General features: G+C 41.7%; 1 long non-coding RNA gene across 1 annotated transcript; it reads right to left on the minus strand.

Annotated features, from left to right (window-relative positions):
- Nucleotides 1-25699: 25699 nt before the first annotated feature.
- Nucleotides 25700-40594, minus strand: LOC140521555 (uncharacterized). Its single transcript, XR_011972971.1, has 3 exons — nt 40408-40594; nt 34107-34274; nt 25700-25950 (listed from the first exon to the last, which is right to left on the minus strand). It is a non-coding gene; the product is annotated as an uncharacterized lncRNA (long non-coding RNA).
- Nucleotides 40595-54641: the final 14047 nt, after the last annotated feature.

A 54641-nucleotide genomic window follows, 5' to 3' on the forward strand; every position in this document is an offset into this window, starting at 1 on the left:
TTTAACCCTGAGAGGTTGCCAGCAAGCCTGCATGGAGGTAAAGCATGGATGCATAGCCTGAGAACTGCAAATGGATTACTAGAATGATGGTGAATGTAACGAGGGGCTCAAACCCATCTGCATAAGACTCTCCTCCTTGGTGGAGGAGTACCTGGCCTCTGGAAACACAGTATGGGAGGTTCTATTCCAAGTGGGAAGGGAGAGGGGTCAGTATGTGGCAACAGGTTAAGCAGGAAAGATACCCAAGGTGGATGGCTTTAGGGATAGAGAGAAAGGACAGGAGTCTGGGAAGTTTCCTGGGAAAGTGGCAGTCGGGCCATCCTGGACCAAGCCTCCAACTCTGACTAGCTGGGCGGCCACAAGCAAGTCACTTAATCCTCTATGAAGCTATTTCCTCATAGGTAATATCTAAATTATGCTTATTGCACGAATTTCCCTCCCCTAACTGTTAGGAGAAAAGTATTTTGGAAACATCTGCATCCTCTAGAAGAGTACATGGGTCCTGTGGCTGTGGCTACAGGCATGGGAATGACTGATAAAGAAATTTGGTCAAGCGAGAAACAGCAACAAGCCCTATGTCCAAGAAGAGGGGATTTCCTGTTTGTGGGTCTACAGCAGCCTGGAACTATTAGCAGCTCCTATGAGTTGATAGATCTAGCCTGGGTCACAAACCCACGATTCTCTTCTGCCTCAGATTCCGAGGAAACAGGCTAGGTCCTCAGAGGTCAGGATCTGGCTTGATCCTCAGTGCCTACCCTGCACCACCCCACAAGCTAAGAATAGGAGAACCCAGGGACTAATTCTTTGTGTCACCTTGAACAAATGTCTTTGTCCTCATGGAGTAATTCAAATATAGGGAAAGGATTTTGAGGGTCATTTAATCTGACACCTAGGTGAAGTAGTAATCTGATCCCAAAGCAGTAGTGACTTAGTTTATACGTAAATGCCTTTTAACATGCTGTTTTTCATAGTGCCCCAGCCCTTAGCACACAGCCTGGTTCATGCTTAATACATGTTTATTGACCGACTAAGGATAGAAAATTCACTACCTCCATAGGAAGCCTCAGTTTCAATCTCTAAAGTGGCAGTGGCAGGATACCCATCTACTATCCCTCGCTCTCAACACAAACACATATATAGTACATATACACACATACATGCATGTGTATATGTACACATACATGTGTGTGATAGATAAAGTTGTAGATATATTTATCAGTTTTGTGGCAGCAAAGAATGGAAACAAAGTGGGTGCCATTGATTGGCGAATGGTTGAACACACTGTGGCATAAAAATGTGACGGAATGCTATTGGACTAAGAGAAGGTACAAATATGAATAATTCAAGAAAAATTGAGGTTTCTCTGAACTAAAATGATACAAAGTGGAGTGAACAGAGCCAAAAGAGTGATTACATAATGACCATAGTCACATAAAGTAAAACCAGATTGACAAACATCAGAATTTTAATCAATGCGGTAACCTACCATGATCCCATTGAACCACAGGGAAGCCCGCCACCCTCTTCTTGAATCTCCAGCCCCAACTAAAATATCACCTTGTACAAAAAAGCCTTTTCTGATCCCCTTTAACGCTGGTGACTTCCCTCTGAGATTATTCTTAATTTATCCATCTATAGCTTGTTTGGACGTAGTCATTTGCATTCTGTCTCCCCCATTAGACTGGGAGCTCCTAGATGACAGCGCCTGTGTTTTGCATTTCTTTGCATCCCCAGTAGTTGGTACAGTGCCTGACATACAGTAGGAACTTAATAAATGCTTTTTGATTTGACACAGAGGTGGTTGACTATAGATACAGAATGGTGCGTACTTAGATTCCTTTTACTTATCTGTGCTTCCTTGTTGTGAGGGAAGGTTCTATCTGGGGTGGAAGTTTAGAATCAATGGCCAATCAATCAATCAATAACCATGTTAAGCATTTCTTATGTGCCAGGCACTATGCTCAGTTCTGGAAATACAAAAAGAGGCAAAAAACTGTCCAGGTCCTCTAAGAGACCACATGCAAAAAATATATACAAGGCAAGCTTTATACAGGATAAACTGAAAATAATTAAAAGTGATATATAGAGTGGAATGGGGAGGAGGAAGGGAAGAGGAGGATTATGCCTCCCACTAGTTGGGGAAAGTACATTTGCATATTTCTGGCTATATCTTTTGAAGTAAATAGTTCTTTGTAAAAACTAATCTGACTGTTGGTGATTAAATGGAACTGAGGAACAAGGAACCACAACCCTTCACTTGAAGGGAATACCATCAGTGGTGTTTTTAGAGAGCCTTGATGTCCCCAAATCCCCCAAATGATACCAAAGAATACTGGAGGTGGCTGAAGTGTCTAGTACTTGACCTTAAAGCAAAAGGGGCCAAGATAGCTAGTGTTACATTTAATATGGATATATATGTATGTGTGTGTGTATATATGTATATATGTGTATATATATATATACATGTATGTGTGTATGTGTCTGTAACCTCAGGCTTTACTGCCAGGTAAGTTAGATTTCACTCCGCCCCAGGATTCTGCAGTACCCTTAAAAAGACAGAGGGGTTGGTATATGAATGTAATGGAATATATTGTGTTCTCTGTGTTCTATAAGAAATGATGAGAAGATGGATTTCAGAAAAACCTGGAAAGACTTCCATGAACTGATGCTGAATGAAGTGAGCAGAACCAGGAGAACACTGTGCCCAGTAACAGCAACACTGTCAACGACCAACTCTGACAGACTTAGCTCTTCTCAGCAGTACAATGATCTAAGACAATTCCAAAAGACTCAAGATGGAATATGCGATTCACCTCCAAGAACCATGGAATCTGAATACAGATTGAAGCAAACGATTTTCGCTTTTTTTCTTATGGTTTTTCCCTTTTGTTCTGATTCTTCTTTTACAACATGACTAATGTAGAAATACACTTAATATGATGGTACATGTATAGTTTAAAAACATAAATAAAATTTTTAAAAATTTTTAAATGATAGAGGGGTGTCACAGCTTTCTGCAAATGACTTAAGCCCTGATCAAAGGTATTTCTCCTATTGGAGGGAATGGTCCTCTGCACCCTTGTTTCATTAGCCACTAACAGTTAGATTTGCTTTTACTAAAAAAGAAAAAAAAGTTTCAAAAGATAAAAAACACAAATATACAAATTTATTTCCCCAACATGTGGGAGGCATAAACCTCCGATACATCTAAACCACCTCAGTTTCTGGGAAAGGGAAGGAGACTGGGTTTATAGTTTATCTCGATGCCAATGGAGCACAGTCCTAGTTCCAAAACCAAAACTAATGCTTGGGCACTAGCACATCCCCTAGCTTCTTAGGGCTTCTATGCCAAGCTGACTGGTTGTACCATGCTGCCTGCAATCCTGGCTCCAAGATCAGCATGACTCAAATTCCTGGGTCCTATGAAGACCATCTCCAGTACCTGAAATTGAGGATAGACAACATAGAACAGAAATAAACATCTCTAGGTCTGTTTCTTGAAGCTGAAAAATGGAGGGAGGGAAAGGGGAGTCACTACAAGTGGGACAAATCCTAGAGCTTGCTTTGTGAGATTCTACTTACTGAATAGTTTCATTAAGTCCTAGGGCCATTTAAGAGAGAATTGCAAACTTGTGGTAGGAAAGACTGAAGGAATAGGGTAGGGGAGTTATTTAGAATGACTGAATAAATCATGATTTTTTAGTTTAATGGAGTATTAGTGCACCAAAAAAAAAAAACCCCACAAATATTAAGAATTCTAAGAAACTGAATGCAGAGGGAGGAAAGAAGAATCCAATCTGGGGATGGCTTAAAGAGCAGACATAAGAAGGGTTTCTTGTTTTTAAATTAAAGGGAATAGGATATATTCCAAATCATATCTCTAGACTACTTGTTGCTGTTGTATCTGTCTTTCATTCTCAAAGAGGACCATGACATCAAGATGAAGACATGACTTGCAATTGGCTTTGATATGAGTGAGGGAGGGCTGTGCAAGGTCACTAGCCTCACCTTCTCTCCTGAGCCATCTGGGTCCAGTGGCCAGGTATTCATCAGGATGACTGGAGATGGCCCAGGATGCAATGGGAGACCCTGATCCCTTCAGGCTAAAGTCTTATAGCATTCTCAGTTTGAGTGAGATACACCCATTCGATGAACAGACTTCTTTAAGTTACTCAGGGGATGGCCCCTTTAATAAAAAAAAAAATCAAACTGGAAGGGGAAGACCCTCAGGGTTCTACACAACCTGGGGCTCAGGAAAGCAGCTTAGCCATTTCGTGAGGACTAAGCTATTCATAGGGAGTTTCAGCACCATCTGGTGGACAGATCATACACTACATCCTTCAAGCTGGTTAATTAACTGATTGATCCTGTTTCCTCATAACTATGGGAAAGGAGGGGAATAAACAAAATGTGCATGCAATGCTATTACAGACAACACATTACATCTGTGTATTTTTTAAAATATAGCTGAGCACCCTTCAATGATCTTTTGTGTAACTGATCTGGACATTTACCTGTCCACCCTTGGATGTAGGGATTTATTATTCTTCCTTGTCTTTCTTCCTTTTTTCTTCTTTCCTTTTTCTTTCTCCTTCCTTCTTTCTTTCCTTTCTTTCTTTCCTCCTTTCTGGCTTTCTTTCTAGTGAGTGGGAAGAGGTAGGAAGGAAAATAAATGCTTGATAATTGAAAAATATTTAATGAGAAAGGAAAGGGTTTGCTTTATTCTTTGGTATTTGTATCTCCAGCTCCTGACACTAAATAAATACTTGTTGATTGACTGACTGATTGACTGACTAGAAATAGTTTTCAGTTAGAGCTAGTTGTCATTTTAATGAGCAATGATGTGCCTGCTCACTCATGAGCTAGTGTCCTCTCTTCCAAGAGATGAGGAGAAGAGTTCCTCCTTGCCTGCTCCCTGCTACCTCAACAACTATCCTTTCAGAGTCACCTGGGACATGCCCAATCACTGTTTGTCCAATGACGTTGTTCCCTTCAGGCTCAAGGGACTTATTTGAACCTCGTTAAAGGATCCCCTGAAGTGGCTGAGTTTTTGCAGTCAGTCGAACATCTTATTCAATCCTTTTCTGCAATTTGGTCTTGGTGGCAAAGGTGAGGGATGACAGGGCCAGGCACTGTGCTAAGTGCTTTTATGAAGACAATTTCATTGTATCCTCACAACAACCCTGGGAGGTAGGTAGTATTATTATTCCAATTTTACAGTTAAGGAAACTGAGGCAAACAAAGGCTACAAAGAAAAACGTGACAGTTTCTGTTCTCAAGGTTATAGTCTAAAGGAAAAGATTCAGTTCCATATTCTAAGTGTGTTCCACATAGTTTGAGCTCAGAGAGCAAAACTGGGACAATTCTGAGACAGAGTTTAACTCAAAATAAGGAAAAGCTTCCTCACAATTAGCACTCCCCCAGAGTAAAATGGGTTTCCTGGACAGCAAGCGAGTTCCTCATTACTGCATGAAGGTTTTCTACCAGGCTTTACATGATGACAGTCAGGGCTGTTGTGGATGGAGGTCAAAGTTTGGCTTCTGAGATATGGAAGATCTCTCTGATTTTCCAGCCCCTGGCCCCCTATCTTAACCTTGGTCAGAAGGGCTGTCTCCCACGGTGTCTGTAGCAGAGGCCCCAGTGGGGACCTCAGGATCCTGGCTGTTATTCCAGCTCTGGTTTCTGGCTCATCTTCAACTTCTTTCACCCACTCTCCAGGCAAAGAACACCCAGCCCACGACACCACCAGGTGGGCGAGCACTGGGCACCAGCTGGGCAGATCAGCCATAGTCATTCCAGAAGGTCAAGAGATTTAGGAGGTCTGCCTGGTCTCTCCCTCGGCCTTTCCTGCCACACTGCCTGGCTGCCTGACTGGCTACATAAGAAGTTCCTCCAGCCAGGGACTACGCACTGCTGAGTGGTCATGGCTCCTGGGGGGCTTGTTGCCCTCTTCCTCCTCCCTCTCATTCTCCCTTACTTGGACGTGCTATGTGTATTGGCAAAGGCAAAAAAAAAAAGTAGGTGCCAGGAGGACACCTCCTAGGGAGAGGAGAGGAGGGAGGTGGGGGGGAAGGGACAGGAGACTATGGGGACAGTACGGAGCGGGTAGGGGCAGATATCAAATTACATTTTAATGTTTCAGTTTGATTCCTAGTATCTAACAGATAGAGAGCTAATCTTAGAGTCAGAAGGACTTGAGTTCAAATCTACCCTCAGATTCTGGGCAAGTCACTCAACCTTAGGAACTCTAAAATCCCTAGCTCTTTAGTGGTGATCCTAGATCTGGAAAAGACCTCAGAGGTCATGAACACCAACCCCTCTATTTTATAGATAAGGAAACAAAGGCCAAAGAAGGGTTAATGACTTGCCCAGGATCACAGCAAGAGAGACAGAGATGGAGAAAGATAGAGGGAGACAGATGGAGAGGAGAGGAGAGGAGAGTTCAAATTGTATCTTGTTATAGTCTCTCTGACCATCCCACCTCCCTCCTAATCAGTTTAGTTCCTGAGCTGCATCTTAAAGGAAGAAAGAAATTCTACAAGATGGAGGTAAGGAGGGAGTATGCTCCAGACATGGAGAACATGTAAAGGCAGCCAAGGAGATAGGAGATAAAATATCATTTGTGAGAAATGTAGAAAAGGCCAATTTGTTTGGATCAAAGGTTATGGGGAATGAAGGCCAAAGAGGTTGGACTTAGGTTCTGTAGGGCTCCAAAACTAAACAGTTTCTATTTTATCCTAGAGGTAATATAAGCAATCACTGGAGTCTATTGAACAGGGTAGTCAAATGATCAGATTATGCTTAAAAATGATTACTTTGGCAGCAGTGTGTAGGATGGGTGGGAGTAGAGGGAGACTTGAAGCAAGCAGACCAATGGGGAGGGCTGTTGCAATAAAGCTGAGTGGCACAGTGGATAAAGTGCCGGGAAGATTTATCTCCCTGAGTTCAAATCTGGCTCTTACTGACTGTGTGACCCTGGGCAAGTCACTTCACCCTGTTGGCCTCAGTTTTTTCATCTGTCAAATGAGATGGAGAAGGAAATGGTGCCTTTATCCAAAACAAAAAAAAACAAAAAAGGAAAACCACAAATGGGGTCATGAAGACTCAGGTGGGATTGAAAATGACTGAAAAACAACGTGCAGTAAGGCAGTAGGTATTTGAATAGGGAAAAGTAGAGAAGAGATACTGTGAAGGCAGGAATCACAAGGATTGTATATGTGGGTGAGGAAGGGTGAGAAGCCCAGGATAAGGACAAGATTATGGACCCGCTGTACTGGAAGGATGGTTGTACCTTCAACAGAAATGAAAATGTTTGGAAGGAGGAGGAATTTAAGGAGAAAGATGAGCTCTGTTTTAGACACATTGAGTTTAAGATGTCTCTGGGATATCCAGTTTGAAATGTCTAACAGGCAATTAGTGGTACCCAAAAGAGACTAGGGTTGGATCTCTAGATCTTGGAGTCATCTGCATAGAGGCAATAGCTAAATCCATAGGAGCTGATAAAGTTACCAAGGAAGAGAATATAAAAGAGAGAAGAGAAAAAGACCCCAGACAGAACCCTGGAGAACACAAGAAATTAGGGGGCATACTGTAGATGATGAGTCAACAAAGGAGGCTGAGAATAAGTTCTCAGACAGGTAGGAGGCAGACAAGGAGACAGCAATGTCAGGAAAACCCAAAGAGGAGACAATGGTCAGCATTATTAAATGCAGCAGGTAGGATTAAGAAAAGGCCATCAGATTTGGCTGTTAAGATATCACTGGTAATTCCACAGGCAAGGGAACTAGATCCAGTCCCTTAATTATGGTAGTAATTGGCACTGAGTAATGGACACAGTACTAGACTTGGGGTCAAGAAGACCTGAGTTCAAATCCTGCCTTAGACACTTACTAGCCATGTGATCCTAAGCAAATCTCTTAACCTCTTAGCCCATCTGTAAAGGTTGGGATGGGGCACAGTTTTACTACCTCCACCGAAATTAATCACAGAAGGCCAAGATATCTCAATTAAACTGATCAATCAGATCAAAAGTAAACCAGGTATACACTGAGATGGCACAGCAGATAGAGCACTGGTCTTGGAATCAGGAAGAACCAAGTTCAAATCCAGCTTTGGATGTGTCTTAGTTGTGCCACCTTAGGCAAGTCATTTTACCTTTTTGCCTCAGTTTCTTCATCTGTACAATAGGAAAAATAATAGCATGTACCTCCTATAGTTGTGATGAAGATCAAATGAGATAATAGTTGTAAAGTGCTTAGTACAGTGCATGGCACATAGTAAGTACTATGCAAGTGTCAGCTATAATATTATTGTTAGGCATTAATAAGTCCATATTCAATTTGAAAGAATCATAGGAACTTTGGATCATTGGATAAAAACAAATGACACCACATAAGAAATTTCTTGTGATTAGTTGAAAGAGATCGTGTCTCTTGGGCTACACAGAAAATATAATGCTAGTTCAGAGTCAGACAACTGAGTGGCAGAATACTCCAAATTAGGGGACTGAGGACTCCAGGATTTCTGAAAGAATTGCTCTTGAGAGTAGAAGAGGGCGTTTCCCTCTTTCTTCTCCCTTTTCCCCATTGACAATGTTTCCAGGGAGACTGGATTAGTAGGGACCACCTGGTACTAGAGACATACCAAAAGCAGATGAACCTCCTGAGAAAATACAACTGTTCAGAGATAGAATCACTCAGGTGAATCTTGTGAATTTTGACCTGGGGAGTTTTGAAGCATCACTTGACCAACAGAGGTGGAGATAACCCCAAGGTAAAACTAAATACACCTAGGAAAGGCATCTTCGGTCCTCTACCAAAAAATTAAAAACAGTATGAGCCCTAGAAGCCCAGGAGAAAGCTATACTTAGGGAAAACTTCCAGTGGATTCTGAAAGAGAAAAGAGGATCCCAGTAAACAGGACTGATAGCCCTTGGGCCATAATCATATGCTTTATCTGTGGCTCTCTATTGGATTCTTTCCTTGTATGTGAGTCTCTTGATTCCTTTTCTGGTATTTAAATGTGATTCTTACCAGAGATATTCACCATGCCCTAAGCAACTTTCACCTGAGAGTTATAGAACTCCCATTACCTGAATGGGTCAGTTTGATGTGGGTTACTCCTAGAACCCAGAGTAGAGTACTTGTCTGCATCCCTCCAGGGACCTAACCTGCCAGTGTGAATGTGAGTTGGGGGAGTGAGCCCCGAGTGTAGCTCCACCACCAGAACCCCCTTCTTGCAGTGTTCTGAGGTCTCTTCTCTGAGATCTTTCCTATGGATTTCAACCAGTGTAGCTACCTGGGAATTATCCATAATTGAGATCAGAATCAGAAACTTAGGAGGAGTTAAAGCTCCTTGCATGAGGGCTGGACAGGCACTGCCAAAATTTCCAAATGGGAAGAGAAGTGTTTGTAGCTCTTGAGACCATCCCAAAGTAAGTCAGAGACACTTATCTTCTGTAAGGCCAGGCAAACAGTATTAGTTGAAAAGAAGGAGCATAGACCAGACACCCTGGAGAATGTCCTAGAAAGCTGGGCCTGGTGCCATCATGAGACCATGCAAGAGGAAACCCAAAGAGGGCTTGGACGGAAGACTCTCCTTGGCCAAGGCCACACTATTGTTAAGTATCTAAAGAGGGACTCAAATCCAGTTCTTCTTATCCAGAGCTCCTTATTTCCTGAAGATCTTGGGGACTAGATGGCTCTAAAAATCTATGGTTGAGGGAGAATAACATTCCTAATCTTTCATCATAGGAAAATATACTCTTTTCCTTAGCTCTCTCTCCCATCATAGAGGGTATATAGTGGTCAAGGCTTGAAGAGCAATGGGAATTTGGTCTGACTCTGCCACCAACTTGATGGTTGGTGAACCTCAATGTTCTTCCATGAAAAGTTTAGCAATTAGACTGGATGTCTCCAAGGTCCCTTCCAACAGTAACATCCTGGGGCTCCATGAGTGAATCTTGTCCTCCCTGGTCACATGGGAAAGTGAGCTGATAAAAACGTTCACAGTAAGAGCCAGAGGACACCTGAAAGCTTCTTCCAGGGAGGAAGTAGTAGAGTGGAGCAATGGGAATCCCATGAAATAGTGTTCATATGTAGAAGGAATGAAGGCAGAAAACAAGCACTTATTAATCACCTACTATGTGCCAGTCACCAGACTAAGTGCTTTACAAATATTATCTCATTTGATCCTCACAGCAACCCTGAGACGTAGGTGCAATTATCATCCCCATTTTATAGATAATGACGCTGAAGCAAACAGAGGTAAAGTGACTTGCCCAGTGTTATATGCTGCATTTGAACTGAGGTGAAGAGAAGAGAGAGAGAAATGAGGAGAGAAAACAGTGAGAAAGGGAAGGGAAAGAAAGGGAGGGGGAGAGATGGCAAGAGAGAGAAAGTGAGAAAGAAAGGAGGAGAGTTAAAAGTGGGAGAGAGGGGAAGAAAGACAAGGAGAAATAAGGGGTAATGGGAAAGAGAGAACAGGAAAGAGAAGAGGAAGAGGAAGAAAGGGAAGGAAGGAGAGAGAAGAGAGATGAGGAGAGGAGGGAGAAAGAGATAAGAAAGAAGTGGGGGAGAGGGGAGAGAGGGAAGAAAAGAGAAAAAGAAAGAAAAGGGGGGAGAGAGTAAGGGGAAGAGAGAGCAGGTGAGAGAGAAAGAAGGGGGAAGAGAGAGGAGAGAAAGAGGAGGACAGGGAGAAGAGAGGAAGGGAAGAGGAGGAACAGACACACAGAGAGAAGAGAGACAGATATAAACAGAAAGACAGAGAGTTGAAGGATAGAGGAAATTTTCACAAATAACCTGCAGCAGCAAAGGAAGGAGTCAGCCCTAGATTTAAGGGAGAATTTGCCCTGGCAGTGGGGACTTCGACTGCAGAGAGGGCTGGCACCAAAGAGTCTCTCTGAGCCATCTGCCCAGCAAGCGGTGTGCCTGAGGTGTGAGTTGGTTTGTGGTGTGTTTGTCTCCCGTGGGGAGGCAGCTGGATGGTGCAGTGGATAGAGCACTAGTCCTGGAGTCAGAAAGACTTGAATTCAAATCTGTCCTTTGACACTTATTAGCTGTGTGACTCTGAGCAAGTTTCTTAACTTCTCTATGTCTCAGTTTCCTCATCTGTAAAATGGAGATATTAATAACGCCTTCCAGAGTTGTGAGAATCAAATGAGATATTTGTAAAAAGCGCTTGGCACAGTTCGATACAGAGTAGAAACTAACAAATACTCTTTCCCCTTCTCCCACTCCCTTCTCACTACCAGTGTACTCCGGATCGGACCTTTTCTTTACACTGATTCTACATGTATTTGTGGGAGGGGACACTCTAGATTTATAGAGGGGGGAGAAATATTTTGTAGCTCTACTGCTCTCATCATGCCATTTAATAAATGCCTTTACTTTGAGCTAATTATGTCTAGTGGCTATTAAGGGTAAGCCCACTGGTTGGAACTCATGAGCTAGAGTTTTAGAAGTACAGACTCACAGAACACTTGAATCTGGGATAGTAGATGCCCCTCTGAGAAGTTAACTTTGTGCTTAATACATTTTGATTGATTAACTGACTGATTGGTTAACCTGCAAATCTGTGAGTGCTCAGTTAGGAACATGGCTTTATAGGGAATGTATCTAGGTTCCCTATCCATTTACAGGGATCCATTGGTAGGATTTTCCATCTGGAACTCTTCTGGGTGCCCTAGTATTGCAGGGCTTCACTGAAGAAAAATTAGCATCTTTTTTTTATTATTTTGGATCCCAATTGGACAGTTTTCAGGTATGTTTCATTTTCAAATCAGACCAGTTTCTTTGAGATAACTTTTATATGGCTAAGTACTGCTATTGTATTACTCTGACCATTACATGAGGAGAGAAGGTAGTGCAAACAAAATAGATGTTGTCTCCCAAGAATATGGGTACCTAACAATTCCGCCATATCACATGTGGGAAACTCATCTCTGTTCATTTTTAAAAATTTTACTCTTGAACATATCTAGACTAGTTGCCTCACTGTGACATAAATCCAGCTTGTCTGAGATCTTTATGGACCGCAGGTGCATCTGCCTGAAGATTTAGATGCTCTGAGGGATGAACTCCAAGTCCTAAATCCCTTTTGGAGGGGATATTTTTGAATTGTCTTGCCTGTCCCAGAGCAAAATGAATTTAAATCTACATTTGGAATGTCCTATATGTTACAGGGATCCTTGGAGAAATTTTAGGCACCCTGAACAATCTTTGGTGAATTCCAGTCAATACCAGGTTACTTATGCCTGTTAAAAACCTTTGATTTTCTTCCCCCCCCCCCCCATCCACTCTTTTTTTCTTTCTAGTCTTTGGCTTGGGAAAGGTCTTGTGTGCACTAAGACGGGTGTCAGTCTATGAGAACTGTGTAGATAGATGTCTGTCTATTGAACTGTATAACTTTAAAAATGAGGGGTGAGAGTAATCTCCAGACATATAATAGAACCCTCATGAAAGAATATTAATTTCTAGATTGTTTGAGAACTCAACCAAATGGGCTTTACTAAGATTCTTCAGCACAAAGCACTTAAGAGACCACTCAAAAAAAAGTGTTTGCACCTCAAGTCACCAGAGAACTATCTTGAATTTGTAACATGAATAAATGTGCCACCTTCTATTGGTTTGCTGGGGACAGCTGATGTTTAACTAAGGGTAGAGAACATAGTGAAAGAGATTTGGTTTACTTGCACCCTGGCTCAGCTGATGGAATCATAAAAAGTAAGGGCAAGATAACAGAGGGAACAGGTGTTAGATATTCAACAAAATCCAAAGACATGAATAGGACTTTTAAGTCCTTTATGAAAGATGGAGAAATTTCCCTGATGGAATCAGAAGGGCACATTTTCATTGTCTCCACAAAGTCTACCACATCACTGGTGGGCTTTTGAACCCTAGGGATAGGCAGGAATTTTAGGCAAAAATTAGTTCTGTTGACTGTGAGCCCTGGGTCTCTACCAGAGGGCAGAAATGGAAGGGAAAACAATTCTCTCCCCACTCTTAAATCATCCATGGCATTTTCCAGTGGAGTTGCTCACTAGATAGAAGATATTGCATTCATTGGGAACACTATGCCCAATAGGGAACATCATGAGGACACCTAGAAAAAAAAAGGATACAGCAGCCCTTCAGTGCTAGGGGAGTATGTTGCTTTGGTTGCACTATTATCTATATGCACTACCAGCAAACTCTAAGCTTGTACTCACTCTTCCCATGGATGTTGCATGTATTTGGGGAAAAATATGCCCCAAATTTATAGGGGGTGGAGGGATGTTTTATTGTTACTCTTTTGACTATGCTATCTTGGTAAATGTCTCTGTTTTGAGGTAATTATATCTACTGTCTGACTACTAAAGGTAAGTTCACCAGTGGGGGCTCATGGGCTATAGTTTTCATAGTGTAGACTTACTGATGACTTAGAACCTGGGGGTATTAGCTGCTCTCTGGTGTTGAATTTGAAAGGTAGCCCCAGAGGAGATACTGCATAATTATGTTCTAAGGTCAATTCCAGCTCTGACATTATTCATTCTAAGTCACTCAAGGTCATGAGAATGAATGTGGCAAAACGCCGAATTTGATGAATAGACCCCAAATTTTGCATAAGCTAGAATTAAAAAAGCACTGGGCAAAGTGATCCACCAGACTGTAGTTCTCTGTTAACAACATAGCTTCCCTCAGAGAGGCCCTGGATCTTTGGAGACTTTGAAGCAAAGTTGTCTTAGCATTTCTAGCTAATTTTCTGCTGAGGCAAAAACAAAACTGTATGTGTATACACACACACACACACACACACACACACACACACACACACACACACACATACACTAAGGTTAATGGTTACCTAGGATTCCAGATAGTGAATAATGGGGATAGTGAATGCATATGGCATTTTCTGTCCCCCCTCATTTTTAACATCCCTATCAAGTTCCTCATTTACCTTACCTTGAAATTCTGCTGTCTGAATTAGTGACTCCTCACTTTCTCCCAGATTCCCTCAGAATTAAACCTGCTTTCCCTTAACTCAAACTTAGATACAAATTGAACATTTCAAGAAGGACTTTGGGGAGCAAAGAAGGGACAAAATTTGAAGGAAATAAAATTCATCCTTCTCAGCTTATCAACCACTTTTTATCTGGAAACCTTCAGAGATACCCCCTCAGCTAGGGTAACTAAAACAGGCCAGCCTGGACATCAGAAATGAGGAAATTTCCTTTGGCCTGCAACAGTAGAGACAGATAATATTATTTAGAAGTTTAGATAGAATCAGGTAGGTTCAGGGCTGGTTAAGATCCAATATTTCTCCATTCCCTCATCTGGTATTCAGGGTCTTTTTGTTTGCATTTATTTCACTTAACTCTTCCAGATATCTGCCACTTGGCTCAGGAACAAGGACAATGTCTAGCCTATCTACCCAGGTGGTACTTCAACCCCAAGTCTAAAACATGTGAACTGTTTATGTACAGTGGCTGTGGGGGCAATGACAACAGGTTTAGCTCCCGAAAGAACTGTCGAAAAACCTGTAATGGACCAGGTAGGATTGAAAGGCATTGGGTGCATTGGGTGCTGTTGACTCTATGGGATACTGGGAAGGATCAGAGGCAAGGAAGGCAATATGGGGGTATCCGCATCACTCCAAGACTTTTCAAAATGTGGGGACACCTTGTTTACGTCCCATGTTTTCAACTCCTAAATGAGGTGGGTTGTACCATCAGCATCTGTTGATTGAAAAAATACATATTTCAATCTATGAATCTGTGACTTCATCAACATAAGTAGTCTCATCAATGGTGTTGATTGTGATCTCTCCATGCCTTCTCATCCCATGTGATTAGAATCCCATGATCTTGGTTGTCCCCAATATGCTCCAAATGGAGCTTATCCAATATTCATTCTGTGGTCCTTCTCCACCTCTTAATGTTACAGTTATAATAATGGAATATGTGGGCCACTATTTGGTTATTCCATCTCTTTTGCTACATGAGAAAACATATAATGACACAGTGACAATGTTTGAAGCACAGTGGATTCTTGTCATAATATGGAGAGCCCTGGGGAGTCTACAACTCACAAACTGAGAGCCATTAGACCACATGGACCCAGACCTAAGACCCTGAATGGATTCCTCAGAAATTCCATGCCTCAGAGCACCAAAGATGAAGGGCTAGTCCAGGGCCTCAGAGATTGGAAGCTTAGTGCTTGCTCCACATCTGGAATGACTTCTGGTATTCAACTTCCACCATCTTGGGATAAGGTTACTAAAGAGCCCACTCTCCACAGGGACCCATTCACCATTTGTGGTCCTCACCTACTGCTATTTAGGTTTTAGAGCTATAAGATCCTAAGTCTCAGGGAGTTGAAGGCAATGGAGGACCTCTCAGTCCTCAGAGACCCTACTCAGACTCATCAGAAATTGTAAGACTCCAAATGCCAGTGGTACTATAGGCACTATAGGTACTATAGAGGTTCTGAAATTGGGAAACAAGTGTTTTTCCTCATAGACAATATCTTCTGCTTGTGCTTCACCCTCTTTCACTCCCCCCCACCATCTTGGCCTGACTCTAGTGTAAGTTCAGTCCAGCCTGGGAGTCCTGAGACTCAGGGACCCAGACAAGCTCAAGTACCCAGACAAAATTCCCCATTACCTTCATCTGTCTCTCTCATTCATTACCACCTCTGTCCCCAATCAGGTCCTTGCATTTGGAGGGATCTGTCATGGATGTTCATACCAATGACATCCACTGATACTATGCTTGGTCAACACAGGACACTGAAAGTTGGCACTACTAAATGATTTTTCCCTCATTCCATTAAAAAAACCAACTTCAAGATCCTATTTGCTTTATCCTTGTAATTCAGAGGGTTCTTTTACTGAGGCAAAAATTTCTTCCCCATGATAGCCTTCCTGGTTGAATCATTACTATCCACCTCAGTCTTGCATCTCTATAGTTTGTATCCTTCTCTGGCAGTCTCACTATCCCCTCCAAAACTCTTGAACTATTGTAAACAAACTCCTTTATGTCTTCAGTGTATTCACCTGGCATCTTTCCCATCTTCTGGCAATAGCCTGGATCCCTCTAGAAAATGCTGGATCCCTAGTCAACCTCTTCCAGACTGAATGCTTCTTTTTCAATGCTCCCAAATACACTGGACTTAGAGGTGGAATTGAAATATTCCTAGTTTTTTACTACCACTTCTAGACCTTCCCTCTACTACCATCACTCAGAACCATCATCTCCTTTAAGGTTCATTCTATCCATCTACATCACCACTTATCAATCCACAAGTAGATCTATGGACACCACAGATCCTTACTGCAGTCATCTACCAGCCCCTAGATCATTCTCCTTTCTCATTCTTTACCTGGCTTCTACTCTTTCTAGCAACCTGATAAGCCCTCATAGTCAACAAATTCAATAGATATACTAATACACCCTTGAACATTTTAGTCTCAGCTTCCCATACCTACACCTTGACTCTACCTCAGCAATCCAGAGGGATGGTCAAATCTTGGATCACAACATCACTCATAACTATGCTCTATGGCCTTAAACTCTGAAATTTCTCTCCCTGAGAAGAAGTCTTCTATCCTTCCATCTCTCCCTCTAATTAACTCTTAAAGACATGCTTCTCATCATGACCTTTAGCACCTCCACCTTTTATATTCTCCATGTTCATCCCCTTTGCTTTATCCACACTCTCCTCTATTTGGTTTTGGCTCTATTTTTGACCACTTCTATCATTCCTTGAATTCTTTCTCCTCTTTTCCTGCATCTGTTCATGCCTTACTAACCCTCAACCCTGGATTATTCTTACACAAGCCTTCACCACTATTACTCATTCACTTCTGAGTGCTGCTAGATAAAATCATGATACTATTCTGACTAGTTTCACTACAAATTTATGTTATCTGATCTTAACTGAGCCCTCACTACTGCATGACAATCTTTTATTCTTACCTGATTGACTATATCACCCTCCCTACATTGACAACTCCAAACCTTCTGATCTCATCTCAAACCCCTTATAACATCTCAATTCAATTCAACCCCTTCCCTCTCAGTGAAGGACCTAAATCTTAAGCATGATATGTCCAAAAATTATGTTTAGCCCAAGATCCTTCCCTTCCTCTCCATCTGTTAACTAGGTTTATGCTGGAAACATCTGTCATATTGGTAGAAGTCAATTTTTCAATGTTTGGTGGGAGCAACTATAAATCAGGTTCTGGTTTTTTATTATCTAGACATAAGAAAGTGATAGCAAAAATTTTTTAAATGCATGTTAAATTTTAAAATGTGTCATGGTTACATTTTTTGACATCTGATTATTCATCAAACATTTACCAAAGCACCCCTACCCTAGACTCTAACTTCTCAGTTCTGTTGCCATCTTTCCAATCACTCAGGTATGCAACATGGGTACCATTCTTCATTCTGGGTTGCCAAGCCCTGTTGATTCTACCTTTATAATATCTCTTAAATGCATATGTCCTCAGAATTCCCAGATCACCTAACATAGAGGAGCCTGGGAAGGCCTTTGGAGATCTCTTAGCATGAAAATGTCCTGAGAGGTCTTTGAAAGTCACTTGACATGGGGGCACCCGAAGAGACCTTTGGAGCATGCCAAAAACAAGCTCTGGTCCATATAAAACAAAATGTACAGGATTACAAAAGAACTATATTGAAATGTAATTATAAAAAAAATTTTCCTAAAAATAAGTTCACAGACTCCAGAATTGGAAGTCAAGTCCTAAACCTTTTTGTCAAGGTATCTCTTTTTCTGTATTATATTTTCCCCTCAACCTGGTTTAGCCCATCTGCTGAAATGATTTACCAGGGTGTGGCCATTGTGCATGCTACAGTTTCTTGGAGTCACAGGTGAGAGTTGGATGGAACAGGTGGACTCTGTACCATAAGTGAAATTTGTGTCCATAAGCCTTGCCATACTCTAAGCTCCCAAAGGGCAGGGACTATATCTTAAAAATAAAACTTTGGGTTCCTTGTGCCCAACATGGTGACTTGTACACAGTAGACACTTAATTAACATTTGTTGAATTGAATTGAATTGACCTGATTCAAGCTCTTCCCTCAGATCTGTGCAAGCTCCCTCTCAAAGCAGGATCTTGCAACACACCAAAGAAGAGATGGTACTATGACTGGTCTGCAAAAAAATGCAAGGAATTCCTCTACTCAGGCTGCGATGGGAACCCTAACAACTTCATCGAAATAAGACTATGTGAGACAAGCTGCTTGTGGGGTAAGGGTCAAAGAGCACCAGATAGAGCTAGGTGCCAGTGGTGTCTCTGGTTCAGAGGGCATGGGATAGGGGGTGGGGAGGCCTTCTCTCTTCCATTCCATTCAGCCAACATTAATTTTAAAAATCACTTACTGTGTCCAGAGCCTGAGGCTACTGTCTAATAGAGGAATAAGATCAAAAGTAGATAGCTTTTATACACAATAAAGGCAGCATGCTGGAGCCAGAAAGACCTAGGCTCAAGTATTGTCTCTGATGCATACTGGCTGTGACCCTGGGTAAGTCACTTACTGCCTTTGTGTTCTAGATAGCTTTCTAAGACTAACCTGCATTGGTAAGAAGGAATTTCTTCATCTGAGAGTTCCAGGTACTAATGATGTCACAGGTTCAGTTCCCATCTCCATTTTATACAGTAAGACATGATTATTTGAATAAATTTAGCAAAAATAAATTAAGTGGCTTCTGTGCCCAACCCTAGAGACCACACAAAATAAATAAGTTATAATCCATACCCTCCTGAAACATCTACCCTAATAAGTGGATAGGATACAAACATAAATAAGTATAATATGAAACATTATATGACGAAAGAGGTGAAAATCCAAAGATGGAGCGGTAGTTGTTACCAACAGAACAAGTCAGGAAAGGCTTCCTGGAAGAAGCAGTGTTTGAGCTGGAATTTTAAAGGATAAGGGCGCACAGAGACAGCCAGGTTGTGCAGTGATTAGTGGCCTGGATCTGGCACATGCTGCTTTGCATACTTACAAGCTGAGCAAGTCACTTTACCTCTGTTGACCTCAGATTCCTCATCTGTAAAATGGGGATAATAACAGCACCCAGGATTGTTGTGAGAAGTAAATGAATTTGCAAAGTTCTCTGCAAATTTTAAATTGTTATATAAATGCTAATTATCCTTATTATTATTATTGAAAGATGGGTGAGAATTTGAAGAGTAAAAAGGAGAAGAGAAGACAGCCTGACATGAGAAATGACATGAACAAAAACACAGAATTGGGAAGGCATATTTAGGAAGAGGAAGAAGGAGAGAGTGCCATAGAATGGAGTCAGAAAGGTGAAGTCATGTGTATTGTGGAGGGTCTTGGATGCTTCAAGAAATAAGAATTTGACACAGTAGGAAACGAGGACCCACTGATGACTAATAAGCAGGAGTGAAGGCCAGTGATGACACAAAAGGAAAATTATTATGGCATCGAAATGAAGGATGGATTGGGGATGTGGGGGGGGGGGGGTAGAGGAGAATAAAAGGGGCAAAGGTCTATGGGAAGTTGGTACAAAAGTCCAAGTACTAATGACGGCAATTGGGCATCTAGGTGGCAAGTACATAGAGCACAGGTCCTAGGGTCAGGAGGATCTGAGTTCAAATTTGACCTCAAATTGTGTGACCCTAGACAAGCCACTTAACCCCGATTGTCTCAAAAAATAATAATGATGATGGTAATCAAAATGTCACCTCTGGGATCACCTCTATGAATACAGGCTGTTCCTCATAGTTGTCACTGTTGGAATGGCCAAGTGAGAAGGGAGAGAGGGAAGAGATGTGGAGGACTAAGTTCACACTCAATACTCATCACTAGATTGGCCCTTTGGAATCCCACGGCTCCTGGTGGAGCCAACACTCCTCAGCGCCACATAGAATAATGGAGCAAAACTGCCAAATGCCCTCCCTGAATGAGTGAGCCAGTGAGAGTAACAAAAGACTGAGGGAGAGGGGTGGCAGATAATCCCGGTCCTCTATAAGATCTGCCAGGCTGAATTTGGGAGGGGCTGGAGCAGCCCTCAGAGAATCTATTGTAATCCACGCTTCTGTTTTGTGTTGTTTCAGAATAAGGTTGGCTCTCCAACTGGGCCAGCTGCTTCCCCTACTACAGAAGGGTGTTTTCCCATCTCCATTTCTCCACCTCTGGCTCCATCCTCCTAGCCTCTGAACTCAGCTCCTCCTATGGAAATAAAGTGCCTTAATCCAAAGTCTGATCTCTTAGTTAACATTCATTAAGCCACTTCCAAATGCTGGACCCATGCAAGGTACCAGGGCCAGACTTCAGAATCAGAAGCCCAGTCCGAAACCATTTTGTCGAAGTATCTCTTTTTCTGTATTATATTTTACTCTCAACCTGGTTTAGCCCATCTGCTGAAACAATTTATCAGAGTGTGGCCATTGTGCATGCTATAACTTGTTGCAGTCACAGGTGAGAGTTGGATGGAACAGGAGGAGGCTCAGAGGCTCCTGCCCCTATTTACCCCTGTCTTCCCCCCCCCCCCCCCCCAGCACTTACTGCCTTCCTTGGACCATATTAAAAGGGTAGGACTGGAATCCCGAAAGCCCAGCTCCATTGCTTACTAAGTGTGTTATCTTCCCTGGCATCCTCATCTCAAAAAACAAGAATGTTGGCCTGGATGGTCTCTCCTCTTAGGCTGAAATATGTTCATCGCATCATGACTTGAGATTCAGTATTTTCTGCTTCAGCCTCCTCCTTTAAAAGGCCATTTCCCCTGGTTAAGTTCTGTGGGACATGGGCCTCTAGCAGGGGCAGGAAGAGGGTACATCAAAGGGCAAGTTTATGACTGCTTATTCTGTTATCCGACTTTTATAAAACTAGGTGCCTGAGTCCACAGATACAGATTCGAGATTCAGTTAGAGGTAATACATGAGCCGCTTTGTGTCAAAAAAAAAAAAAAAGTATTCTCCATTCCATGGGCTCCCCCAGCCTCTGTTCAGATGTCTCCAGGGACAAAGAAATCCACCACCCGATGGTACATTTTTTGGAAAGCTGGTCATTAACAAGCACCTATTCAGCGCTTACCATGTGCACGCTGAGGATGTGAAAAGAGGCAAAAAACACGGGCCCTGCTCTCAGAGTGCTCACATTCGAATGAGGGAGACCAACACAAGAACATGTGAGATGCACACTGTGTGCTCTGACAGACAGTTCTTCCACATATAGAGTCACAATCTGCTTCTTCGTGACTCACTGCCTGAGCTCCTCCCCCATCCCACTCCAAACTCCTCCTCTAACGAGCTGGTTGACTCTGGGCAAGTCATTTCAGGTCTCTTACCTGGGAAATGTGACCAATAATTATCACCTTACCTCCTCGAGAGTCCTGCTCTGAAGTGCTGCATAATGTGTGCCAGTGGAGGGAAGGGCAGCAAACGTCCGCACTAAGAAATCCTGGGCACTTAAAGCAGGGAAATGTGAATTTGGTCTGATCAAAGGTAAGACTTGAACCCAGATTCTCTGGGACTGAATAACAAGTGTTCTTTCAGCAGGAGGAGGCTGGAGTGTTAGGGCCTAGATGTGAGAAATGTTTCATAGAGAATTGATGAGAAAGCCTGAGCAGAAATCACACGGATATATGGAGGGGCTGGCACCTATACCAGTGGAGGTACGTGCTGAGATTCATCAAAACACAAAGCACAGCCTGCCTTTCTTTCCATTCCAAGGTACCTGGTCCCCCCTGCTCTCCCCACTGGATCCAAGGGTTCTTCTTGTTCCACTGATCATTGGCCTCCACAATCATCCAGATGGCAAAGTGAGCTTTACTGTTTCAGGTCACTATTCCCGGAGTGACATGTGTTCAGTTTAACTTCTCTGGACCTCAGTTTCCTCATCTGTGAAATGGGAACAAGTACATATATGTATACATATGTACTTGTATATACGTACAATATATATGTATGTATGTATTTGGAAGCCAGATTGCAAGGGGTTGAAAAGTGAATGATATATAAATACATATCAATATTTAATATTTATATATTAATAAATATATAAATATTTATACATTTAATATTGATAAAATATATTTTATATATGTGTATATATACACATATACATACGTACATATACATATACATTTTTTTCATTTGTGTGATTAGATGTTCTTATCTTGTAGACTTCCTTATAAATCTACTATAAAGTAAATATTCAACGGATTTACAGGCCTTAGGACTGAACTGTGAGAGAGTGGGGAAATCTCTGACCCTGCAGTCTAGAGGATCTGAATTCAAATTCTTTCTCTGATCAGCACAGACTCATCTTTCCATTCCTCAAGGATCTAGGATTTCTTAGTGTAGAGTTTTGTTTGTTTCTCACCCTCCCTGTCCAGTGGCACAGACCCTACCTACCCTTTCCCTACCCTGGGAATCTACTACGGTTTAAACATCCATCACCTTGCAGCCAACCCAGAGATGAACCTCTGTGAGCTAGAAGAGACCTCAGAGGGCAATGAGTCTGATCCCCTCTTCTTATAGATGAAGAAACTGAGGCACACTTCTCTTGAGTTGTGAGACCTGCAGATCTTTGTGTTCTGCTGGCATGACCTTCAATAGCTCCAAGTCGACCCACAGAGCTATAACTAGGGTAGGGCAAGCAGGACTTTGTCCAGGCATGGCCAAATTTAAAGAGTATGAAATAAACATCATAAGCACGAGGGAGGTGGGAGGAGAGCAGCTACAGGTCAGTACGTTAGGGGAGGGGGAGGACCACTAACCCTCAGGGATCCTTCAACAAATTCATTTATCTGCTACAGTCTGGGAAAGGAGGACCCAGATGGAGCCTCAGGGTTTTAGCACTTTGGGCACCTCACGTCCAACTCAAAGCACATAGCTGGCATAGAGATTAGGGTGGCAAGCCCCAATCTTTAAATATCTGTGCCAGAGACAAACTGGGCACAAGGGAGAGACGGGTGAAGCCCTTCTGCCAAGTCATAGGCCAGCCTTCAGATGGGGGACTCAAAATCTCATGATAAGTATTGAACAAGGCATAAGGACCAGAGGGCAGCTGTAGTTCAACACCTGAATGCCATGAGGGCAAAACCAGCAAACCCATTTGTCTTCCTTTTTTGAGGAACCTTATCAGCTTTAGAAGCATCCACCTTCTTTGACTCTACACCTGTGGCTGTGCATACTCAAGCTCAGGAGGAGACAGGTACCCAAGACCATGTACCAACATGCTGGAAATCTTCTGTGGGGTTGGGGAAGGAAGAACGGGAGAGGAAGACTGTCTCCCAAAACTCATGCCTGATCACCATGTAGGAGATTCTTTATGCACCCCCTCCACAAACACAGCCCTCTATGAAGCCAAGACTCACCCACTGTCAATACAAAGAGAGAAGATGGGTACCCCAAGTTGTCAAAATGGTGCTTGCATATAGACAGGGAAGGAGAGTACAGATGCCTTCAGATCTCCCTCATCTGCTTTATTGTCACTTCTTTAGCAAAAACCATCAAAATAGGAAAGTATGGTCCTATATATTTCCTCCCTTTTCAGCTGTGTGCTAGAAAACTATACCCAAGGCCTCCACTTCCCTTCTCATTCACTTCTCAACCCCTTGCAATCTGACTTCCAAACACATCCTTCAACCAAAACTGCTCTATCCCAAGTTACAAAGTATTCTCAAATTCATAAATCCAGTACCCTTTTCTCAGCCCTCATCCTTCTCCACCTCAGTGTACCTTTGATACTGAATCATCTCCCTCCTTCATTGCTCTTTCCTCCATAATCTTTCATGAACCTGCTGTCTGCTTTCTCCATCTAAATCCCAGCACCTAACCTTAGAAGTGTCCCAAGGTCCCATTCCAGGACCTCATTTCCCCTCTCCCTATAACATTTCTTTTGATGATCTCATCAGCTCCAATTATCTCTTGGTAGATGACTTACAGATGATACAGATCTGTATCTAATTTCACTTCAGTATCTCTTTGCCAACCCTCTATCCTTCAGCCATCTCCACTGGATGTCTCAAAGGTATCTGAAACTCAATATATTCCAAACTAAACTAATTCTCTCTAGACAACCCCTGCCCTGAAAAACTCATCCCTGGTTCTTTTCAGGGTACTACTATCCTTCCAGTCACCCATGTTTACAACCTAGGAATCATCTTGGACCTCAGCTCCCATGTCCAATCCAGGGAAGGAATAATTACATACTATGTGTCAGAGACTGTGCTGAGCATTTTAAAAATATCCTCTCATTTGATCAGTCAGTTGTATAGTATTCTGGATTCCAGCACCATCTCTCACATTTATCCCCTTCTTTCTACTTGCCAATCCATCTTCCAAGTCAAAGACCTCTACCTAGACCATTTCAATAACCTCTCATTTGTTTATGATGTGACCCCTTTGCATATCTACTTTTTGATCTTATTATGGTAATATGCAAAATACTGATATAAATCTCATTTCTAACAAACTGCTTTCCACTTTTCCCAGTAGTTTTTATCAATAAGGAACTCTTTCCTGAAGAAATGTAAGTTTTCGGGCTTACCAAACACAATTATTGAGAATTAACTATTATTCCTAATGCTTCCTCATCTACTCTGTTTAAACCAATGCCAAATAGTTTTGTTCCTTACTGCTTTACAATATGAGATATGAAATTAATACTCCCCCTTCATACCTATACTTTTTTCATTATTTTCCCTTGAAATTCTACACCTTTTGTGTCTCCGAATGAATAGTTGGATTGCCCAAAAATAACATTCCCCTAGTAAATTGAGTAGTATAATTAAATCTGTACATCATTTTAGGTACTATATCATTTTGAATATGATGAGAAGTCCAAACTATGAACAGTGAATTTCCTTCTACTTATTTGTCATTCTGTATTTCTTTAAAGAGTGTTTTGTAAGTAAATTTATAAAAGTCTTGAAAGCGTTTTCAGAGGTTGACTTAGAGAAAGTTTACACATTTTATACTTATTTGAAAGTGATTTCCCTTTCTGTCATTTTTCTCCTAGATTTTATTATCTCTTTAAAGAAATGTTGTTCATTTTTGTGGATTTATTTTGGATCCCAGTACTTTGCTAAAGGTTTTAATTGTCTCGGTTGGTCTTTTATAAATTTTTATTAATTCTCAAGGGTTTTCTAAATAAACTCATGTTCATCAACAAATAGAAAAAAACCACTTCTTATTTCCCAATATTTGTGCCATTACCCTTAATTTCTTTCTCTTGTCCTTGCTATCACTAGCTTTTCTATGAATATTTCAAATACCAGTGGTAGAGAGGAGGTCTCTTGGTTTTATTCATGTACTTAGTGTATTTAAATGTATTTACTAGAAAGCTTCTAATGTTTTCCTATTACAGATAAGGCTAACTACTGAGTTTAGATGTATTTTTGATTTTTCATTGTTTAGTCATTTCAGTCATATCTGACTCTTTGTGACCCCATTTCATTTGGGGTTTTCTTGGCAAAGATACTGTAGCAGTTTGCCATTTCCTTCTCCAGCTCATTTTACAGATGAGGAAACTGAGGTAAATATGGTTAAGTGACTTGCCCAGGGTCACACTGATAGTGAGTATCTGGGCCCAGATTTGAACTCACAATGATGAGTCTTCCTGACTCAGGTCCAATGCTCTGTGCACTATCACATCACCTAATTGGCATTAGTTATATACTCTTTGCTATATTAAAAGCACCCCTTCAAAGTCTATGCTTGGAGGGTTTTATTTCAAAGGCCATTTTCTGCATCTAATCATGCATGTAATGATACAGTAATTTCTGCATATCATCATGTGATTATCAATAAATTGGGAGGGAGAAGGAGAGAACAATGTGTTTAGAATGAGCAAGCCATAGGGTGGGGAAATGAAGACCCAGGAAGTGGCAGGCAGATCCTCAAGCTGTGTCCTTCAGAGAGCAGGTTTTGGCAGGACCGTGTATACCATTTCTCTTCCTCAGTCTAGGGGAAAAAAAACAAATTTCCATCCTTTTATAAGTCATTGTGATTTTTCATTTTCCCCTCTCACTTTCCATTCACAGCCCATCCCCTTAACCAGGGTGGATATGGATCATCTAGACATATCCAAAAAAAAATGAACCAAACTAGGAATCCTAGGGGTTTCCCTTCTGTGGTCTCTGTTTAACCCCAATCAAAGAGGAAGAATGACATGTACAGACACACACACACACACACACACACACACACACACACACACACACACCTAGTATATCCATATGAGAATATGCCAGAAAAAACCCAGCCCCTCCAAAAGACTTCCAGCCCTAGGGTGCTCTGGTGGTCCTGGGAAATTGTTAGACTCAATCAGAGCCACATATCTGACTCTGCTGCTCTGAAGCAAGGAGATAAAATTGAAACCTGAGGGCTGGGGAAAGGCTGAAGATGTAATGGGCCTAGATATGAAGAGACGTTCTGTCAGTATTAGTCCTTCATTTTCAAAGAAGACCATGACATCAGAGAAATGATGACATGACTTGCACTTGACTTTGTTTTGAGTGAGGGAGGGCTGTGCAAGGTCACCAACCTCACTTTCCCCTCCTGAGCCATCTGGTTCCAGTGACCAGATATTCCTCAGGATGACTGAGTGGGAGAACAGGAATACTAATTAGGGGCTTCCAGATAAAAGGCATCCCCACAGTTCTATCCCTGGATACGCAGGCACTCTTATTGAATTGACAGGAGCTCCTGTATCTAGCATGGAGGTCACATCTTTGACATTTGTAGGCTCAGACAATTGCAAAATTGGGACATGCACATAGGTATTAATAGATGTTTCCAGATATGGCGTAACTAAATTTACTCTTTAAGATTCTTTCATTTCCCTTTCTGCACCCTAAGGGAAAGAACAGGATGTGTGTTTCTATATTCCTATCCAACCCGCCTACCAAATCCAGTAATATTAGAAAGTTCTCTGGTCTCCCAAAGACCTCACTGCAGAATCATAGACCAGATCTCCCAAGACAGGACAGAGTCCCAAATGAGCCCATAGATCTCTTATCACCTCCAACCCCTATCAAAATCCCAGCTCCTCACTGTAGCAAATTGTCTCTAACCAACAGAGCAGAAAACAGGTGATGACTTTCCTGGAGGACATATGCATGACTGAGAGCCCTAATTCTTCCACCTTCTTTGCATTTTCAGTGATAAACCTAGGAAACTCAATTAAAATAGGATGCTGGTGAATTTTCAGTTATGACAAAGAGAATAGTCGGTAGGAAAATACTGGAACATTCAATCATTTCAGACTGGCCACAGCCACGAGAGAGGATCAAGGGTTATGACTAGATCCTAGAAGGATTCTCCATCTCACCTTGTGCTTTACAAATCGACATACATTCTTTCTTGGAGTGGAAGTTGTTATCATTGCCTTCACAGCCTCCAAAGATAAATGGCTCACAGTTTGAAGAAGTCGAATTGTAAAACCAATGGCGTGTGAAGACCCAGCATGTGCCATCATCTTTGGGGAGAGTGCATGGAACTGAAAGGAGACCCCAGAGAGGTGACCATGGCAGGTGAGGGATGCTCACAACATTGACACCCACTAAACCCAAAACCAGATTGGCTAAGTATACCCTTCCCACTTCCCATTGTATCCTGTTCCCCATCCTAGCCTCAGCTAATACTCATGAACTTTCCAAAGACCCCATCATAGAGTTCCAGGTTGATCCTACTGGGGACAGCTCCTAGGGTCCCAAGTTACCTCTTCTTTCCTCCCAGTCTACATCAAAACCCCATTTCCTCAGTGCATGGTTACCATAGAAGTTAGGTCTAAAGAGAGTAATTAGCACCTCAAAATCCAAATGGTTAGCAGGGCTGAAATTAGAACCCAGGTTTCCAGACACTCTAGTGGTTTCTAGAGGAAAGGTCATTGGATTTTTAAAGTCTCAAGACCTCAGTTCAAATCTTGACTCTGGTATTTTCCACCCTAAATCGATGATCTTATAATTCGGTGATCTTTCCTCTAGAGCACAAGTTCAGTGGGGAAGTGGATGAAATTAGAATCATTTTTTTTGACTCTCCCAAGATATGGTATCATTCAAAGGGTCCCAGGAGTTCTAGCATGGACACCATGGACACCATGCCCTACATCACAGGATGGAAAGGTCTTAGAGGATGGGAAGGTCTTTAGTGATCCTCTAATCCAATCCCTTCATTTTTTTAGGTGAGGAAACTGAGGCCTGGAAATGCATGGTGGCAGGTAGTAATTGGCAAGTCTGGTAATAGAACCAAAATCCTCTGACTCTAGTTCCATGTCATTCAATTCTCTTCCTGTGCATACACAAGGATGTATGCAAACATGTGGGATGTATGCATGTGTGCCCATGAGTGTCTCCCCAGTCATGCAAATCAAGCAATTCCAGGGTTTCTATCTTTCTCTTTCCCTTAATCCCCAAATTTCTTAAAACCATTGCCCACCACACCTACTGCCTACTCTCTCTTTCCTTTCATTAGCTTATAGAAACAGACTTTGAAATCCACCAATGATTTCCTGACGACCAAATCCAATGGTCTATTTCCAGTTTTCTCTTTGACTTCACTGAAGAATTTGACACCATTCCATCTTTAAGACACTCTCTCCTTCCTTGGCTTCCTAAATACCACCCTTCCCTTGTTCTCTTCTTGGTGCTGTTCCACTCATGTCAATAAATTGTGGGAACTTCAAACTTTAAACTAGTACCAGTTCCTCCTTTGGCTACTTTTCCTCACTCACTGCTCTGTGGCCTTCTGGGTTGTATGATCTTTCATTCTAACTGCTTCTCAGTATGGCTGACTCACCAGATGAACTATATAGGACCCTAAGCTCTCCATGTGGCTTGTTCATTACTAGAGGAGTATTGGAGTCAGTTCAATTTAATATTTTATTTTTTCCCGATTACGTGTAAAAACAATTTTAGCACTTTTCTCAAATTTTGAGTTCCAAATTCTTTCCTCATTCCCTACCTCTTCACCTCATTCCCATCAAGAAAGCAAGTAATTTGACAAAGATTATACATGTGCAGTCACTGGAGTCAGCTTAAAAGTAGGGTTAGGCATAGAGAAAGATTCTTACCCTGACTAGCATCCCCCTGGTGTTGTCCTTGACCTCTCCAGACTTGCCACATCCTCTGTGAATTCCTTCTTTGTCTCTATGGCTCTTTTTTGCATCTTTCTTTGGCATTCTTTGGTCAGTCTCTCCTCCTCACCACCACCCTACACACAACTACTGACCCTAGGTGTGGGTTCCTACCTCCTTAGTCATATTCAATGGGAAAAGATGGAATAATGAGCAAGGAGGAGAGGTTCTTCATATGGGAGATTTGCTCGATAGATAACATTACCCAAGAGATAACACGGACACACAGTAAAACACCAGGCTTATAAGGAGACCCAGCTTCAGTCAGGGTCTGGTAACTATTGATTCTAAGAATCTTGGAATCACTGCTACAGGCCAGCTCAAGAGTATAAATGCTCAGAAGGCATTATCAAGGCCATATCTATTGCTGACTTTATGACATAACTGTTCTTTTTGAGTATGATATGATTAAGACATCAAGCAACTTATAGCCAGAATAATATGTTGGATTCTCCAAAGGAAACATAGAATGCCAGGGAACAAATGTATACCAATACATAAAGTCAACCAGGCTCCCAAGGTTTTACTATTCTGCCCAACAATGGTCTTCCCTGATACTCTAACCCTTTTTTCTTCCCACATAATCTGTACTACAGCTATAGTCTAAGGGTCATTTTAATGGTAGTATCCTAGGCTCTTCACACCTTGCTATAGAATCAGAGGAAAACTCTTCAAAGTTCTTTTGCAATCTCTTCCTCCCAATTAAATATATGTTGCCCCCAGCAAGTTAACTGGTGCATGTTGGGCATGTTTGTCCATATTCCTAATTCAAGATGCTATGAAGAGGCTCAAGTACTGTCCTTTTGATTGTCTGGACAAAGTCTGTATCATAGCTCTTGGACAATCTGAAAATTAACAGTCTTTTGTGAGACATCTACCACAGCAGCTTGGAGATGATACTTATCCCCATACAAATCCAACCTAATCACATTTATAAAATCCTCATAGGTTACCACCTACCTTAGTGCTTGAAAAAGTCTGCCCCAATCAGAGACAGTTATATTTTAAAAAGTGAAAATAGCGAAGAATAAAGAAAAGGAGAGAAAACCAAGGCAGGAGAGGCAAGAAGGCCAATCAGAAGGCCATTGTAATAACCTGAAGATGAGGTGATAAGGGCCTATATCAAGATGGTAGCAATGTCAGAAGAGAGAAATGAGTGTATGTGAGAGATGTTACACAGGTAAAATTGACAAGTGTTGGCAATAGTTAGATATGGCAGGTAGATGGGGGTGCAGGGAAGGGAGGCAAGAGAGGGAAGACTTGAGAAAGATACCTAGGTTGCAAGCCTGGGTGACTGGGAGAATGGCAGTACCCTGGACCCTAATGGGAAAGTTAGGAAGAAGGGAGGATTTGGGAGAAAAGATAATAAATTCACTTCTAAAAATGTTGAATTCAAGAAGTCTACAGGAAATTCAGTTTGAGATAACTGGTAGGTATTTGGAGAAGTGAGACTAGAGATCAACCGAGAACTTAAGGTGAGATAAATAGATTCCAGAATAACCAGCATAGAAATGATCACTGAATCCATGTAAGGAGATGAAATCACCAAGTGAAACAGTATTAAGGAAGAAGAGAAAAGGATCTAGAACAGAGGCCTGTGGGATACCCATGGTTAGCAGGAATGACTTGGATGAAGATCCAGCAAAGGAGACTGAGAAGGAGTGGTCAGATTGGCAGGAGCTGAGCCAAGAAAGAGTATTTTCACAAAAACTTGGAGAGAGGGTATCAAAGAGAATAGGGTGATTGACAGTGTCAATAGCCACACAGAGGTCAAAAAGCATGAGAATTAAGAATAGACCATTGAAAGCTCTTAAGTAATTTTGGAGAGTAGTTTTGGTTGAATGGTGAGGACAGAAGTCAGACTATAGATAAGCAAGAAAAGAGAGAGAAAAAAGTGGAAGCACCCATTGTAGATGGCCTTCTCAAGGAGGTTAGCCTTAAAAGAAAGGAGAGATCTGAGCAGACAACTAGTAGGGATGGATGGAGCAAGTGAAGGTTTTCTGGGAATGGTGAAGACATGTGTGTGTTGTAAGTAATAGGGAAGCAGCCAGCAAACAAGGAAAGATTGAAGATTAGTGAGAGGCAATGGAAGGGGCAGTCTGCTGTAGAATATGGGATGGAAGGATCTCTTAGGTAGGAGCGGTCAGTTTTGGTAAGGAATAAGGCTACTTCCTCATGTGAGACAGGGATAAAGGAGGAGATAGTGGCAGAAAATGTCTGAATAATATGAAATGAGGAGTCAGAAGCTCATGGCAAAAAGGCTTCAATTTCTTTAATGAAATATGAAGCAAGATTTTCAACTGAGAGTGTGGAGGAGGGGAAAGCCATATGAGGTTTGAAGAAAGATGAAGAAGTTTAGAAAAACAGCTATGGAGAGTGGGGTAGTCAGTCAGTTAGAGAAGCCTAAAAGGATTGCCTCTGCTACAATGAGGGCCCAGTTGAGATTATATGACATATTTGTAGTGGATGCAGTCAGTCAGTAGAGTTTTATGATTTTCTCCACTTTTATTTAGCAGTAGGTGAATATGAGGAAAGGCAATGCATGGTGGGAGTCATTCAGGGCTGAACCATGGCAGTGGTCCTAGCCAATCGGTGATAGGGTAAAAAGGTGAGGGACTCAAGAGAAAAGGACAGTGTAGAGTTTGCCAAGGGGTCAAGAGTGGGAAAGGGAGGAGAGTGTAGTCAGTACAGGAGTGCTGGCCTCAGAAAGAACTAGGGAGTTGAGGAATTGGAGACCATAATGAGGACTGGTGGCAAGACACAAAGATAGAATGATAATAGAGTTTTATCAGGTAAGGGAATTTCATAGTTCATAAACATGGAAGTAGAGCATTGTAGGTGATGACAAGATCAAGGATGTGATCCTCTCTGTGTATGGTTGAGGTAAGATGAAGGATTGAGTTATGGGAAATGAATAAGTTGAGGGTGTTTGATAGCGTTTCAATACATATAAGTCCCCTAGAACAAGGGGGATGAAAAATGGAGAGGAGAGAAAAACTGTAAGCCAAGTGCTGAACTTACTAAAACAAGAAAGAGAGTATCCTGGAGGCTGGTAGACACCAGGGGTGTGTGTGTGTGTGTGTGTGTGTATGTGTGTGTGTGTGTGTATGTGTGTGTGTGTATGTGTGTGTTCATCCTTCATTGAAGATCATGACATCAGAGAAATGATGACATGACTTGCACTTGACTTTGTTTTGAGTGAGGGAGGGCTGTGCAAGTCACCAGCCTCACTTCTCCTCCACAGCCATCTGAATCCAGTGACCAAATATTCATGAGGATGACTGGAGATGACCCAGGATGAGGCAATTGGGGTTAAGTAACTTTGCCCAAGGTCACACAGCTAGTGAGTGTCAAGTATCTGAGATGAGATTTGAATTCAGGTCTTCCTGACTCCTGCACTGGTGCTCTATCTAGTGCACCACCTAGCTTCCCAGACACCAGGTACAAGAATTTTGATGGAATGGTAGATAAGGACTGAGTGAGCCTTAAAGGAATAGAGGTTACTGAGTGATGGAGGTGGAGGGAGAGACTAGAAATGACAATGAGGAGCAAAGAGTAGTCTGCCTTGACCATTGAGTTGGGGAGTGAGCGAAAGCATAGCCATTATTAGAAAGGATGGACAGGTCTTCAGGAAGGAGCTAGATTTCAGTGAGACCCAGAAGAAGAAAGGAAAAGACTCGAAAGTAAGTGTGTTACCTACCTAGCAAGGAGTTTTAAAGTAGGACATTGCAAGAACAGAAATAAAGGGAATGGGAATGAGGGAGTAGTTAGTGATGAATGGAAAATGGAGTTCTCTACCATGATAGGTAGGGATTCAGAATTACTGGTATGATAAGGTAGGACCCAGACCAAGCTCAGCATAAATCAGAGATGTGACTGAATAAGGTTTCTGCTCATTAGCCTAGAAAACAAGCAGAGAACAGGACTCCAGAGCGGGACCACCTCCAGTTTCAGGTTCTCCAATCTGGATGGCTATTTTCTTCTCTCTGACAGATCCAAGTGAGATGATGGGCATCCTGCCTTCTGGTAGGATGGGTCACCCAGGCATGGAAACCCAGAAGTTTCAAATACCACCTGCTCTCCCTATCTGGTCCTAGGAGGAAGTCTATTGTGTGGGTCCACCTTCATATGAGACAAGACAAGACAATTTCTTGTCCCTGCCCTCTACCCCCAACACCACCATAGATCCTATCAAGAAGTTCTGCCCCAGCAGCAGTGTTATTTCTTACCATGAGAAGGGCCACAAATCTTCCCTTATGGGATGGAGACAGTGGACAAAACTCAATCCTGAACTCAAACCCAAGGCTGCTCCCCAAGGTGAAAAGCTAGAGAGACAATGGGCAAGATCTGGGAAGGTGGGGATACAGCACCCAGGCCAACTGTCACCAGGACACAGATGTAGAGTTCCTGTGCCCGCCATGAAAGTCATCCACAGCTCTGTTTCCCAGAATAAACTGGGACACCCAGTGCCTTGTTCACAGTTGGTATCAACAACTCCTTTGAGACTGGGGGTAGCCAAAATTTGTCCTGAATGCACTCTCACTTTCCTTTCTGTCATTCTATCACCACCTCCTTTTATTCCCCGCCCCCCCCTCACTTCCTTTAGACCAGATCCCTCCTGGACATCTCTGGTTCTCTTAAGGTCACACAATAAACTTGCACTTAGAGACAAAAGCCCCCCCCCCCAGATTTTAAAATCACACCCCACCTTCCCTCCTGCCTTCAGCCAAAGTGCTTTTGGAAAGGAACAATGTCTGGTGAAAGAAATTCATACTAAGGTGTGAATGACTAGCAGCTTCACCCCTCCAAACTCCATTCCCTCCCACAGGTAACTGCATTTTCAAAGGTTATTTGGGGAAGTCCAATGAACTGTGGACTTTGCAGGAATTTCAGGCAAAGTAAGGTACCACTGGAGAAATATCCAAGGCTACCCCTAGCCCTGGGGAGGGCTGGATCCATATTTTAAAATTGTATGCAGCTTTACCTTTATTATTGCAGGTTTTCAGGCATTGGAATTTGTTTCTGAAATTGTTTTTATTGCCTCCACAGCCTCCAAAAACAAAGGTCTCACACTCCTTGGAGTTCGGGTTGAAAAACCACCTAGTGAAAATCCCCCGGCAAGGACCCTGATCTTCAGACAACTTGCATGTTTCTAAAGAGAGATACCAGGAAGGCAGGAATTGAAGATAATAATGATCACTAATATTTATATGCATTGCACTTTATAGATATTATTTCATTTGAGGGGTTGGGGCTTATATGCCCATTTTACAGATGGTGAAACTGAGAGAGACAAAAGTTAAATGACCTGCAACTAGCAGGTGTCTAAGGCCAAATGTGAACTCAGATCTACCCTGACTTCAGGTCCAGCACTCTATACACTTTGTCCCCCAACCGCCTCCAAGACAAGAGATCCTCAGGCAAATGTTGGCCAAAAATCAAACTCATATTACCAGATAGCTGAGGGTCACTGAGGAGGGTCAGAATCTAGAATCCCACAGTGGCCAAGCTTGCTGACTTTTTCCACTGGACCAAAGGTTCTTAATCTGAGGTCTGAGAATTTGTTTCTTTTTAATTTTTTGACAACTGTATTTCAGTATAGTATGTTTCCTTTGAAATCCTACATATTTTTTATTTTATGCCTTTAAAAACCTCCTTTTGAGAAGGGGTCCACAGGCTTCCCTGGACTGCCACAGGGGTCCAGGACACACAAAAAAGTAAAGAACACAAGTACTAGACTACAAGTCCACTGGAAGGGGGCTTCTGGTCAGATAAGAATCTGTATCCGGTCTTTACAGATATCACCTATTTCATTCTCAGTACTGTAGAAGTTGTAGCTAAATACTTGTGGATCTTTTGCCATGAATCTGAGTCAAAAGGTCCAACTAGGCACACTAGCTAGTAACCAGGTGTAATGCTTCAGGTAATTTGGGGGCTCTTAGCCTAACAATGGTCCAACATGGAGACCCTACCACTGCCAGGGAAATGATATCAAATGGAATTCCACTATTGAGGACAGAGATTCCAGGAACTCTCTGGCGATGAGTGTTAGAGTCTGTCATTGGGGAGCAGAGGAAAGAGAAAGTGAAAATTTGATGTAATTCCTTTCCAAAGAGCCTCATTGATAGTCTTTATACTTGGTACTGTTGATTGATACTTGATCATATATTCCCCTCTATCTTTTCTATTTAGGCACCCTCTTGTTCTACACTTTAGTCCCACAAAAGCAATGATCCATCTGTAAGCATGGTTTGGTCCATCACATATCAGGCCCTCTTTCTAGGGTATACTGTAATAAAAGAGCAATCATTTTGATATCCCCACAGATATACCAAGGATACTTTCAAACTTCTCAAGGGAAGATTCATGTCCTGAACATTTTGGTGCTCTCTTGCAGAAGAATCCATTACTTTAAAATAGAATTAAGAAGTTTAGCTTTTTTTGATGAGCTAAGATCACAGTTATTTAGAATAGATTGTTTTTACTAGCGTATGTCAAATACTGCTGCTGTTTTGTGAATAGGATAGCAAAGACAGAAAAAAAGGAAAAGATTTCAAGGAAAAAAATGTAGTCTTTGAAATTTTTTTTACCATAATTATACCTTAATTGGGAAACTGTACATAATTGTATATTACATTGGTTTAGTTAAAATTGTTGTCAATGTGATGGATTAAAATGGTGGAGGTGGTTTTAATTTGAAAAATAAATGTCTGAGTCAGTGAGGTTAAAATCAAAATGGGATATCTGAGGATCCTTAAAGAAGAGAAGTAATAAAAAATGAAAATTTTGAAACACAGTTGAATGAAGTTTAGGGAGTTTCATGGAAATCATTTTTTAAAATGATCAAACATGATAAGGAGGCCTAAACTTTGACCCTTTGGTATATAAGGTTGAAGTTTAATGGACATGATGAAGATAAAAGTCTTTCTATATATCTCTGAATCTCATATTTGGGGACCCAGCTAGCTGGGTAACTCAGCCCCTCCTCTCCTGTCTTTCTCCCCCTCCCCTTCCTTTTCCTCTCCAAAAGAAGGTAAATTTGGATGGCCAAAGGATTACTGACTAGATTTCTCCCTCCCCTCCTCCTCTCCTTTCCCTCCCCTTTCCTTCACTTCCCATCTGCTTCCCCTCCTCTTCCCTCCTCTTCCCTTTTCACTTGGCCCCCGCCCAAGCTCCACTTAAGGGCTGTTTTCTGGACTCTCCTGGCTTTAGAGTGATTATCAATAGTAACTCTTGCTGTTCACTAAATGGGCGTTGCCTCACCCTAAGTGAGTACCTGAATGTGTGTGTTCGTCCTTTGTTGTCAAAGAAGACCGTGACATCAGAGAAATAAGGACATGGCTTGCACTTGACTTTGTTTTGAGTGAGGGAGGGCTGTGCAGGTCACCAGCCTCACTTCTCCTCCAGGGCCATCTGAATCCAGTGACCAGATATTCACCAGGATGACTAGAGATGACCCAAGATGAGGCAATTGGGGTTAAGTGACTTGGTCAAGGTCACACAGTTAGTGAGTGTCAAATGTCTGAGGTGAGATTTGAACTCAGGTCCTCCTGACTCCTGCACTGGTGCTGTATCCACTGCACCACCTAACTGCCCCTGAGTATCTGAATACCTGGCCTAAAGGGGCCAAGGTCTCCCATTGCATCCTGGGCCATCTCTAGTCATCCTGATGAATATCTGGTCACTGGCTTCAGATGGCTCTGGAGGAGAAGTGAGGCTGGTGACCTGCACAGCCCTCCCTCACTCAAAACAGTCAAGTGTAAGTCATGTCATCATTTCTTTGATGGCATGGTCTTCTTCGGCAACGAAGGATGAACGCAACAACATTGATGGTAGGACATAAGAACTGCATATGGCAGGCACTGAGCATTTTGATTCTCCCTTGAATTTGATCATTGTTCTCTCTCAGGCACCCACAGAAATGATCATACCTTTGATCTCTTCAAGTATAATTGCCACCTGAGGATATTGAGCTCTGAAATTCCTCTCTTGGCTCTTAACCAAATCAGGACCATGGAACATCAGAGATGAAGAAACCCCCAGGGCCATCTAAACCAACCTGTACCAGAACAAGAATCCCCAGGTTGTCTGAGGACAGAAAATGAGTGAATAAAAATAAATGTTGAAGAGTTGAAATCCCAAGGAAGTGAGGAAATGGTTAAACAGAGTCCTAGTTGCCCTCAATCAATCAACAAACTCAGAGAAATCATTATAGGGACATTCAGATTTTCCTCTTTTTCTTCTATTCTTATTTCAAGACCTCAGTCTTTAAAGGTTGAGCATTCTCCTCTATGTAGACCCCACCCAGGCAGGGAAGCCATTCTGTTCTACTATGGTTTGGGTGGGGATGAATTCTTTGAATAGTTTGCCCATGACTGGAGGTAATTTAAGAGGTGAATTATATAATCAAAGTTTAGGTCTAGCACCTCACTGTAATATTCCTTCTCTTACTGTTAACCAATCAGAGTTGGTTGCTACCCTTGGGAACACCCCTCTTTCATTGAATATAACCATGAGCTGCCACCATGATTGTCTTTGATCTAAGAGAAAGACAGCCAAATGACCCTCTTTTTATTAAAACGCTGGCATTATTAATAAAATGATTAAATTACCTAGAAATTATGTCTCTCAAACCTTCTTAAATGCCACAAAGGAATAGAAAAACCCAGGTGCTCAGGAATTGACTTGTACTTTATCAAGTCATTGTCTATGATCATTAAAATACCACCAAGAATGGAGGAAGTTATCAGAGATGCTTCAGAATGGAGGAAGTACAAAGGTCATAGTTTTCAAAACAGACAAAAGGGTCTATACACCATGAGACAGTATTTGCCTTCAATTCCAGGCAAAATCTTAACAACAATTGAAAAGGACAATGATTTCTAAGACACAGCATAGTTTCATTGGGATCCGATGATGCCAAGTAAACCTGATTTCCTTTGTAGAAAGCTACTAGATTGGGAAATTAGATCAACAAAGGATGTCTTTCATTCAATTTTTGCAGACAGGCTCAGTGGATAATTCTATACTTGGAGTCAGCAAGTCTTGAGTCCAAATCCAGCCTCAGATACTTCCCAGTTGTGTGACCCAGATCAAGTCACTTAACCCCTTTGGGCCTCAGTTTCCTCATTTGCAAAATGAGAATAATAACACCTATCCCCCAGTATAGTTGTGAGGACCAAAGAAGAAGAATTCATAAAACCCATTGCAAACCTTTAAAACGCTATATAAGGGCTATTATTAGATTGAAAAGTGATATAAGTGAAATTGGTTGAATTACAGGGCCCTAAGAATAGTCATCGATGAACTGATGTAGACTTGAAAGGAAATCTGTCATCGAGTGTCAAAGGACTCTGTCCTCGTGTTGTTCAACATTTTCATCAGTGACATGAGTAAAAACATGTCATCCTTGAGAAATTGTTTGATGACATGAGTCTAGGAGAGATAGCTGATACAGGTAGGAAGGATCAGAAAGAAAAATGCCAACACATTGGCTCTGGAATAGAATTATTAATAATAATAATTAATAGAATAATTAATAATATTAACAAAATAATATGGGCTGCTTAAAGAGTAGTGAATTAGCCCTCCACAGAGATCTTTCAGAGGAAAATAAACAGCCACAGGGAAGCCCAGGGAAGTCTTAGAAATCATTCTTGTCCCAGTATCAATTAGACAAGATGACCTCTGAGGTTTCCTCGCTATGACATGGAAATCTCTTCACCCTGGAAGTTCACTTCACCCCTAGACTTCTCATAATGGAAGTATCCTCTAGTCCTATGGCCTTGCCTTCTGATTGGCTAGTTCCTCCCACAACATCCATTTTAAGGAGGATGCCCAGGTCATCCATGTATCCTTCCCTTTCCACCTACACTCTTGACTCCAGATTTTCCCTTCAATGCCCCATTCTGAAGTCTTTCCTCTTCCCCTCACCCCTTCTCATCTTCCTTTAATGTATTATCTTCCCCTTTTAAAATATAAATTCCTTTAGGGTAGGAATTGACTTTCTGCTTGTATATGTATTTACAGAACTTACCACAGGTCCTGGCACATAGTAAGCATTAAATAAATCCCTGATGACTAATAGATGTCCTTGCAACTCAGATACCATAATTCTATGGCATGGAGAAAAACCAAGTACATGTTTAGACCCAGTAAAGAATGAAGGATAAGAAGAGGAAAGTTCTATATCCATAATATGGGATATAACTGATAGGGGACAGAGTAGTGGGCCTGAATTCAAATTTGGCCTAAGACGTTTATTAGCTGTATGACCCTAGGCAAGTCACTTAACCACTGTTTCAGTTTCCTCAACTGTAAAATGGTGATAACAGCACCTACTTTGTAAGGTCAGAGCAAAGATTAAATGAGATAAAATTTGTAAAGAAAAAAATGCTTAGCAGAGTGCCTGGCACATAGTGGTGCTGAATAAATACTTATCTCCTCCCTCTTTCTCCTCCCCATATTATATCCCAGACTCATCACTGGGTTGACAAAGAACCACATTCATTTATTCACACAAATCTAATTAGAGCCAAAGGATGGATGACTTAGGACTCTTTCAGTGTTATCTGCTGAATGGCTACTCATCTCCAGAGCATTAATTCTATTCCACAAGGACATGTTGAGTGTCTCCCATGTGCCCAGTGGTGTGCCAGGAATACTCAGCCTCCCATCTATTATGAACCAAAGACTTCATCCAGGAGGTCAGACAATCCTACACCGAACATCTGGACCTACAGACCTTGGGCATAGGAAGGTTGATGCTGGTAAAGGTGGTCAAGGTGAGAAATGCTTTTTCTTTCCCTCATTTTCCACATCCCCACTCCTCCACCACTTCAATTAGGACCTGACTAGATAGCTGAGTGCTAGAGCCAGGTGGGATGGAGAATTCTATGAAGGGATCAATGCTCCATTGTTCTTCAATCATTTTCAATCATGTCCAACTCTTTGTGACTCCATTTGGAGTTTTCTTGGCAAAGATACTGAAGTGATACTGGAGTGGTTTGCTATTTCCAACTTATTTTACAGATAAGGAAACTGAGGCAAACAGGGTTAAGTGACTTGCCTAGGGTCACACAGCTAGTAAATGTCTAAAGCCAGATTTAAACACAGGAAGATGAGTCTTCCTGACTCCAGGCCAGGCACTTTACCCACTCTGCCACTGAGCTGTCCTCAATCCTCCATATGAAGAGACAAATCCTTCTGGGAGCCCAGCCTGGAGGCTTTACTAGGCTTCTCCCCATGCTCAACCTCATCCTCAGACACCCATTCCCTATACTCACCTTTATTTGTTGTAGTAGCCATCAGTGTTGAACAGTGGAGGAACAACACCAAGAAGGTAGTAAAGGAAGCCCAGAGCCTCATGGTGCTTCTCAACAGAAGAGGTTAGCCTGGAGAAGGCACTTGTACTCTCAGCTCAATGAGTGATCTCACTGGCAACCAGGGGAAGAGAGAGGCTTTAGCAAAAGTCAAGACAGAGAATGGGACTTTGCGTCATCAACAACCCCTCAGTGACTTTCTTGGCAAGGGCCCCTGCTCCCCTACTGCTTCCTTAAGAACAATACCCCCCTTTCCCCACCCAGAAGTTCATGAAAGAGAACATAGAGTCCCTTGGAATAGGACATGTATCGGAGGACATGGTCTATCTATTTCCTTGAGAGTATTTATCTGAACCAAAATTGTTCATTTGTTACCACATTCCAAGAGCTCGGAGCTCCTGCATGAGGTTAGATTGGGGAAACACAACCCCTTTTCTCCCACCCAGATCCTTTGGACAAAGTGACATAGTCTTCTTGACTCCAAGTCAAGTGACCTATCCACTATGCCACACTGCCTTTTTCCAATCAACCAACTACATAGTGACACATGGTTTGTGGTGAGTTGCTCAGGGTACAACAGGATTTTAGCATATGGTCCCATCTCCCTACAGACCCTGGAATATCTAGTAGCTAAGCATCTGCCAGTTCCATAACCCTCTGACTTCTGTAAGAAGGTTCTCCTAACCTTCTCATCACTGTAATAACACAAAGATTAAGTGACCTGACACAACAAATGAACAAGTCAGGATCCAAAACTTTAATAGACCATATCAAATAATATGAAAATTAGCAAATTTTTGAACTTGAGTTGAAAAAATACTTATGAAACAAAGAATTTCCTAGGTCTTCCCTTTTATTTAGGAAGAATCAACTACCTTCTCTAATTCTCCAGTCCTTCTTCTCACCCTCAGGTTAAACTTTAACCATATCTCTCTTTAGTATGACATACCCTGACCAATGGTTCAAGAACAAAATTTAATAAAATGGAATGGAATTGTGTAGAACAGGTTGGATTGGGGAAGAAATAGAATTAGATCAGGCGATATGGGCTACAATGAATTGGAATGGAACGGAATGGAATGGGATAGAAAAAGATAGAATGAGAATAGATAAAATACAAAATAAGCCTATGAGCCTAAAACATCTTGTCACGTGAGAGCAGTGGACTGGATCTAATTAAAAGAAATGTAATAAGGATAAATAAAATGTTACACTTGGAATCAAAAAGATCATCACAAATAATAGGCATTTCCTTATTTACCCACAAAATCCAGCAAGAAGAGATAGAAAGAGAAACTCCATTTAAAATAACTACAGACAGTATAAAACACTTGGGAGTCTATCTGCCAAGACACACATAGTCAGTATACGAACTCAATTACAATTATGGTGTCAAATAATTAGAAACCGAAGGAATGCTCATCAACTGGAAAATGGCCGAATAAGTCATTGTGATGGAATACTATTGAGCTTTAAGAAATGATGAAGGGAATGGTTTCAGAAAAACCTGGAAAGACATGCATGAACTGATGCAAAGTGAACAGAACCAGAACTGTCTACACCATTAACAGCAATATGGTTTTTTTAAAAATCAATTCTGAAAGAGTAACTATGATCAATCCACTCATCTACCCCACAATCCCAAGGGACTCATGATAAAACATACCAAAGAATCTTTTTTTCTTTCTTTTTCTTTCTCTTTTGGTAACATGACTCATATGCAAATTTGCTTTGCATAAATGTACATATTTTTAATGGGTTTTGTTTTTCTTGCCATCTCATTGAGAGTTTGGATCTGAAAAAATAATAAAAGTCTGAGCTTTCAAAAAAAATTTTAAAAGATCATTTTTACAAATTTAATGAAGGGAAGAGGGAAGGAATAAGCTTTTTAAATGCCAACCATGTGAAAGGTGCTTTTCAAATATTTGATACTCACAACAACTCTATTAGACAGATGTTATCATTATCCTCATTTTACAGTTAAAGAAACTAAGACACACAGAGGTTAAGCAATTTGTCCAAGGTCACACAACTAGTAAGTATCAAAAAATCAGATTTGAACTCAGGTCTTCCTTACCCTAGGTCCAATGGTCTAGCCCCTATGGTGCTCCTAGCTGCCCCATGAGAGTCTGGAACGTGTGCAGAATACTTCTAACCCTGCCTTCCATATGGGAAAGGCTGGGGAGCCTCCTTCCAGGAGAGTAGTGATGACATGTGTCTTGAGACCTTAGAGCAAGTATAGCCCTTTTCTGCACCTAGTTCCAGACTACTAGCCATGTGGTGAATGGAAACCTATTGGATGACTACATTGCTAGAAATAGGAGTGGCTTCCAAAAGCGTCAGCCAATCAGAGTTTGGCCATCATCTTCAGTTGTTTTCTTTTCATCGATTTCTGCTCTTGGTTTGGAACCCTCACCAATGGCATCTGGTGAAAGATAATGCTGTAAGGGAAGAGGTCTTGGAGCTTTTACACTCAGAAGTCAACATGGAGTCCCATAGAAATGGACCTTGGTCCTTTGCCTTGTCATTTGTTCTTCTATTTTAGGTGAAGGAGATGAATCTGGAAGCTCTGACCTTGTGAATTCTGAAAGGTCAGGAGAGTGAGTCTCCAGAAATCCAAGAATGTAGGAATCCAAGAATCCAGGATTCAGTTTTCCAGGGATTCAGGAATCCAGGAGTTGGAGCCTATGCTAAGTGTTGAAGTCAGCCCAGCCATGAGAAGTAAAGGGTGATGTTGGAAGTGACTTCTGGGACTCAGACCAATGGATGCTGAGACAAGGACTTATTCCATAACAATGCTACCATTAGACATGAATTTGGTGGGACCAACACCACACAGAAACTAAAGTAAACCTTTGACCACACTAGAGGCCAAGTTGATAAAGGGAAGCCTGTACCCTCAAGGTGATGTTGGGAGACGTTTGTACTTTTGTTGTTGCTATGTGTGGTCATTCACTTTTCAGTTGTGTCTGATTTCTCATGACCCCAGCTGAGGTATTCTTGGTAAAAACACAGACCCCCTAGTAGCTCCTTTTCCTTCTCTCTTTCTTGAAGTTTCCAAGTCTCAGTGTCACTTAAAGTCAGGAAAGAGCAAATGAAAGTAACTAAGTGAACTGGTACCATCATCATGACCATGGCTTGGTTACCCTGATGGGGATGAATGCCTGAGGTCTCCTCCCCAAAGCTTTGGGATGTATGGCTCGTTCTGGCTTAGCAGTCAGTCAAAGGTCTGTTTCTTTACTCTCACCCAGAAAAAGCAGTATAGCTACCTGTGCTCTGGAGACCATCTGGGAATTGCATCAACTGAGTGTTCTGTACATGCTCACAAGCACTGAGCTTTCATAGTCCAATCCTAGTTCCTCCTACATTTTTATTGATGAATACCCAGACCCTAACCCTAATCCAGTTCTCCTAATAAACGAGTTCTTTGAGAGGAGGGCTTATTTCATTTATTTTCTGAATCTCCAATGATTAGCACAGTGCCTAACATAGAGTAGATGCTTAATAAATCCTTGTTGAATTGAATGAAATTGAGCTTGGTGGCTGGATCTCCAGACACCAGTTAAAAGATAAGAGTGGAAGCCGAGTTGCTAGGTCTTAGTGTGGTGAACCCAGGGAAGCCGCTAGACTGGAAGCAGTTTTTGAAAGTCAGCTTGCACAAGGTGGATTATTTTCGTTAGCCCCCTGATTCTCATGTGCACCTGGTCAATGGGCTCACTCCTCACAGAGGTAAAGGGGAAGAGGATGCCCTCATCAGCAGGTGCACAAAAAATGGAGCAATGGTTCTGGAACTGTTGCTCATGGTGCAGTGTCTGCCTAGACCACCAGATGGTGCTCAAAACTCAAGCTGCTTCAGGTCATTTTTATCTATCTATCTATGCAAATTTTATAAAATATATTTCATATAGTTATAGTTACATATAGCTATACAAATATCTACATGTACATGTAATATATGGCCTATATGTATATCATTTATATTTTTAAACATATACACACATGTATAATTTTTCCCATTGGCAAGCATTATTTCTTTTCCATTCACTTCTCCCACCCAAATAAACACTGAAAAAAATTACAAGTTAATGAGAAGTTGGTACATGCCCAGATCACCAAAGATAGAGTTACCCACAAGAAAAACTGGGAACTCCCTTCTGAGAGCCAGGAGAACTGTCGCATGCAAGAACATTCTGCATTGGCCTAACGTGTAGTTGGGAGTAGTCTCTTTTCCATCAGCTGCCTAGCTGTAACTGTCCACATCTTTAAAACTATCTTCTCAAGCACAGTGTTTCTCTTTCCACAGTACTAAAGGTGGTGGATGTAACAGCCAACACCATGTCATAAAGGGGAAGAACCTAAGGGGCATTTGTCCCCCTCCCTCTTCCCTTAAGCCATGTGGCCCTGAGAAAGTGACTTGGAGTTTGGGCCTAATTTATTTCTCCTTTTCAGTTTTAGAAGCAAGGAATAGAATCCCTCCCTAACCCAAGCCATGGGGATATTAGAACACAGAGTTCTAGGCTAGACATAGTAGGGAAATCCTGAGGAGCAAGGGCGCAGAAAACCTGACCAGTGAAGCTTTGGACTTGGCCTTGAAGAGATTAATATTATGTAGGAACTGAATGAAACTGTGAGTCTAGCCCTGCTTCTCAGAGAATAAGGTGGGAATAAGGGGGATCAGGGTCCCAAGATATGGGGAGAAATGTTTGCATGCTTGTTCTTATTCTGTATTTAAAGTAAATACTCCTTTCTGAAAGCTAATCTAAAATTAAATGGTTAAATGGAAATGAGGTATTAGTCACTGTAGCCTTAAAATTGGAAAAATCCAACTGGTGTTTTTTCTCCTAGGCAGAGATCCCCCTTGTTCTTTACCCTCCAGCTCCATATGCAGCAACTGTTCAAATGGATCGCAAACAAGGAATATGTTTATTTTGAAATTCACTTAGCACAGTGTCTGATACACAATAGGAATTTAATAATTGATTGATCGGTTGATTGATTGATTGATTGGGGGCTTCATCAGAATTAATCCAAGAGGAAAGAAGGTTGAATCCAGGCTTGACTAGGCATAAGCTACTGGCAGCTGGAGGGAGACATGAGGGGACTGCCTGACAAGAGCTTTGAGGGCAGAGGAGAAAGGGCAGACCATGGAAAACAAACATGGTATATTGGAAAGAGCATTGAGTTTGGAGTCAGAAAGCCTATTGTTCCAGTTCTAACTCTCCTTCTAATTATTTGTGTGATTATAACTTCTCATAATAATTATAACTTTATATCCTCCTTATGCAATTATATTATAAATGATTATGTAATTATAACTATAATTATACAATTATATTTTATAATTATTTATGGAGGTCATCTAAGTCAACTCATTGCTGCATGAGAATCCTCACTAAAACCTCTCCAATCAGTAATTCTCCTGATTCTCCTTGAAGACCTCTGAAGACAGGGATCTCACTGAGACCTGAGGTAGCCCATGCCATATTTTAGATAGTCCTCATATCGGGGCTCTTCCTTATACAAAGCTGAAATTTACTATTTTGCAACTTCTACGCATTGTCCCAGTTCTTCCTTCTTGAGCCAAGCAGAATGTGTCTAATGCAGTCCCCTTCCCTATGAGAGACTTTCAGATGTCTGATCACTGACTATTGGCTGACTAAAAATTTATCTCCATTCCTCAAAATTCAGTTGTCACAAGTAACTTGCCCAGGGTCACACCACTACTAAATGTCTGAGACCAGATTCGAACTAAGGAAGATGAGTCTTCCTGATGCCAGGCTTGGTACTCTATCCACAGCTGCTACCTTCTGCCCAAAACAGGGAAGAGACAAAGCAACCTACTGACTAAACCACATATTATGACCTACTACTACTACTATACTACCACCTCCACTACTGCTATTACTGTCACTACTATTCCCACTATTATAGCTGCCTAACAAGTGAGTGATAATAGCTTCTCAAAAGACAACAGCATGACCTCCAGGTGAATTCCAGTTCTCCTGGCTGGCCATCATGTACAATCACTCAGTCTGTGGATGACCTGAGATGAAAATGAAATCTCTGCTCAGCGGCTCCCAAAAGAAAGTTTTATCATTCGGAAAGATTATGATGATGGTGATGGGCTATTGCCTTGGGTTTTAAGTGCAAGGAAGGGAGTCCTCCCCACCTCTGCTGATAGAGTCACAGCTGACTCAGTATATGATGGAATGGTAGAAAGAAGGCTTTAAGAAGTTTTGCTACAACCTCAAAACAAGGCATAATTAAGTTCCTTAATCACCCCCAAAGGAGTATAGGACCTTGACCATTTAATGAAAACAACAGACAGCTCACAGGAAATATCTCATGAATGTCAGAAAGAATGAGTCATGCTCCTTGTGTTGATATATAGAAGAAGCAAGTCACTCAGCAACTGAGGACTTCAGGTTTGAGTTCAAGAGATGGGGGCAGTTATGGAAAAAGATGCCCGGTCCCTGCACCAGAAGGCTGCAAGGGATAAAGATGGGGGAGAAGGGATTTTCTTCCCTTTTCACCTTCTCATCACTTTGTCAACAGAACCACTAGACCACTGGGAGAAACTGCATCCAGACTGGAGCAGAGACATACATTCTATACAGACGCCAAGAGACTGTCACTCAAGGTATGAGGCAGCTTCAAGGATCTAGCCTTGGAAATTCAGAGTTGATTATGGTGAGGTGCAGACCCTGATGCTGGGCAAGCTGTCCTGCAGAGGTGCTGAATCCAACTTGATCTCTTTTAGGGAAAACACTAGGCAGGAGCCACACCTAAGCTTTGGTTTTAGAGATTTCCCCCACCGTTCCATAGTGGGGATACAACAAGCCACAGAGAACAAGAAATGTCTAACCCTCTCCATTTGGGGCCATGACACTGACTGGATGAATCTAGACTCTGTATGAGTCTTAAAGCAACGGTTTTTATGCGAGGGTAAGTGCAAAGCCTAGGACTCTTATGGGGGAGGGCCCCTCTTGGCCCCAGGTGACATCTTTGGGATTTGTGCAGGATTTGAGGGGTGGAGTGCAAACAGCCTCAAACGTGTAATCTCTTTGGGAAAGATTTACTTGTGTTTGGGGTCCATGGGAGTTTGTTTGATTTCTTTTTCAAGGTAGCCTACCTGTGTTATCATCAGATAAATCCAGACCTCCATATGGAATATCACATGATTTTGGAGAAATCTGTTAGAGAAATGGAGCACCCTATGTGTTGCAGGAACATCCAAAGAGATTTTGTCTAGACCTCTATCTAGAATTCCCTACTTGCAGGGATCTAGATTTAATAAATGCATGAGTGAGGCCCTGAGCAAGATCCCCACCTGGGCCATGGATGATGACCATTAATAATAATAGTAACAAAGATGGTAGTGGCAATAATAATAGTGGTAACAATAGTAGTAGTGGTGGTGGTGGTAGTAGTGTAGTAGCAGTAGTAGTAGTAGTAGTAGTAGTAGTAGTAGTAGTAGTAGTAGTAGTAGTAGTAGTGGTAGTAGTGGTAGTAGTAGTAGTAGTAGTAGTAGTAGTAGTGGTAGTAGTAGTAGTAGTAGTAGTAGTGGTAGTAGTGTAGTAGCAGTAGTAGTAGTAGTAGTAGTAGTAGTAGTAGTAGTAGTAGTGGTAGTAGTAGTAGTAGTAGTAGTAGTGGTAGTAGTGTAGTAGCAGTAGTAGTAGTAGTAGTAGTAGTAGTAGTAGCAGTAGTAGTGGTAGTAGTGTAGTAGCAGTAGTAGTAGTAGTAGTAGTAGTAGTAGTAGTAGTAGTAGTAGTGGTAGTAGTAGTAGTAGTAGTAGTAGTGGTAGTAGTGTAGTAGCAGTAGTAGTAGTAGTAGTAGTAGTAGTAGCAGTAGTAGTAGTAGTAGTAGTAGTAGTAGTAGTAGTGGTAGTAGTAGTAGTAGTAGTAGTAGTGGTAGTAGTGTAGTAGCAGTAGTAGTAGTAGTAGTAGTAGTAGTAGCAGTAGTAGTAGTAGTAGTAGTAGTAGTGGTAGTAGTGGTAGTAGTAGTAGTAGTAGTAGTAGTGGTAGTAGTAGTAGTAGTAGTAGTAGTGGTAGTAGTGTAGTAGCAGTAGTAGTAGTAGTAGTAGTAGTAGTAGTAGTAGTAGTAGTGGTAGTAGTGGTAGTAGTAGTAGTAGTAGTAGTAGTAGTGGTAGTAGTAGTAGTAGTAGTAGTGGTAGTAGTGTAGTAGCAGTAGTAGTAGTAGTAGTAGTAGTAGTAGTAGTAGTAGTAGTGGTAGTAGTGGTAGTAGTAGTAGTAGTGTAAAAAATACAATAATGTACATAGAGTAAAAAAAGATCAGAAGGGGACAAAGAAACAAATAAGAATTATTGCTATTATTTTTATTCATTGTTATACAATTTTTAAAAAATTAAATAGCTTAGAGACTATGGTTTTATGTATTTATTTGTTTGTATTTTATGTATTTTTTTTATTGACTTGAATGTGTAGTAGGAGAGGAGGGTGATTGGAGACTCTTCAGAATTCAAGTCAAGTAACAGAAACAATGAGGTGTTAAGACAGTTACATTTGTCCCTAGTAAAAGGTATGAGACTTCAAGTCACTCCCATCTGCATGACCTGTTTGAAATTATGAATCCCCAAGACTGCAAAAGAAATGTTATAAAGTGTCTATTCATATGTTTTGTTATTGTTTAGTTGTTTTTCGGTCATGTCTTACTCTTTGTGACAGCTTTTGGGGTTTTCTTGGCAAAGATACTCAATACTCATTTTACACATGAGGAGACTGAGGCAAAGAAGGTTAAGTGACTTGCCCAGGATCACACAGCTAGGAAGTGTTTGAGGCCAGGTTTGAACTCAGGAAGAGGATTTTTCCTGCCTCCAGACCCAGCACTCTATCCGCTGTGCCACCTAGCTGCCCTATTTCATGTTACTTTTGACATTTAGAAAAAGGTCTTTTGTGAATTGATTCTGTTGACAATTTTCAAATTCACTTCCATATCAGGCATTCATGATTTTGTGTATCTGTCGTCTGTTGCCAAGCTAAACATCTTTCTCTGGACATGTCAATATCTTACCTGAGGTGCTCAGTACTGATCAAAATACTCTAAAGGAGACCTGACCAGGACAACTCACAGCCTTTTGGACACTATGCCTCCAGCAGCCCAGGATATATTTGCATTAATTATTTTGACTGTCACATCCCACCAATGGTTATGGAGACTGGATTTCACTAGAACCCCCAGATCCTCCTCAGATAAGTCACTGTCTAGTTACACTTCTCTCATTCTGTATTTCTCCAGTTGAATATTTGATTTCATATGTAAGGCTTTACATGTATTCCTGTTTAATCTCATTTTATCAGATTCAGCTCACTGTTTTAGTCTATGGAGAGCTTTTTGGAATACTGACTCTGAAATTCCATACATTAGTTACCTTTCTTGACTTCATATCATCTGAAAATCTGATAATCATGTCATCTATCCCTTTAAGAATGTTGAACACCATAGGAACATGGACAAATCCCTAGGGACCTTTGCTAGAAATCCCATTCCAAGATGACACCAAATCCTTCATGGCAATTCTTTGGTCCAGTCATTAAGGTAGTTTTGAATTCTCTTAATTGTCCTTTTGTCTATTCTGTATCCCCCATATCTTGTCCACAAAGATAGCATCAGAAACTGTCAAAGGCTTTGCTAAAGCCCTGAGAGATGTCATTCCATCCCATGCCAGTCTCTCATGCTGACCTCTTTACCTTTACCTCCCATCCTTCCACTTGGCTTCTCAGCTTCAGGCTACACATGCCCAGTTGCTTTAACAGATCCTTTCAATGACCTAGACCTGAGGTCCTTCATCATCCATCCATTGGACCCCCTCCTTTAATATATTGGATGACTCTCTGGGAGGAAAAGAGAGGGAATGATACTGAGAGAAATTCAGGTGATGTTAAAACAAAAAATATCAATAAAAATTTATTTTAAAAATATGCAGCTGATGCTACTTTTTCATTGCTTTAATCTCTGTTCTGATTAAATATAACACGGCAAGGAACTGAAAACAACTGAAATTATATTTCAGACTTGAAATAACTTCAGAAGCTCACAGAATCCCTTCTGTCTTGGGGCAAGCCAGTCCAGACAAGCAAATTACCATTAAAAGTCTCCACAATTAGAACCCCCAGTAGCTAAAGGCATAGCAGGTCAGGACCTTGGATAGTTTACATAAGCATAGTATCAGAAAATGGATTGATCTCTAAACAGGTGGGTAATGGAAAACACAGTTGGCTCTCAAAAAAAAAAAGTACACAAGACACACTTTTAAATTTAATAGGTATCATTGACATCTTCTCCATTGCTTTAAGTATAGAAAAGTCTTGATTTGCAGTTCCTTGATTTCAGAAATGTAAATACTCACGTGGAAATTGGCCTGTATGAGTTGACTCCAATAGACTGCTTGCCTCTAAACCTTGTCTAATCCAGACTTTCTAGGTATCTAAGAGTCTATATCTTGAGACTCCTAGAACCAAAGAATTTTAGAACTAGAGAGGATCATGGTGGCAATCTGTTCTCAGCAGCTTGGAAAGGCCCTGATGAGTGCATTCACACTAAGCAGTTAATAACTGATAACAGCTTCATATGGAACTCTACCAGGAATATTTGCATTTTAAAAGAGGATCTTCCAATGGATTTTTTTTGTTTTTAGCCATAACTGTTATGAGAGGTAGCCTGGAGAAATAAAAAGAACATTGTACCTATTGTCTAAAGACTTGGGTTACAATCTGCCTGTACCTACTACCTTTGTAGTGACTTGTTTGTCCTTCTGTTAAATGGCACCTGTTTCTTCCTCTAAACCTCCATTTCCTCATCTGTGAGATGTATAACACTTTTTCTATTGGTCTTTGGCAGATAAAGCAACGGGAGTTGTTGTTATTAATTCAAAGGAATGAAAATTGAATAGTTGAATTTAAGTTGTGTGTCTGGGTTGGGGTGAGGAGACATTTTTAGGCAGAGAACCCAGACCTCTACATAGTGGGGCCACCTAACTGACACCATCATAACTACTCTGCATAATGAGTTTGGAGTAACTATATACATTTTCAAGTATTTAAGGACCTGTCTTTTGGAAGAGAGAGTAGATTTGTTCTGATTGGCCCCTAAAAGGAAATCTAGAAGCAACGGGAAGAAACTGCAAAGATTTGAATTTACCTTGATGTAAATGTAAGGACAGAGTCAAAATTTCTCCATCCCATATTAGCCTAGATAGATTAGGTGAAAGTTTGTCTCAACCAATCACTTGGAAGCCTTAATATTATTTGTGAGTTTCCTCTTATTAGAGCACTTCAAGCAAAAGCTAGATGGTAATATGGGTATGTAACAGAGTTTTTCTTGTTCAGATGTGGGTTGGACTATGTAGTGCCTGAGGCTCTTGCTAGCACTTGGATTCTGGGATCCTCCATAGGTTTACAGTCTGATGACTTATTAATGATTAATTAATTCACAAGATACCTGTCTAGGAGATAGATCGCTTTATTTCTGAGAGCCTTTTGGAGAGAGGAAACAAAAAAAGATAAATCGATAAGACCAGATAATGGGAGGAAATGGTACCCAGGAACTGGAACCACAGGCTGAGGAAATCACTGACAGTGGTGAGCCCAGGGAAATCAGGGAATTAGGTGAACATGATTTCTTCTCCTTAATCTAGAAGACAAAAAGAAGATTCGATAGTACAGGCAAATTCCAGGGAGGAGTCAGACAGTCTGCGTCTTGAGGCTGTGCCCACCGAAATAGGCCACCCAGGCACAAAGCAACTCAGAAGTCCACTGTCCCTCCAGCATCACCCCAAATAGCTCCCACCCCAAGGCCCCTGGGTATTGCTGACCCCTGATGACTTTTACCCTGGTATGCGGAGAAAGAACATAAAAATCAGTCCTGCAGTCAGACCTGAGGCAGTTCACACAGGGAAACAACAACAAAACACACACACACACACACACACACACACACACACACAACAGAAAGACGATGGGTCCAAATGTAAGGGAACATCCTAAGTCAGAAGGCAGGATGCTACTCAGGGACCTCCCACAGTCTCTAGGCTAGGTAGGCCTCTTCTTATTCTGGTAGATAACTGTCTCCCTCTGGAAAACACTAAATCCTTGACCCCCCTTTCCAGTACTGACCACTCCTCTCCTGATGTACTACTGCCTCTACTCCCCATCTCTGATATGGGGCAAGAGGAGAAGTAAGTAGATTCTCTACCAGCCTCCTCCAAGACCTCCATCTATGCTCCCTGCCCAGGTCCTGTGTCCATCCACAGCTGCCCACCCTCCAAAGGGTCTTCCATGGAACCACTGGGACACCCAGTGCCTTACACACAGTAGGTATCACACATCCTTTCAGACTTGAGGCAGCCAAAATGTGTCCTAAGCCTACTCTCACCTCTGTTTTTGTGACTCTATCCAATCTCCTATTATCCCCTTTTGGCCTTGCCCCAGGTCCCTTCTGGACACCCCTGACTCTCCAAAGACCTTACCATGAACCTCCACTCAGGGCTGCTGTCCCAGAGTTGTGAATCACCCCCTTCTCCCCTCCTCCATTGCCCTTTGGACAGGAGAGAAAGGCATTTACACTCACATGTGAGCAATTATAGTAGCAGGGGCCTTCCTGGGGTATCTGCGCTTTTAATGGGCAGCTTAAGAAGCCCAGAGAAATGGGAACACTGGAGGAATTTCAGACAAAGTAGCAAAGATATCACTGGGGACATATCTCAGGCTGCCACTGCCTGGAAGAGGGGGTGCGGGGGGGGGGGGGGGGTTGTCCTAGCCACTGGGTCCAGACATCAAGAGAAATCTCAGGCTTACATTTTCTACCGCAGGTTTGCAGACAATCAATTTTGCTTTCAAAGTTGTTGCTGTTGCCTCCACAGCCTCCATAGATAAACATCCTACACATTTTGATCTTAAAGTCAAAAAACCACCTAGGGACGAGAGCTCGGCAGGAGCCCTGCTCTTCAGCCTCCTTGCAGAATTCTAAAGAGAAACACCAGAGGTGGAAATGATAAACAAGTGATCGCAGAGTGAATATTTACCAAAGCCCAATAGCTGTTGGAAGGAGGTTCAGAAAAGGAGAGTAACTTCCTAGAGGTGACAGAGATCAGAACTAGAGTCAGGTTTGCTAAGCAAAGTGAGGAGCAGAAGGATGGAGCTGGTGGTCAGGTCAGACTCCAGATTGGGTTTTCCCAGATATAGCCTGTTTCCTTTTCAGCATCCCAGATGTTGTAGCTATGGTACCTGTGTGATAAGTGCCTTGCTGGAGGTTTTTTGCAACAGATATGAATCAAAACGTCCAACAAGGCACATCAGCTGGCAACTTGTATCTTCTGTACTAGGCATAAAGCTTTGAGGAAACCCCGAACTCTAAGCCTAACAAAGGTCCAATATGGAGACCCTACAGCTCTCAGGGTACTGATACAAAATGAAGCCCCTTCCCTATTGGGACAGAGAGTCCATTAAGCAGGAACAAAGTGAGATAGAGTGGTAGTCTATCTGAGAAAAGGGAGAAGTAAAATTTTGATATAATTCCTTTATATAGAGTCTTGCTGATCTTTGGATTTCTGGCAGAGAAGAGCTAAGGGCAATTACTGTTTTCATTTGGGCTTGGTAAGAATTTCTATATTGCCAGAATCAGGGAAACAAAACATGGAATCCCTCAAAAAAAGGGGAAAGGCTCAGGAGAGTGCACCCCCTTTAAGAATAGAAGTGTGATAGCAGGACACAAGAACTGTCCATAAAAGACAATGAGCTTTCTGATTCCACCAAGTAAGAAGGATGAAGAGTATGTGATACAGAGAGAATAGAGAAGCCTGAGAAGGAGAAGACCCCCTTCCTTCTCTTCTACTCCTCACTTTCTCATCTCTACCCATCACCCCTCCCCCTCCTCAGTCTCTATCCCCCTCTACTCTCCTTTTCCATTACGATGTCTGGAAGCTCCCCTCTATCCTAGACATCTTCTTATGCCAATGGAAAACTATCTCCCTCCAGAATCCACTGAATCCCTGACCATCTTGTCCTCTCATTGCTCCCACATCTCAGACACTGTATGAGAGGAAAAATAAGTATGTACCCTATCACCATCATTCAGAAACCTCCTTTCCAGTTCCTTCCTGCTGCCATCTGTTGACTTCCAAGTCACTCTCCCTCCTTTCTGGATGCACCTATAGTATATGGGTAATTCTGCCCCACGCCTTC

The sequence above is a fragment of the Notamacropus eugenii genome, chromosome 1, assembly GCF_028372415.1.
Source record: "Notamacropus eugenii isolate mMacEug1 chromosome 1, mMacEug1.pri_v2, whole genome shotgun sequence".
NCBI classification, from domain to species: Eukaryota; Metazoa; Chordata; class Mammalia; order Diprotodontia; family Macropodidae; genus Notamacropus; species Notamacropus eugenii.